We start from the raw sequence: 72,089 nt of genomic DNA on the forward strand, positions 1-72,089 counted from the left end.
TCACCTAGATGGATCTTGTGTGTGCATAGGATTTTTTTTGAAATTACTACGTTCCCTAACAGATCCGGACATGGCTGGGAGAGTTGGGCGGTGGGAAAGGTTGAGGCTTGAGCGCTGGAGCTCGAGGATGGGAAGGCTGAGGAAGAAAGAAGGCGTGGAGTAAAAAGATGGATCTTTATCCGCTTAATAGGCAATGAATATCAAGCGCCCCTCGTTAGCCTTAAAACTCGCCTATTCCCAAAGGGGCCGCGCGTATGGCGCGGTTGGATTACCCAAACCCGTATTGATGAAAATCCTGCAATAAGGGGTTACGATCTCTGCTTTGACAAGGCGTGTCAATAAATGGCAGCGTCCTGAAACACGAAGCGGGAGGCCAACAAAAAATGGCTCAAAATAATAAAGAGGCCAGACGCGACGTTTCATCAAAAAGGCCGTCGTCGGGTATACCTTATTAACTATTGTATCCTTGTGGTTGAGGGTTATAACTATCATACCGAGCCGGATTCAGTTCTCTTGTTCGAAAGACTGCTTTGGAGTATTCGGAGGAGGAACCCGCCTTGCAATGCCGAAGACAATCTACGCGCCGAACACATCGTCATTGAAGACTGGTTCAGGGGCTACTAAGGGAGTCCTGGACTAAGGGGTCCTCAGGTGTCCGGGCTATTTGATATGGGCCGGACTGATGGGTCGTGAAGATGCAAGATAGAAGGCCTTCCCCCATGTCCGGATGGGACTCTCCTTTGCATGGATGGCAAGCTTGGCGTCCGGATGTGTAGTTTCCTTTCTTTGTAAACCGACTCTGTACAACCCTAGGCCCCTCTGGTGTCCATATAAACTGGAGGGTTTAGTCCGTAAAGATCATCATAATCATACATGCTAGACATCTAGGGTTTAGCCATTACGATCTTGAGGTAGATCGACTTTTGTAACCCCTATACTCATCAGAGTCAATCAAGCAGGAAGTAGGGTATTACCTCCATCAAGAGGGCCCGAACCTGGGTAAACATCGTGTCCCCTTTGTCTCCTGTTACCTTCGATCCTTAGACGCACAGTTCGGGACCCCCTACCCGAGATCGGCCGGTTTTGACACCGACAATGGGCTTCCTCAAATTGCCTTAGGTCTTCGTGAGCAAGCGAGTTGAATGCACACCCACTTAGTTTCTTTTCGAGCTTTCATAAACTTATAGCTCTAGTGCATCCATTGCATGGCAATCCCTACTCACTCACATTGATATCTATTGATGGGCATCTCCATAGCCCGTTGATACGCCTAGTTGATGTGAGATTATCTCCCTCTTTTTGTCTTCTCCACAACCACCTTCTATTCCACCTATAGTGCTATGTCCATGGCTCACGCTCATGTATTGCGTGAAGGTTGAAGAAGTTTGAGAACATCAAAAGTATGAAACAATTGCTTGGCTTGTCATCGGGGTTGTGCATGATTTAAATATTTTGTGTGATGAAGATGCATCATAGCCAGACTATATGATTTTGTAGGGATAAGCTTTCTTTGGCCATGTTATTTTGAGAAGACATAATTGCCTTGTTAGTATGCTTTAAGTATTATTGTTTTTATGTCAATATTAAACTTTTGTTTTGAATCTTATGGATCTGAACATTCATGCCACAATAAAGAAAATTACATGGATAAATATGTTAGGTAGCGTTCCACATCAAAAATTCTATTTTTGTCATTTACCTACTCGAGGACGAGCAAGAATTAAGCTTGGGGATGCTTGATACGTCTCCAACATATCTATAATTTTTTATTGTTCCATGCTATTATATTATCTGTTTTAGATGTTTTATATGCATTAATATGCTATTTTATATTATTTTTGGGACTAACCTATTAACCTAGAGCCCAGTGCCAGTTCCTGTTTTTTCCTTGTTTTTGAGTTTCGCAGAAAAGGAATACCAAACGGAGTCCAAACGGAATGAAACCTTCGCGATGATTTTTCTTGGACCAAAAGAAAACAGGAGACTTGGAGATGAAGTCGGAGGAGCCACGAGGCGACCACAAGGATGGAGGGCGCGCCCAGGGGAGTAGGGCGCGCCCCCACCCTTGTGGGCCCCTCGTGCACCTCCTGACCTAGTTCTTTCACCTATATATTCCCATATATCCCCAAACCACCAGAGGCATCCACAAAAACACTTTTCCACCGCCGCAACCTTCTGTACCCATGAGATCCCATCTAGGGACCTTTTCTGGCACCCTGCCGGAGGGGGATTCGATCACGGAGGGCTTCTACATCAACTCTATTGCCCTTCCGATGAAGCGTGAGTAGTTTACCACAGACCTGCAGGTCCATAGCTAGTAGCTAGATGGCTTCTTATCTCTCTTTGATTCTCAATACCATGTTCTCCTCGATGTTCTTGGAGATCTATTCGATGTAATACTTTTTTGTGGTGTGTTCGCCGAGATCCGATGAATTGTGGATTTATGATCAGCTTATCTATGAATATTATTTGAATCTTCTCTAAATTCTTTTATGCATGATTTGATATCTTTGTAATTCTCTTCGAACTATCAATTTGGTTTGGCCAACTAGATTGGTTTTTCTTGCAATGGGAGAAGTGCTTAGCTTTGGGTTCAATCTTGCGGTGTCCTTTCCCAGTGACAGTAGGGGCATCAAGACACGTATTGTATTGTTGCCATCGAGGATAGAAAGATGGGGTTTTCATCATATTGCTTGAGTTAATTCCTCTACATCATGTCATCTTACTTAATGTGTTACTCCGTTCTTTATAAACTTAATACTCTAGATGCATGCTGGATAAAGGTCGATGTGTGGAGTAATAGCAGTAGATGCAGAATCGTTTCGGTCTACTTGACATGGACGTGATGCCTATATTCGTGATCATTGCCTTAGATATCGTCATAACTTTGCGCTTTTCTATCAATTGCTCGGCAGTAATTTGTTCACCCACCGTATTATTTGCTATCTTGAGAGAAGTCTCTAGAGAAACCTATGGCCCCCGGGTCTATTTTCCATCTTATAAGTTTTCGATCTACTATTTTGCAATCTTTTACTTTCCGATCTATAAACCAAAAATATTTACTTTATCGTTTATCTATCTCTACCAGATCTCACTTTTGCAAGTAACCGTGAAGGGATTGACAACCCCTTTATCACGTTGGGTGCAAGTTGTTTGATTGTTTGTGCAGGTATTCGGTGACTTGTGTGTTGTCTCCTACTGGATTGATACCTTGGTTCTCAAATTGAGGGAAATACTTATCTCTACTTTGCTGCATCACCCTTTCCTCTTCAAGGGAAAAACCAACGCAAGCTCAAGAAGTAGCATGCCACCGACGTGGAGCTCCGGTGGGTGCCGAATGAAATGGCAAGATCATTCGCGCTCGTCCGCCAGAAAGAGGCAGATCGGTACGTCAAGCGCTGCGAGGCAGAGGAGGCGGAATACTGCCTCCGCGTTGGGAAGACGCCGCGCACCAGGGAGCTGCTGGCGAGGGGCTGCCGGAATACTGCCCCCCAGGAGGGATTTAGTTTTAGTATTGTTCATTTTCAGTTTTATGCATTGTACCTAATAGTTAAGTATCATCACGTATATGTGATGATATTATATATATTCTGTGATGAACTAATGAACAATTAATATATTATGAATTCCATTTTCTATTTGTTTTGTATACTAATTTGTATCTTGCTGTTATCATCCACATATACAGAATGGAAAGCATATGTACACACATTGAAACAGAATATATAAGAACGGACAACAGAGTACATACATTGAAACAGAGCAATATTATGATTGCTGTGAATACATAGCGATCCACGTCGAAACGACTCAACAAAATAAAAACGCGTCCATGAGACCATGACCAACAACCCTTGCCTACGGTAGCTCTTGGCTCTGCCTGAACTCGTGCAGGCGTTCGTCTAAGCGGTTGACACGCTCGCGGTACATCTGGAGCGCGATCTCGAGCTCCAAGTTGGCTATTTCATCGAAGATCACCAGCTCGACAATGCGAAGGCCATGTTCCTCAACTGCGCCCAGGTGGACACCTGGGCCAAGGAGGTGGTCGAGCCTAGCGATCGGCGCGTTGGCATCGAGCGGGTCGCAGACAAGGCGAACGGCGCCACCCATGCGAACGGCGCAGCGGGCGTCCGATGCAAGTACGGCGCGGCCGACCTCTGGTGCAAGTATAGCACAGAGGGCCTCTGCCCACTCCTGACAAGGAATGGGAGTACTGACAAGACGTGTACCCAGCTGCGACGCCCTGCGACAGAAGGCAAGCACCGATGGATCCGCTCTTGCTGTGCGGCGCGACGTGCCTGTCGCTAAGTGGCGCTCCAACGGTCTTGCCGTGCGGTGAGCCGCAGCCCATCGGCGCGGACGCGCCTAGCTTGCTCTGCGGCGCGCCATCGATCATGTTGTGCGGCGAGCTACAGCCTCTCGGCGCTGACATGCCCATCTTAATCCGCAGCGCTGAAGCGCCATGCGCCAAGGGTCTGCTCAACCTTGACGATGACGCGCATCACGGCGTCGTCCAACGTGTTGCCGGGGAGCCCTCAGCCTCGATGGGCCGTGGCACCTTCTTGTTTTGCTCGTCGACAAGATTGATGGCAGAGGCGGCGCTTTGATGGGTTGGCATACTTGGAAAAGGTGGATGTGCTATAGGCTACGCTTGTTGCCCCGTGCGTCGCGCGCCGCCTAGGTTTATGCGCAATATCGCTGGGTGGCGGGAAACCTTTGAGGAAATGGCGGAAAACGGTGGCGTGTCCATAAAACGCCATCAATTAATGGAAACTTAGCATAGAAGAAATATCGAGCTAGCACAAGAAGTAGATGATGGTCAGATGATCATTTATCCTAGTTAATTATGCATGTAATAGTTTACTTTGGTGTGTGAAAATGTCATGTGTGTACTAGCCATCTATGCAATTGGATGTTTGCCGCGTACTGCATGCTTGCATGTTTTGGCTGGCGATAAGCTTTTAATTGATGTGACTCATTATCTTCAATTTTCACCTCGGCTCTCTCTGGCATAGGCTCAGTCTTCACCTCCACCACTCTATCTCCTATTGGCACATGTATTGATTCTCGAGGCGGCTTACCAATCAATCCACAGACGTAGGTGAGGTGTAAGGAAGCGAGGTGGTACTATTTAGCAGGAAAAGAATCCTCTTTTGTATAAACAATCACATGCTAGTTGGGTTGGATCATGGTATTTAAAGCTAGTTTGGCTGAGGCCCTTGTCAAACGAGCAGAAAAAACTAGGGCTCTCGAGCCAAGGGTGGATTGTGGGTTGCTATTTTCGATGTCAAAGGGTTTTCTACAAAATATATGACAGACTAAGAATATCACCTCCGTTTATTAGTATGTATAGATATAAATACACACAAAAGCTACCCGGTGATTCGTTTGCATTGCACAAGAAATAATTGTTATATATTCCTATTTCTCTTGCTGTGTGCTACATATTCTATGGTACAAGAGAAACATTTTCGTTTAGATTCTTGTCGTATTTGATCTCGTAGAACTGCAGAAGACTTGGCACCTGTCATTTTGCATTTCATCATGTGTTTTGGAGTCACATGAATGCCCGAAAGTTTAAATGCTGGTCTAAAGTTGTGCCTCTGCTCTACTTTTGCGTGAAATAAATACTTGCATCAATTATACATTAAGTATGTAGTATATATGTATTAAGATTCAGGTCCGCCCCACATTTGTCGCATAATATAAGTGGAAAGCCCATATATCTTTATACGAGATAAGTGGGTTCCGCGGGCAACCCACATCTCACTAAAAGAAACCATGCAGTTTGTCTCTAAATCACCAGTTCGCAAGTAAAAAAGAAAACACATACATTCATTCTCTGAACCACCAGTTCGCAGCTGTATCAGTGATACCCGGTTGCTCCATGTGCACGACAACGTATGGAATCTCATTGTACCTAGTGGCGTAGTATCAATGCTCCCATGCTCTCTCTTTGGCCGCCCTTTGCCATTTTCGGAGTTGTCATTGTCTCCCTTGCCAGCGTCGGCACCCGCGAATCGTGTCCGGCGGGAATCCAAGGAGGCTACAACGTCGAAAATCACTTCTCCGTTGATGCGGGCTATAAATCAGAGGTGTGCGGTGTCCAGGCAGATCTAGTGGCCGCGCTCCGGTTGCTGCTCGCCACGCCCTAATCCTCCTCGAGAACGATGGAGGGGCCGATCTTGCGGCAACAATCTCGGATCCAGGGAGGTAGGCGTTGGATCTGGTGCGTCCAAGCGAGATGATACGGGGGAGATGGGAGCTCGCCGTCGAGATGGAGGGAGGAGCTTGTCGGCGACGATCCTTAAACACGCATGCTTTTTTTCTTTTTTTCGCGGCGAGAGTTGGGAGCGAAATGTGTTCTTCTAAGTGGGATTATGTGGGCTATCGAGGGCTTGTCTACTTATTCCGTAAACAGCTGGCACTCATCCGCGGACGTCCACGTACATGATTATGCGGGGTAAATTATGGGACTCTACGGGTAGCCCACTTTCATTTATAGGCTGAATTAAAATATGTAATCTTTATATACTATGTGCGATCCATATTACTTATTGCTGAAATAGACGTGATCGGAAGAGTATATGTGTAGTATTATAAGTTTGCAAATCGGCAATGCCATCCTGGTATGCAACCCGTCAGTATCACTGTACCTGTAAAAAAGTTCCTCACTGGACGGCCGTGAGCTCATCCACGTCAGCGCGCATCACGCGTCCACGCCCACGTCATTGCCTGCGCCGGGTTGCACTCGCACCATGGTCGAAGGGGGTAGAACCGTCAGACCAAAATAACTACCCACCCCATTCTCTTCTCCCGCAAGCCCGAGACCCGCACCCATCTCGCGTCCTCCTCTTTCCCCTCCCGACTCGCAGCTTCGAAAGTCGGTCGCCGCATCCCCTTCCTCTCCAAGTCCCCGCCGCAAACCCTAGCCCCCCAATCGAGCCGAGCCCCATTCCGGTACGCCCCGATCGGCCTCGCATCCTCTCCCACCCCCAATTTGGGCGGATTTTCTGCGTTTTTTTCGTGATTTTTACCTGAGGTGGTGGTGGTGGTGAGCAGGCAGGCGGGCAGGGCGGCGCAGGGATGTTCTTCTCCGGCGACCCGACGTCGAGGAAGCGGGTGGACCTGGGCGGGCGGAGCAACAAGGAGCGCGACCGCCAGGTGCTGCTCGAGCAGACGCGCGAGGAGCGGCGCCGCCGCCTCGCACTGCGCCTCCAGAACTCCTCCGCCACCAAGATCCAGGTATGTTTGCAGCTACGCGCGAGTAGTCGGTGAATCGTGATTGCGAGGTGTGGGGTCTTCGTTGCGAGCAGGTTGGCGCTCGAGAGTCGAGGGAGGGTTTATGCGTTTCTCCAGTGCGTTGAGAGTTCACACTTTAGATCCAGTCCTTTGATCATTTTGGCCTTGGAGGGGTGTTTCGGTTCGTGTGGTCGGAGCGGAGAGCCATGCCACGTTAGAGCTTAGCTGTGGAGCCTGTGTGCCTTCTCGGCATTGTGTAAAGTTTTAGCTTGAAAAGTTCTACTGGATGCATCATATCGTTAGTGTATTTAATATGTATGTGTGCGTGATCACCTTGGTAGAGTGGATACGTTGTAGTAGGCTTGTAGCAACACCTAGCCGGCATGCTCTATTTATTTATTTGTTTTGGCATGGTGTGTCAAGGACATTTGGGGGGATTCGGGTTGCGTAGACTGTAGAGGAAATATAGCGGTTTGTATTACTTCGCAGGGTGTGATGTGGCAAATCAAGCGTGGTATGCATGTGCTCCGCTTGGGGTCACGAGCGTTGATAGTTGAGAAACTTAAATGATCTCCATTTTTGGTTTGTCCGCTTTATGTTTAAAAAGTTCATGCACGTTGTGCACCTTCGTGGACTACGGATAACAGTTAACCTAACTTTTTGTTAAACCGCCATCCTGTTTCTAGTGACAAACTGTCGCGCTGCCCTTTTCCTATATATGTCCCAAGGATTTTTTGAGCTCCACGTGTGTTTTCCTAGATACATACATTCCATGTTCTCAAAATGGAACTTGACTAATTATGAGCTGCAGAAATGCTTCAGAGGGAGGAAGGCGTTCGAATTGGCACGCTCGGAAGTTCGAAAGAACTTTTGTTCTACTTTTGGGGAACACTGCCAGAGGGTAGATAGGTAAGCATTACACCAAAGATTAAATTTATCTTTTTCTTGCCTCTCTCTCACTATCTTGTTACTAAATCAGGAACTGCTTTGGCAATAATTCTGATTTTCTTCGCCAATTGCTGTTCTTCTTCAATGCAAGTAAAGACAGTGATATTGCTATACTTTCTCAAGTCTGCAGCTTACTTCTGCAGTATGTTAAGCATGGTATGTATCATGCTACTGTTTACGAATGTTTGGCTATTCATTGTATTGTATGCAACTATTATCCTTCTGCTTCTTAGGACTTATGGTGCCCTTAAGCATATATGCTAAGTTCCTAGTGCTATTGGGTATTGACCTTCTCTCTCTCTATATTGATCAGAGATTATTTTATCTCAGTTTCTTTAGTATATGTTCATCCATCCCTGTATGATACTGCAATACAGGTATCTTATTCTCAACTTAGAGCCTTATTCCTGAGCTGATTAGCACCGTCCTGTTTTCCTAGGCACAAAGACCTATTTTTTGTTAACTATGTTTCGTGAGTAACATTCAACTGATGTGAAGTTAAAGTTTCTCTTAACTTTGATGTTATTGATTCATCTGCGAAGTCCCTCCCTTAGTCAGTTATTAGACATTTCTAGATAATACAATATATTGTCTGCTTACTCTACTAGTGTGCAGCCTCATCAGCATGTTATTGTTCCTTTTCACTGAATACCTCATCGACATGATACTATTTTTCACTACTATGGCACTGGCTATAAATTTTCTTTTGCCTTTTGTTGTAGGGGATGTTGTAAGTCTCTTTGCGGGTGTAGATTACTCCTCAGTGGAACCAGTTGTAATTCATAGGGTTAAAAGACTTGCACTCATCTGTGTGCATGCTGTTCATCAGAAGAGGTGGGTTCAAAAATCGAATGCTGGTACTTAAATATTTCTTTAGGATGTTCTTGTTTTTTATGGCACATTTCAAAATTAGATTTATTCATCTTAAGTGGAGGATGAATACTCCCTGAAGTATTGTTTCTGTGCATGACTAAGTTCCAACAACAAGGATTCATTAAATCAAAAAAATTGAATGAATTTCATTAACAGAACATTTTTTACCCCGATCTTACGATTTCTTCTGAATATACAACTGCATTGAACCAAACATTCAGTTAGCATCTCATGCGAGGGAAGTCCTACACCTTAATACGGTATAAATTTCATTTTGTGATGTCAGTAGAGGAAAACTATGCTGGATATATTTGCTTTGTTGTATTGGTATTGTGCCTATTCACTTTGTTTCTTATGTCCTGCTTCATTTTTCTTTCTGTAATTGTGTAGCTCATCTCCAGGCTCGTGGAGATGCTATTTTTCTATTACCCAAATGAAATGAACAACACTTCATTTGACTTATTTATTGTATTTTGATAGGCATGATTGGAATAATCAACTTTTGATGTCAGTGCAAAGCACATCAATGCCTTTTGTCCAATTACTAGAAGCTGTGGCTTGTTTGATAAATCCTAAGCTGCCGTGGAACTGCAAAGTAGTTGGGTATCTTCAGCAGAAAAAGATTTATTGCTTATTTCGGGGAATTATCAGTGCAGTACCGGTATGTTCTATTCCAGTATGGGCTGATATTTTGTTGTTACCAGCGTCTCTACTTTTTTAGGGAACTTATTGACCACAATATATAATCATTGAATAAGTCTGCTTTCAGTTGAAGGAATATGCCTGTATCAATACTGTTCTTCTAATCATACATACCGACCTTTTCCATGATCAGTATGCTCACATAGTTCTTTATCACTCGCACATATCTGTATACATCCTACTACAAGGTGTTGTTACTATCCCGATATACAACCTAAACTAATATAATATATTCCTTCATCACTTTGGCTATACTCATCTCGTAGTTCTAAGATTCTTCTCCAAAGCACTTTACAAGGCAATGAACCACACGATGGAAAGTGAAACTTGAATACAAAGAGAATGCATTTAGTTTTTATTTAGTATTTGTCTTTAAAAACTCGAAGTGACAAACTTCTATTCTCTTGGCAAACAAACATAAAGAAAGCATGGCAACAGCTATTATTAGCTTGGTTCTGATTTGCATTCGTTGGTATGTCCAAGTGCAGTAGCGTTTAGTTATTCTTCTTTGATTTGTTTTGTGATGGATCTGATTGTTATCCAGCAAAATGCAAGAAATATGGAGCACTGTGATATATCTGCGCTGGAGCATGTTCTCATGCTTACTGCTTCACATGTTGGTGATAGTCAATGTTGTTGTCCAGCTGTGGATCCAAGATGGAGTTTTTCCTCGCAGCTTCTATCCATTCCTTTTCTCTGGCATCGTTTGCCACACTTCAAGAAGGTGAGCTGTTTCCATGATTTCTTTTCGATATATCTTTTTTCCTCAAGACAAACTTATGCATTGAGAACATATAAACTGCAAAATGTTTTGTTTGATGCTGCAAATACGACAACTGTCATTGCATCTGAATTAGACTGTCTTAGAATATGAAGCTTTATTATGAATTTTTATAATTTCTCCATTAGAAACTTCTTCAATGAGTGATGTGCTTTAACTAATTATTTCAATGGCTGTATCTTTGATCATTCTTATTGCTTGTCACTCCAGGTTTTCTCTGCTAATGGGCTCAGCAAATACTATATTCATCAGATAGCTTGCTATTTGCCCAGTCGTGCTGATGTTCTCCCTAATGATATATCAGCTAAACAGCCAGGATATGCGTGTGTTCTTGCAAATGTACTCGAAGCTGCAACTTGGATTTTGTCCGAACCAAAGTTCGCTTCTGATAGAGTACGTGTCTACTGCTTCTACCTTTCGAGTTGCTACATCATTTTGTTTAGTTAGCGGGTAACTGACGATATTAAAGAAGGGCAAAATGTTTAAAAGGACCCTATAATTAGGGGCAGTATCAGTTAGGTTCCTGTACATGAAAACATTCTTTGCAAGTTGTGGTCTACTTCCAAAAGCATTACGTAGGTGGTTAGGCCCCAGTGTTTGCTTTTACACATTTATTTTTTCTTTTCCAATTTTTGAGCCAAGGCTGGAAGTTTGAGTCGGCAGGGAAATTTATTTGCTCCATGACAATTGCTATCCTATTTTCCTTCTCGAGTTATCATTTATGAGAATGATTGTGTTACATGAATTATACACTTTACATATATTTTTTCTACCGTCTATTCTTCATACAAGTGGGATTGATGCGGAGTGGAAAAATGCCAGTGACAGAATGGAAAAGCTTCCATGTAACTAAAAGTTGTCATACTGCAGATATTCCCTGAATTTTTTGTGTCAAAGTTGCAGCAAGGCTTTTGTAGGTTCTAGCTCTTATTGTGTCAACTGTTAAGCTTGTGTTACACTGCAAATCCTTAATTGACCATATATGTTGTTCATTATATATGTCTCTTCAGTATTCTCTTGTAATTTTTTATGCTGGTTCTTTTGATTTATATGATGAGCATTTATTTGTGTCAAAGGATTCCCAAGCAAATGTGTTTTTCTGCTTGTTGTGGTGCTTTACATGTATGTATATATCGTTGACATTTCGTTTTCACATATGTGATGTTATCATCTTGGTTGTGGAGCTACTTTTTTTTTCCCATTTTCTGTTGCATGTTTGTTTGTGGATAGTTGAAGCCATATTAATTATTATATGTTATGATTTTTCTGTATATGTTCTTTCCAAATCAGGCGGCTGACATCATTGCTGTTTCCACATCATTATTGGATGCGTTGCCGACGATCACTTCAGCTACCGAAAGTAAGCTACACGGCCGCAAACAAATCAGTTTCCATCTTTTGGTAGTACAGTTTGTTAGTGTTTATGCAGCATCTTATTGTCATTAATTTGTATTGGGGCTCCTTGTGATAGTGAGAAAATTCTTGTAAACTGCAATTCATTTTACCTGATTTTTTAAAGCATCTTTTCTGTTATACGTTATTGCGATTATATGACTTATTATTTTGGTTATACAAAACTTGGAAGTAGAACAAAAGAATATTAATATAATTTGGTCTTTTGGCTTAAGATGTGTTCTTATTGGACAACCCCTTAACTTTAAGTATCTTTCAGTAATGGAGTCTTATGTCAGCTGTGTTTCTTTATGGACTATGTACAGGGGCAGATGATGACGATGACATGGCCATGGATGTCGATGTTAAAGATGAGCTTGATATTGATTTGCAAAAACAGATAATGGCAGCATTTGATTCAAATACAAAGTTACTTGAACATTTGGTAAGCAGAACACCCATACCTTCAAAGTTATAGGGCTCCATATTTTTCTTTCTCCTGTTTGACCCTAACCTGTATCATGCATAGGTGAATGCTCTGTTCACAGGCACCTTAAGCACAAACTATTCTGATCCATCTGGGCCATCAGATGCTGAAGTGGAAGCTGTAGGGTCTATCTGTGCTTTTCTTCATGTCATGTTCAGCACATTGCCACTGGATGTAACTATGACTGCGCTGGCCTATCGTACTGACATTGTTCCTGCACTATGGAACTTTATAAAGCGGTGCCATGAAAACCAAAGATGGCCATATTTTTCCAAGTATATCTCTCCTTTGCCTGTAGATGCTCCTGGTTGGCTCCTGCCTGTGTCTGTATTCTGTCCCATATACAAGTAAGACAGCTTATTTCAATTTGTCATGAACTGTTGTTTGCCAATCCTTAATTTGGTTTTCGTGCTTTTCTTGTGAGGGACACATTATTAATGCTTTGTTATTTTACCCTGTTCCAGGTACATGTTAAAGATTGTTGATAACGAGGAATTCTATGAGCAGGAGAAACCTCTTTCACTTAAAGATTTGAAGGCCCTGGTCCTCATTTTAAAGCAGGTATATACACAAGACAATATCATTACTGTCATTGTTAGCCATTCAATGTTGAATTTGTAATTTTAAGACGACAGAGCTGTTGCTGATATATTATCATGTTTGGTGTTACATTGACATGAACTCAATTTCATTTTGCAGGCTTTATGGCAACTTCTTTGGATTATTCCTTCACATACCTCTCCTAGCCAGAAAGCATTGCCCAATCCTTTAGGCCTTAAGAAAATGTCCATCGACAGTCTTAAGAGCCAGGCAAGGATTGGGTTATCTGAATTACTCACCCAGGTAGATATCTTGCATTGACATCCTGTTTCTGTATGATATCCGTTCCTTGCCATGATGCTTTGAACCATAACGCTTATATCGAGGTGCCGAGAAAAATGCCAATGATACTGCTGTTTCACTACTTGTTATATACTGATGTATCTTTGGGCAGTGCACACACGATCAGCGGTTAGGAAAGAGTTCTTGCTTCTTTGAATTTCATATTGCAATCGCTTTGAATGGGTAGCCCATTGTTATTAAGCTGCAAGATTGTTGGTGTGAACACACTCTTTTTTCTTTACCAAAGTACCAAACATAACTCCATTTTTTTGGTTTTACCAAACACAACCACTTCCAGTTTATCCTAGATTGTCTAGTTTAAATTCCGTGAAGCTGTTTTAAACAAGTGGTTGCTACTCCAGGTATTGTTTTTTGGAGAGTATATTATGTAATAAAATATTGTTTGTAATTGCAGTTGCAAGACTGGAACAGCCGACTCCCATTCACTGCCGAAAGTGATTTCTATTCTCAAGAAGCAACAAGTGAAAATTTTGTTTCTCAGGTAGTGGGCCTGTGAGCTGCTTGAATTACTGAAAACATATTTCAGAGGCACATCTCTTCAGCATTGTGTACGTGTTTTTCAGGCGATACTTGGCAACACTCGAGCATCAGAGATTATAAAGCTTGCTCCCTTTTTGGCACCTTTTACCATTAGAGTTAAAATATTTACTGTAAGTGATTACTTATTCCTCTGTGAACATTGGATAAGACTGGTACGTCTTTTAGGATAATATCTTAGAAGTTTCTCTTTCTGTGAGCAGTCACAATTGGCAAATTCTAAACAATCGACGGCATCTCATTCCGCCTTGACAAGACATCGGTTTAAAATAAGAAGAAGTCGACTCCTCGAAGATGCTTTTGATCAGCTAAGCTTGCTCTCTGAAGAAGATCTTAAAGGACCAGTATGATCATGAGACCTTTTCTCCTTATTGGATTAATTCAGATTTTGCTAAGACACAGGAAACCATCGTTCTCCTTTTTGAATAAAATTTTGATGCTTGTAGATCCGAGTATCATTTGTTAATGAGCATGGTGTGGAAGAAGCTGGAATTGATGGAGGTGGAATTTTCAAAGATTTCATGGAAAATATCACTCGTGCTGCTTTTGATGTGCAGTATGGCCTATTCAAGGTATCTGCTCTTTTATGCTATTTCATTGATCCAGTATAAGTTCGCCAGTTATAGAACTCACAATCGTAGTTATGTCTTTAAGTTACAACACCTCACACAATTTCCCTTATGTAGGAAACAGTCGACCACGTTCTGTACCCCAACCCTGGATCAGGATTGGTTCATGAGCAGCATCTGCAGTATTTCCAATTTCTTGGAAGTCTCCTTGGGAAGGTACTTCAATGATATGTTGTGTTTCTAGAGGGAAATGTCTTTTGTGCTTGAAGCTGATAGTATTCACTATGTCGCAATATGGTTAGGTAGCAGCAATATAAAATATGGGTGCCATAACTGTTGTAAACGACAGTTGGCAGCTAATAGCCTAATAGATTTCTGATCAGATGTCTATATCCTATAATATGCTATGTATTCGAGAATTTGACTAATAGAAAGAAAATGAAGAGTATAGCAAATCGTTATATTGTGAGGTTCTGCAATCATGTCGTTGCAAATCACATGCGCTGCTCAATATCGGCTTGCACACTTTGAATAATCTGCCGATATGGTGCACACGTTGCCATATAGTGATTTGCATGTGTTGATACATTTTAATGTCGGGTAGCGCATGTCAGTGGGGTTTCTATCATTCTATGGAGCTGTTTGGTCTGTATAGTCTTCTAAAGTTACATTTTTCTTAAGTTAAGATTTCGTTATAATATCAACTTGCTTTTCTGAATATGTGTTTCTTTGGAGTCTGGACACTTGCCTGTACTTGTAAAAGAACGCCATAGATATGCAAATCGATAATACACATCCATCAATGAGAAAGTTGGCAGTGTAGTCTAGAGTAGCCTTATTAGGTGCTGCAGGCTGTAATCTGATTTTCTATTTCTTTGCGTCGAATTTCTGGAAGGCCAACCCCATTAGTTATGCATACTATTTAGCAGACGGACAATAATTGGGTATCATCTGAAATGTGCTTGATTAATGTTTTCCAGGCAATGTATGAGGGCATACTTGTTGATCTGCCATTTGCAACCTTCTTCTTGAGCAAGCTGAAAGAGAAGTAACTCTCTTTCTCTCCCACCCTCCCTGTCCCTCCCATCTTAAGCAAGTTGCAATAGAAATACCTGTGTTTGTGTTGACCTGTATTATTGAATGGATAAAATTTATTTTAAGTAAACTAATGCAAATATAGCAAGATTTGGTTGTGAACCTTGGGCTATTGTGAATTGACGTTCACTACAATCTAATTAAACAGGGGGTGGTTGGGTAAAAGGTTCAATATTGTTATGATTTTGCTCTTCTATGAATCTGCCAACAATCATTATGTCACATTATAATTCCATCATGCTGTTTGTGTTTCACTTTTAACGAGTTTACCATTAATATCTGATTTTCACCACCAACCAGGTCTAACTTCTTGAACGATCTGCCTTCCTTGGATCCAGAGTTGTATCGACATCTTCTATTTTTGAAGGTCTGAATCTATTTTCAATTTGTGAAGGAATTGGTCATTGACATGCTTAGAAGTCTAGAATCTTTCTAAATGTTGGATGTCGTTGACCTGCTGTTTTGATACACAACTGCTGAAGTGCTCATCTTTTAGTTTAAGTTTTGTTAATGTGGTCTCAAGCTAATATATGAAAGTTTTGGCTTCAATTGTGTGGCTGCAATCCATATATTTGTGGCGGTATTGTGTTTTTGTAGCATGAGATACATTCATAGGATACGGCCATGTAGGGACCAACTCTAATATAAAGCTCCTTGTCATCTGATGTGCATTTTGCCGTGTTCTGACCTCTCCTTTCTATGCTTAGCATTACAAGGGCGACCTCTCAGATTTGGAGTTGTACTTCGTTATTGTGAATAATGAATATGGTGAACAAAATGAAGAAGAGCTCCTTCCTGGTGGGAGAGAGATGCGTGTTACTAATCAGAATGTTATTACGTTTATCCACCTTGTTGCCAACCATCGATTAAACTATCAGGTAAAATTATTTTGTCCTGTCATTTGCTTGTCATGTATTGTTTTGACAAACAATTTGCTTTTGTTTTGATCACAGATCCGTGGACAAGGTAGACATTTTCTAAGAGGTTTTCAAAAACTTATACCAAAGGAATGGATTGATATGTTCAATGAACATGAAATTCAGGTACTTCGCTTTACCTAGTTGCTTTACCATTGCAAATAAGAGCATTATACCATTGCAAATAAGAGCATTATAGCTTTGTTACATTTTTTCTTTCAAAATAACATATGTTTATTAAGTAAATGCAGTGTGACTTTACATCTGTATATCAAATGGCATGTGCCCATTTGGACTTATTTTGTTGTTTCCCTGTAGTCAACAGTAACATTTTACGTTTATATGCAGCTGTAGTTTCTGAATTGCATCGTTTTGTGCATATTTATTGTATTCAAAATGGCACTTATTCCTAGAATTAGTATATGTATTCACTTCTTAATTTTCTGCTGTTGTCTTGCGTATTTTGCTCCTGCAGCTTCTCATATCTGGCTCTCTGGAAAGTTTGGACATTGATGACTTGCGCTTAAACACCAACTATTCTGGAGGTTATCATCCGGTATGTTTCCTTTCTTCTGTAAGAAAATCTGTCCTTCCATTACTCAAGAAGCAGCTAGTAATCATATCGAAAGTTGTGACAGGCTATTCTTCCATTACTTAATACTCCCTCCGTTCCTAAATATTTGTCTTTTTAGAGATTTCAAAGGGGAATTCGTAGTCACTTTTTCCTGTCGCGTAAAAAAAAAGTGAATTGACTTTTATTCCTTATTCTGATCCAACTCTGGAATTGTCAATATACTCGAAAAGTATAAATAGATCCAAAGCAAAGAGTTTTTCTATAGGATTCCCATGGGATCGTAGAATCAACTAAGGATGGAATAGGTATTTGTGATCGATCGTAAAGTGCTTCGGTACATTGGTGCAGGGGAATGCGTACCTACGCCTTTTAACTACCTTGGGGAGCCTTCCAGCACCGGGCAGGTGTCAGACTCTATACATCGTGTTACCACTTAGCAGAGTCCTGTGTTTTTAATAAACAGTCGCTACCCCCTGTATCAACGTCCATGAATGTGAAATCATAGATCGAACTGCCGAATTGGCAAAATTCGGTGCTATCGCTATCATAGTATCCGCTAAGTTCACGGGATCCCGTATCCCGTACATCGTCTTTCTCCCTCCTGCAATTCTTGCTCATAAGTTCCTGTATGAGTACTGCGCCTAACATAAGGACAAATGATTGATTTACCTATTCAAAGCAATTTACGCGAGGGACTTTCTTTGACAGAATATATAATTTCCTGCTATGGAGCCCGCAAAGGGGTTGTAGATACTTACCACATATGGATGTATATAGACATATTTTAGAGTGTAGATTCACTTATTTTGCACCGTATGTAGTCACTTGTTGAAATCTCTAGAAAGACAAATATTTAGGAACGGAGGGAGTAGATGCTTTGTGGCCCACCCCTCAATTTGTTATAATAATTGGTAGTTGTGCCATGAGGATATTTTTTGTTTGCTTTTGGTGTGGCAAAATATTAATATGCTGAGTAAGCAGGTGTGCCGAAACCAAGCTAATCCACTACTGGTGTCTTGTGCTTGAAAACAGTTTAGTCTTCGTAATGAATAACAAGCTTTTTATGTAGCCGCAGCGCTTTATGAGCTACTCTTGGCAAACCATCTACAGAACAGCTGTTTTTTTTTTTTTTTTTTTTTGGTATTAGAGGGTTCACTATGTTCTTTGGTGAAAGTAGATTGTAGTAAGTTGGCCTTCCACTTTGGGTCCTCAAAGATTTAATTCAATCTCAATATCTAAACTAGCTAGTTGAGGCCATGTCCTAGCTTCAAAATAGACAATCTGAATCAGGATCCAGGATGGTTTCTATGGAATTTATTTAGATCACAATTTGGACAGCTGCACAGCACAAACACTAGTATTGTATCATGGGGTCTGTATGTTTATTTTTTCATGTAATAATGAGTTTTTTTCTTACTTAAGAGAAGGATTGATAATACTTTTCTTTCAGGACCATGAGATTATCGATATGTTGTGGGAGGTTCTAAAGAGCTTCAGTTCAGATAATCAGAAAAAGTTTCTCAAGTAGGCCATTCTCCCTCTTTTTCACGGCATGAGCAATTCTTTATTCTGCTCGTGAGCTTTGTGCTAGTGTTTATTAGTTTTAATTATTGTCGTTAAACCTAGGATAAAGAGATTGTATGTTAAGCTTTGCTGATTGATTGATATATTTTCCCCTTTTACTTTAGGAGCTTGAATGTTCGAAATTAATCTCTTTCCTTGTGACTTCTCTATCTAAGCATGCTCTTTTGTTCATATCAAATCAATGTTTTTCTTACTGTCACGTGGATGACATTAAATGCACAGGTTTGTGACTGGATGTTCTCGCGGGCCACTCCTTGGATTTGAGTACCTTGATCCTAAATTCTGCATTCAGAGGTTCAGTTTCCTGTATATCTATGTTTTATATTTGTTCTGTTGGAAAATTCATCTTGAACTCCTTTTTAATTTAGAGCTGGTGTCCCCGGCTTGGAGGAACATGGAGACCGTTTGCCCACCTCGGCTACTTGCATGAACCTTCTTAAGCTCCCTCCTTACAGAACGTCAGTGAACCATACTAACCACATTTTACGTTTGGCACGCTAGTTCCTTTACATTCTACGTGCTCATTGGTTTGCTTCAACATGACAAACTCTCTCCCTGGTTGTGTTGAACAGCAAGGAGCAGTTGCAAACCAAACTGTTGTATGCAATAAACTCTGAAGCCGGTTTCGATCTGAGCTAATTGCATTGTGGATTCGAACATTGTGCACAGTGTAGATAGTTGCTAGATAACAGCTTAAAGGCAACCAAGACCAGAGCACCTACGATTTGGGCCCAATTTGAAGCCCAACAAACAAAGGGCAGACATCTTAGGGTGGCTGGGGGAATCAGAGGCGGCGCCTGCAACAGCTCAGCAGCCATGACAAGGCTGACCGGCGGAGACAGTGGTAAAGGCAAGCTAGCGCAGATGCTGTTGTAAGCAGCCATGAACATGTACATATGTATTAGTCGTTGTGATTGAATGGCCGCTTGTGGAATAATATAAGGGATGAAAGAAATTGGTAGTTCGGAGTTCGTTAAATTTCAGTGTTGCCCCAGGTATGCTCTAGTTGCCTGCTAGAGTTTCAGGGTTCGTTTACCTTTGTGTGGCCCCCTCTTGGCCTGGCTTCGCTGGTCTACGTTAGCATTTGGCTATATACCCCTGCCCAGTAATGGTCATGATCAAGTACGCTATTTTAGACTGTTCTAAATCGTAAGAATTCAAGTACGCTATTTTAGACTGTTCTAAATCGTAAGAATTCAAGTTAGTGGTGATTTCGCCTTATTTCAACCTGGAAAAGCAAACAAACTTAACCGAGTAGGACATGCCATTCTGGGGCATCTCTAAGGCTGTGTTCGGTTGATATGGATTTGAAGGGGATTTGGCAGGGATTGAAGGGGATTAAATCCCATACTAGTCAAATTCCTCACAAATCCCCTCCAATCCCCTTGTGACAGGGTGTAACGGAACAAAGCCTAATCGATAGCCAAAACGCCAGCCTTAGAACTTAGGACATGTCTAGGGAGCGGCAGCCGGCCGCTCCCTAGCGGTCCACAGTGGCCTATTTATTTGGATTTTTTTTACCCACATGATCCTAAAAGAGAAATATTACCTTTCGTGTGAATTAAAAATGTAATTAAAAATGTTAAAAAGGATACTGCTAATTAATTATCCCATGTGATCTCTTGTCATATAATGGATGTCTACATGCCTCCCATTTATGTTGTCCTTGTGTAATAATAATGGACAAGGGTTGCACATCAACTACTACATATATATAGTTGGTCGGGACAGTAGACAAGTTGTACATCAAGTTTTCATGGTTTCTAGGTTGTAACCTCATGTGAAGTTAGATCATGCAGCTTCAAAAAACTGGTTTTGAAAAAAATTGCATCATGCAGTACTAAAGTTGCACAATGCAGTATTGAAATTGCACAATATAGCGTCAAAGTTGGCATCAAAAAAATTATCGAAACATACCCATGCGGGATCTAGTTTCAAATATCTCGACACGAAGAATTCAACAGTGAAGACGAATCTCAATTCCGACGCGTGGTTTGAAAGATATGACTTTTTAAAAATTTGGAAAACCAAAATAATTGTACGTCAAGCTGTTTCTTTTAAATCGAACTAATCAGTGTGAACACATTAAATACTGATACAGACATGCACAAGCAGACAAAAAAACAACTCATGCATGGCTAGGAAACTCGGCCGCTCATTGTCTCCGAATAGTGCGTATGCACTTTTTAGATTTTAGGTAGAACTTAATTCAAAACAATCTTGGGTATTGGGAAGTTAGTTTCTAATGCATTTGAAGTGTCACAACAGTCGCCACCTCCTCCCTCCTTGTCCTTAGTTCCCCTCGCCAATGCTAGAGAACATTGGCTGAGCTAATTCTCAACACTGGTCAATGAAGGAGGTGGCCGGCTGGTCTTTGCTTCGGTGGATAGATGTAAATGAAGGTCGTCGGGTGATCTCTGCATCGGTGGATAGATGTGATTTAGGGAAGGTCTTTGTTTCGGTAGTGATGCCGAGCATCCTACGATCATCTCCATGTACACTTCAACTATTCCCTAAGCCCCAAGTGGACCTACGACAAGAGCTCGTGCACGTGTCATTGGACATAAGGTGAACTCGCTCCGAAGTGTTTTCCCCTTTACCTTCAAGCGAGACATCGTTATACTACCTAAGACAAGGACACTATGTGTGCTTAGGTAGCAAGGAGACGACCATGGAGGAGCTCGCAGCATAGGACAAGTCACCACGGATGCGAGTCAAGAAGTGCCTCAAGTGGAGTCGCCACAAAGCTACAACGGCCGGACATCGACCGAAGCCCGGACATCCTAAGCCACCAAACAAAGGAAGACCAGAAGGAAACAGGCGCCAAAGCCACCAAACAAAGGAAGACTAGAAGGAAACAGGCGCCAGGTGACTCTACAGCGGCCGGACATCCGGCCGACCCCCCGACATCCCGCGCGTGTCGACCGACCGGACATCCGACACCACCCCGGAAATCTGGCACCATCTGTCCAGAACCATGGTTGATTCAACCCACCATCCAGCCGGACATCCGGCGCCTCAAGTCGGGCCGGACATCCAACATGTCCACGAACATCCGGCGCCTGCGCGCAGCCACGGGCCGAAGCACCTTGTAACCTCCCTCTCTCACACTCACTTCGCCCTAGACTATAAATAGACCTCCCCCTACCTCTTGCCAGGGTTAGCAAAGTGATATCTCATATCTAGAGAGAGCTTTTCTCATATCTACCACCTCTCCCAATGGACATCAAGACCTCCATGTGAGAAGATCCCTACTTGATATCAAGACCCCTTCTAGGGAAGATCCATCTTGGATTCAAGACCTCATCTCCCCATGGAATTTGGGGCGAACCTTACCATGTATCGTTGTTTCCCTTTGTTGTTCATGTACCTCATGGATCTTATGTGGATGTGAGTCTAATGGATGTGTGATTGGGCTTGTTCACTAGTGTTCCTCTTGTGATTTCTCCACGTTGTTCCACGTTGTTCCCCGTGTTCTTCGAGGTTCCCCCCTCCAATTCGCGAAAGATCACTAGTACGGGTTTGGCCCTATATCATCTTGGACCAGAGCTTTGGTTGACACAATTTGGAGTCCTCCCATTCGTTTTCTAGCCTAATTTTGTTTGTTTTTGCCCCAATTCAAAAAATCCCCACCAAAAATAGCATCACCATTTTTTTTGCAAGTTGTTGGTTTTTGTGAGATTTTGTTGTGTTTGATCCATGATTTTGTTGTTTGGCAAGTGGATCTTGGCATCCCCCACCTCCCCACCACGAAATCCATCCCAAATTTTCTTTCCCCCATCAATTTTGACCCCAAATCGTGAAATTCCGCCCCCAACTCGAGTTTGAGATCCAAATCAAGATCCAAAATTTCTCAGGCCAGACATCCGGGCCCTCGACTGGACATCCGGCACGTGGAGCACCAAAACGGGCGCGGTACTGGACATAGAGCCCCAGAAATCCGTCCTAGCCCTGGACATCTGGCCCCTATAGGTTCCAGCCTTCCGTGTTTCACCGTTTTGACCATAACTTTCACATCCGGAGTCCGATTTCGGCGTTCTTTAGCTTGTTGGGTAGCTATTGGCATCCACCATCCATCTAGATAGGTCCCACCATCATTTGACACCATCACAATTTTTCATATTTGGCATCTTTGCCTCCACCATAACTTCCACATACCCTTTCCCACATACTCTTCCGCCACCATAAACCAATCTTGAGCATTTTCCCACCATTTCTCCCGCAACAACCAAAAGTTTTGACCATTTGACGTTTGAGATTTTGAGTTCGTGGTTCCCATTTCTGCAAGTGTTTCACCTAATTAGGAACGGTTCAACGTTAACAACACCGCCATTCATCATCGCCACGGACTCGACATCGACGACGACATCTTCACCTTTTGGCACCGTGACCATAAGCAAGGACGGTAACTTCGACAATATCATTGTACATTTCCTTGCCATTGCATTGATCACCTCGAGCCTATTGTGTCACTTGCCTACTGAGACTAGCGAGTTGAGAATTGTTGGGCCATGCTACTTGTGCACCTTAGTGATACGCTTACGCCGCATAGCTACTTTTAGCGTGCAATCATCTTGCTATCATCATTGTGCCATTAAGTCTCTCCCGTGCGTATCTTACATACTTGTCTCATATCTTGGCTCGAGCATCAAGCATAGTGGCAAAGGAAGCATACATACCAAAAAAAAGAAGAGAAAGTGCAAAAGCTTTTAAGCAAACGAGGAGATACAGAAGAGCTTGTAAGCAATAGCAATAGCATTGAGCCATTTTGCATAGTACATACTCTTGGATCATATATACCGTTACTCGCATAGGTTGGTGCACAAACATATCTAGCCCATTGAGCAATCGAGCTATCGTCTCTACTATCCGTGAAACAAGAGCTTTTTCATGGTAACACATTTTGTGCTCATTCCTTGGTTGCGCGGATCCCACTTATTTATATCCATGTGTGTGTTCCTTGTGCCACCATAGCTATTGATCTATTTACTTTACATTGCAATTTTGTGAATCTTCCTCAACATTATGTCTTGGACTAACACTTGCTTGAAATTTGTGCCACTTGTTCTAGCCAAGCCACTCGATAAGCTTTACTTTGTAGGTGTGAGTGAAAAAGTCCGGTACCAATTCTACTATTCTCAATTCACATTTAGTGACATGGGATACATCCTCAACTTTGGGAAAATGTAACTTGGTATTGTTTATTCCATTTCCTACTCACCTTTGCTCGAGTCTTGCAATGGTTAGGCAAAGCAAATCATCTCAGGTCTTCGACGACAACGATGTCGTAAACAACCACGTCACCAACACTCACCATGTCACTACAACGAGCAATGCACGGTGCACAAGATACATTGCATGACTGCATTGAGCGACTCGCCATCGACATCCGTCACCCCGAAACTCGGAAAAGAGACCACCTCGATGACAAGTTGGATGAACACATGGATCATCTATGACACATGTTGGCCAACTACAAGTCTTCTTCCCCTTCATCCTCTTCAAGGCGGTGACGTGCAAGTTGTACATCTTCAAAGCGCCCATCCGAGGCAAGCACAATTAGTCCACGTCCTCATCTTCGTGGTGACCACCATCGCGTTCGTGATCCACATCGTCATGAAGGGGAAGTCACCTACAAGAAACAAGTGCGGGAATACGAAGAGCGCCATCTACAAGTTCAAGCACGACAAAGTCACCATCACAATGTGGAAGCTCGAGAGGAGCACAAGAGAAGACCGCCCGACAAGCACCACCAAGACAAAACTTTGGCGCCACCTTCAAGGTGCGCATACACGCACGGGCGATCCTTCCATCTTCGGAAGCACCCCATGTTGGAAATATGCCCTAGAGGCAATAATATTGTATTATTATGTTTCCATTTTCATAATTAAGAGTTTATATTTCATGCTATAACTGCTATGATCCTGGAATATGCGATTCAATGGAAAACTCATATGCGCATGTGGAATGATGAGCGGTAAATAATAGGTTCCTAGTCTTGCCTCTAAGACTGGCTCAAGTGTTGATGATCATGTTTTTCGGATCTTAGGATATCGTTAAGTGTAATATAGTCCTAAAATAACATTGAGAATATGACGTTAGAAGAACGATCATACTGAATCAACCCAAAACTTGTTTGTTATACTTTGAGATAATATCATCTGAAATCAATTATTATAACACGGAGTGTTAACATGTGTTTTAGTTCTTTAGACCATGAGAGTATCACAGTCACTTCTTACAGTACGGTGGACTTTGGGGTTGCTCAAATGTCATCTGTGACGGTGATCATAACGACACCTTACAGGTTTATCGGAAATTTTGACAAGGGACTAGATAGCTCGAGAGTGGAATTTGCTTCTCCGACGATGGAGAGACATTCTTAGGGGCCTCTCGCTGTGACGGCATCCATCATCATCTAGCCAGACATAGGTGATAACGTCACGGGGATGCTGGAACACTTCAGCAAGAAAGAAGAACAAAACCGGTAACGAGGATAACGGTATAGTGAGCATGTGTATGACTCAGGAGGATACCGATGCACCCCAGGTTTTGTAAAGTATCATGAAGCAAAGGGAACATCATATGATAACCACAGGTTCACTTGAATGCCGTTCATGTAATCATAGGGATCGATATGGACGTCCACGGTTCCGCTATCAGTCATTAAGCGAAGGGGCTTCGTTCATGTCTACGTTTTACCGAACTTACATGGTCACACTCTTAAGGTAATCATAATCTGATGAGTGTTAGTAGGACGGGAATAATGAGAATGTATTTATGGAATTGTTTCATTAATATTCAGAATAGTTCTGAGAGGAACCGGAAGCCTTTCGGGGTCACTGGAAGGGTTTCAGAGTTTATGGGGCAATACCGGGTATTCCTGATAAATAATATATAGGTGGAAAATATTTTCGGTGATGTTATATTAATAATAAAAGGCTCTAGTAATTCTTAGGAGGATTTTATATTTAACTTAATATCAACGGGCTTTAAAAGGGCAAGTGGTGGAAGGAGAACTCGACCACCATGGACTATGTAGGGGAGGCGCCCCTTATTCCCTTGTGGTAAGGCCGAATTAGAGTGGGGGGAGGACTCCTCCTCCCCTTAGGCCGGGGCACTGATACGTCTCCAACATATCTATAATTTTTTATTGTTCCATGGTATTATAGTATCAATCTTGGAAGTTTATTATGCAATTATATATCATTTTTTAGGACTTACCTATTAACCCAGTGCCCAGTGCCAGTGCAGTTTTTTGCTTTTTGTCTTTTCAGAAAATCAGTACCAAACGGAGTTCAAACGCTACGAAACTTTTTGACGATTTTTTCTGGACCAGAAGGGACCCTAGAAGATTCGAGAGAAGACCTGAAGAGCCACGGGGGAGTGACAAGCCTGCCAAGCACGGCCCAGGGGGCGCCCCCCAGGCTTGTGGGCCCCTCGTGACACCTATTGACCTAATTCCAGCTCTATAAATTTCCAAATATTCCCAATACATCAGAGAGCCACCCAGAATACTTTTTCCGCTGCCGCAAGTTTCTGTTCTTCAGAGATCCTATTTGGAGACCTTTTCCGGTACTATGTGAGAGGGGGAATCGATCACGGAGGGCCTCTACATCAACCTTATTGCCCTTCCGATGATGTGTGAGTAGTTTAACACAGACCTATGGGTCCATAGCTAGTATTTAGATGACTTCTTCACTCTCTTTGATCTTCAATACAAATGTTCTCCTTAATGTTCTTGGAGATCTATTCGGTGTAATCCTTTTTTGCAGTGTGTTTGTTGGGATCCAATGAATTGTGGGTTTATGATAAGATTATCTATGAATATTATTTGAGTCTTCTCTGAACTCTTTTATGCATGATTGTTATAGCTTTGTATTTATCTCCAATCTATCCATTTGGTTTATCTAACTAGATTGATTTATCTTGCAATGGGAGAGGTGCTTTGTGATGGGTTCGATCTTGTGTTGCTCAATACCAATGACAGAAAGGGACATGACACATACTTGTATCATTTCCATTAAGGATAAAAGATGGGGTTTATTCATATTAATTGGGTTTACTATGTCTACATCATGTCATCTTGCTTAAGGCATTACTTCGTTCTTTATGAACTTAATACTCTAGATGCATGTTGGATAGCGATCGATGTGTGGAGTAATAGTAGTAGATGCAGGCAGGAGTCGGTTCTACTTGTCTCGGATGTGATGCCTAAATACATGATCATTGCCTTGGATATCATCATAACTATGCGCTTTTCTATCAATTGCCCAACAGTAATTTGTTTACCCACCGTATGCTATGTTCAAGAGAGAAGCCTCTAGTGAAAACTATGGCCCCCGGGTATATATTATCATATATATTAAAATCCAAAAATACCTTACTGCAATTTATTTATCATTATTTTATTTTTTGTTTTTTATTTATCTATCACTACGAGATTTGATCTTTGCGATTAACCGCCAAGGGAATGACAACCCCTTGTTTGCGTTGGGTGCAAGTATTTGTTATTTTGTGTGTAGGTGTTGTTCCCGAGGTCTTGCGTGGTTCTCCTACTGGATTGATAACCTTGGTTCTTAACTGAGAGAAATACTTATCTCTATTGTACCGCATCATCCTCTCCTCTTCGAGGAAATCCCAACGCTGCTCAGAAGTAGCAGGCACCAAGGAGGGACTTTCCCTCCTTGTGTGTTGCCCCTCCCTCTCCCTCCAACCCATATATACTAGAAACTTTGGTGCTATTTGGTTACACAAGTTTTTGAGCCTCCTCTAGTTCTCTTGTCCGAGGTCTTCTAGAGCAAGCAAGTTGGATGCACACCCACTTAGTTTTCATACACTTAGACCTCTTAGTGCATTTGTTGCATGGCAATCCCTACTCCTTGCATTGACATCAATTGATGGGTGATACGTCTCCAACGTATCTATAATTTTTGATTGTTCCATACTATATTATATTCTGTTTTGGACATTAATGGGCTTTATTATACACTTTTATATTATTTTTGGGACTAACATATTAACCGGAGGCCCAGCCCAGAATTGCTGTTTTTTTGCCTATTTCAGAGTTTCCCAGAAAAAGAATATCAAACGGAGGCCAAACGGAATGAAACCTTCGGGAACGTGATTTTCGAAACGAACGTGATCCAAAGGACTTGGACCCTACGTCAAGAAAGCTACCAGGAAGGCACGAGGTAGGGGGGCGCGCCTACCCCCCTAGGCGCGCCCTCCACCCTCGTGGGCCCCACGTTGCTCCACCGACGTACTTCTTCCTCCTATATATACCTACGTATCCCCAAACTATCAGATACAGAGCCAAAAACCTAATTCCACGGCCGCAACCTTCTGTACCCATGAGATCCCATCTTGGGGCCTCTTTCGGAGCTCCGCCGGAGGGGGCATCGATCACGGAGGGCTTCTACATCAACACCATAGCCTCTCCGATGATGTGTGAGTAGTTTACCTCAGACCTTCGGGTCCATAGTTATTAGCTAGATGGCTTCTTCTCTCTTTTTGGATCTCAATACAATGTTCTCCCCCTCTCTTGTGGAGATCTATTCGATGTAATCTTCTTTTGCGGTGTGTTTGTTGAGACCGATGAATTGTGGGTTTATGATCAAATTTATCTATGAACAATATTTGAATCTTCTCTGAATTCTTTTATGTATGATTGGTTATATTTGCAAGTCTCTTTGAATTATCAGTTTGGTTTGGCCTACTAGATTGATCTTTCTTGCAATGGGAGAAGTGCCTAGCTTTGGGTACAATCTTGCGGTGTCCTTTCCCAGTGGCAGTAGGGGCAGCAAGGCACGTATTGTATTGTTGCCATCGAGGATAACAAGATGGGGGTTTATTTCATATTGCATGAGTTTATCCCTCTACATCATGTCATCTTACTTAAAGCGTTACTCTGTTCTTTTGAACTTAATACTCTAGATGCATGCTGGATAGAGGTCGATGTGTGGAGTAATAGTAGTAGATGCAGGCAGGAGTCGGTCTACTTGTCGCAAACGTGATGCCTATATACATGATCATACCTAGATATTCTCATAACTATGCTCAATTCTGTCAATTGCTCAACAGTAATTTGTTTACCCACCATAATACTTATGCTCTCGAGAGAAGCCACTAGTGAAACCTATGGCCCCGGGTCTATTTTCCATCATATTAATCTCCCGTCAACAAGCTATTTCTGGCGCCGTTTTTATTTTGCTTTCTTTACTTTACATCTTTATCATAAAAATACCAAAAATATTATCTTATCATATCTATCAGATCTCACTTTCGTAAGTGACCGTGAAGGGATTGACAACCCCTTTATTGCGTTGGTTGCGAGGATTTTATTTGTTTGTGTAGGTGCGAGGGACTCGTGCGTGGCCTCCTACTGGATTGATACCTTGGTTCTCAAAAACTGAGGGAAATACTTACGCTGCTTTATTGCATCACCCTTTCCTCTTCAAGGGAAAACCAACGCAATGCTCAAGAGGTAGCATGGGCATCTCCATATCCAATTGATTTGCCTCATTGATGTGAGACTTTCTCCTTTTTTGTCTTCTCCATATTAATCTGTACCACCATAGTCTATTCCACCCATAGTACTATATCCATGGTTTGCACTCATGTATTGCATGGGGGTTGAAAATGCTTAAGCGCGTTAAAAAGTATGAACCAATTGCTTGGCTGACACCGGGGTAGTGCATGATTTATACTTTGTGTTAAGAAGATGGAGCATGACAAGGCTATATGATTTTCTAGGGATAGTGTTCTTTAGCATTTTTATTTTGAAAGACATGATTGTTTGTTGGTCTGCCTGAGTATTGATGTATTTATGTCAAATTATAGACTATTGCTTTGAGTCATTCGGATCTAAATATTCATACCATAAAAGAAAGATTACATGATGTACATGTTAGGTAGCATTTCACATAAAAAAAATCTGTTTTTATCATTTACCTACTCAAGGACGAGCAGGAATTAAGCTTGCACTACAAAAAACCCACTTCCGTGATGATACGTGTTTGGCACAGTAGGTCACGTTCTCTGTCATGCATGTACATCCATGACGATTTTATGACAGAATCAAGATAGCCATACCTGTGCTGTCGTAGATGTGTTCCATGACAATACCAAAATTATCATCACGGAAGTGTCCACTTCCATGACGATAAATGGCGCGTCATGGAAGTTCTTTCATCATGGGTAACCGACACGTGGCATCCACCGTAACGGGTCGCCGTTAAGCTATTGGGTTCCGGTTTGGATCCAATAACCCATTAACAGCTGGGACCAATGAGGATTTTCCACGTGTAAAATTATCATTGGCTATAGCAACCACGTGTCAGCACCAGGAAAGGACATATGTCAACCGCCCAATGGACAGGAGGCGCCTATGATACGTCGACACGTGGCAAGGCCAAACAGCGACTCATTTAGATTAAAAAGGCTGGCCCAGTCAAAATTAGTGGGCTGGCCCATTAACGACCTGCTTGCAGACGACCCATTCGCAGTTAAGGCCCGTACGACTAGTGTCAAATCGGCCCGTCAACGACCCGTTCTAGAATTGTCATCATCGCGGCCCATGGTCACTTCTGGCCCGTTAACAGTCCGCTAAGTCTTTGGGCCGAATTACGACCCGTGTGTTTCCGGCCTTTTAAAGGTCCTGCTTAATTTGGGCCCATTTATTGGCCATTGAAACTTTTGGCCCATAAATGACCGTGAAGGAATTGGGTCATATTCGGCTATGTCTGACATTCAGCCTGTTAGAGGCCCACTTTAGATTTCGGCCACTTCCAGCCTGTTGTGATTTTCAGCCTGTTAACGTCAGACGAAATCCAGGGGCCATATGTGGCCCAACGTCACATCGGGCCTATTAATGACCCATATAAAACCGATACTAATCAAGCTTGACCGCACTTCTGGCCTGGTAAAGGCCGGTGTAGTAGGTTGGCGCATTTACGACCCGTATGAATTTCGGCCTGTGAACGATCCGCATTGTAAATGGGCCACCATGAGCTGAGATACATTTTCGGCCTGCTAATGACCAGTGGGTTATTTGGCACAATCAGGGCCCAATCTCACTTTGGGCCTATTAAAGGCCCATGTTATTTATGTGCTCGAGATATTTACACATGTTAACGGCCTATTGTCACTAAGGGCCCACATTATGTTTAGGCCTGTTAAAGGCCCACTGTGGGCACATGCCTACCAAAAATAAGAAAGCTTATGCTGATTTAGGCCCAGATATATTTAGTGGGCTACATGCAAATTACGACCCATAGTCGTTTTTAGCCCAATTGGAAATGTGGCCCCTACGAATGTTGGCACGTTGGGCTCCTACGAAGCTTTCGGCCGAATACATTTGTAAGATAAACCTACACTATACAAAAATAGCGCCGTAATTTCTATAGCCTTTGGCAGCACGATAAATGCCGTATCACAAAAAAAAATTCCAGACATACAACAAAAGGCCTGTTGGCATTAAGTTTACAATCCTTGCAGATAAAAGCACCATCAGATATATAAAGCACATATCATTTGACCTGAGTGCTAATGTTTCAGGCTGTAGAATCTGATGGAGCAACATGATCCTCCCCTTTTTTTCTGCCATTGTTCTTGAACAACGACGCAAATGTCTGATAGTCTGGTTTCAAAACCATTCATATCTTGACGACATTTGTCAACCACTATTCTTGTTTCGGAAACGACCTCCATTAGGGATTGGACTTGTGTCTAGAGCACTTATATATTACTCTGTCTAGCCGGAATATTTTATTCAGTAGGCGATTTGGACGAGGTTACCTTGACAACCAACCCAGAATTACACACGAAGGTGCCTTTTGCACTGTTAGTGGAAGATACTAATGTACTGCAGCAAGCGGTGACATTGTGCCTGTGGTAGACACCTTCAGGTGGTTGTGGCTGTTCAATAATTTGTTCCATAGCTTGCTGAAAGTTTGAACTTGTAGATTAGTGTACTAGATACGTTACTAATGAGACAAAAACAAACAAAGTAGGTTTCATGTTTATACATAACTTATTTTGGTGAACTACTATAATACATTAGCATGTATTGTAGTGCCAACTACATAATAAAATCACTTTCGGAACATATGTCCATGTAGCATGCCTACTGTATTGTCTATTTCCTCACATTTGTTGACATCTATGGATAAAGAGACATGGTTTAAAGTAGGATGAACATAGTATGACATCATTCATATAATGGGAAAACAGATACCAAACAAACAGGCTATTGTATCATTGTGTGGGCACGTGAACATCACAACTAGATTACAGATCAGGACCAAAAGAATATCCTTCCTCTCTTTTAAACCGTGTAAGGTGAAATGATACGTTAAGACAACTGTGTATAAAAGTGAACAGAGTAACTGACATTGGATACAAACCAAGCAGTTAAATGAACACGTCACAGTAACAAGCAGTTCAAAGGCAGGAGGAGTAAGGACTTACTACAGCAGCTTGAACTGGTGTGCTCATGCCCTTCATCTTGCTGGTGTGGCAATCCTTGAATATTTGCACTACACTTGGTCCAGGTTCTTTTTGGTCCGCACGGGCTTTCCTCTGTATTTGGAATAAGTCAATATAGATACGATAATATGGCATAGAAAAAGGAAGGAACTATCAGCTATTTACAAGAGCCTAGCAGTGTGCAATATAGCTACGAGATCCTATTGTCTGTTGGAATTTCACTTCAGAACGGTTGGTCTTATTCTTCAAACAGTTAGCCTAGAAGAAGATACACTTGTAAGGCACATACGTAAATACGAGCTCAATATGTGATCTGATCAAATACATATACCTTACCTGATACTTTGGATCAGACAAGTGTTTAACAAGGGCTGTCCAGTCTTCATCTGTAATATATTCCACTTGAGATGTCTGGGCGATTTCATTGTTAGCCTTGCCTTCAAAGTGAGTTTTTCTAAGGTGATACCAATACTGTCGCAGAGCAGACTGAAAAACGTGAGTGCATGCTTGTTTAGTTGCATCATCTTTCGGATCCAACTTGAACCTCATCTGTTGAAAATAGAATGTGAGTCTTATTAGGAGGAAGCTAGAAACTATGGGACAGAGCAAGACAATATTACAAATTGCGATGAATAACAATACTTACGGATAAATGGTCAAGGAAGGTGTTAAAATGGGTACCGTCTTTCTCATTTCTGTACTGGATCCACGTTGGGAGGATACGTGCATGACACTTAACAGCAATGGCTCCCTCTGATACTAACTTGGCTGACTGTGTAGCATCACGTGGCCTTTTTAAACCTACCTCAAAATGGATCTCCATTATTCCGCCTTTAGATTTTGTTAATCTGTCAAGCATTATCCCTGATGCCTGTTTCTGCTTGCGTCGTGGTGCTAGTTCAACAATGAATATGGAAAGTGTAAGTGCGCATCAAACTGTGAGAGTACATATAAAGGAGCATGCAACTGCATCTGGACTCGGCCAGGTACCGTCTTGGTGTTGATGCTCATGAGGTTCATCTGATCTTGCCAAGTCCTATTGTGTCAGTAGTGCTTCGGAAGTAGTGCTAGGTTTGAAGGCATCTTGGGAACAGGCCAGTTGCGGAGCAAACGAACGAGTAACTCGTTGAGATGCCAGTATAGTTGAAGGGGATGCTGCAGCTGGTGGAGCAGGTGATACTGTGTTTGTAGATTTAGCCGGTGGACTTGGACCTTCTACTGCACTATAATTACCAGCAGAATCTCGAGGGCAGATCCTTTTCTGTTGCACCCGATGAGTAACACCATTCCCTACTGTATTCTTTTCCTTGCTCTTTTTTGACTTTGCCATGTCAAGCTGTACCCACAACACAAAAGAATAAAATCGCTCTTCAGAACTCCAATGACCAGCAGATGGCCGTGAACCCCACCCAGAATACCCGTTTAGAGATCCCATGTAAACCATTGGCCAAGGCCCCGAGGTCCGCGAAAGAGGAGGGGCTCCAAGACACGTGTAGCCCGGACCTGATATAATACCAAACGAACTTGGCCACGACACAATGAAAAAAGATATGTTTCGTGTCTTTGAGAGCACCACAAAGCGCACATCTATCGGACCCAGGACCATTCCATTTACGAATCTGATCAGCTACTGGCAACCTTCCTCTGAAAGCTTGCCAAAGAAAGATTTTTATCTTAGGGGGAACCTGTAACATCCCAAATTTTCAATTTGGAATGTTATACATTAGGTCATCATTGCATATCATATTTTATTGCATTTTGGCTTGATCCTAGAAATTCTACGCAACTCAAGGACCCACGGAGAGAGTTGGGGATTTCGTTATTTTCATATTTGAGTTTTCTCGAATTTTGAAAAGAGGATCGTTTGATTTTAATTATTTTCTCTTCGAATATTTCTTTTATGAAAATAAAATAGAGAGGATAAAATGACTTCCTCAAAATAAAGAAATATTGGAGATTTAATATTAAAATCAAATAAGAATTTTATTCGTAGTTTTATCGCTATTTTATTTGAATTAGGAAAAATATGCGTTTTTCAAAATTGCATTAGAGTCCCAAATAAATGTTCACCTTGTCCGGTAGATTTTTAGAGGATGGGAAAAATTTATTTCAGGATTTTTGGAGTCTGTTTAGTATTTCTTTTATTTGTTTTTCTGCGTGGAATAATTAAAAAAAGTCAACCGACCTACGGGCCGTGCCCGAGCCGGATTCCTTCGGCCGGGGGCTTTATAAGCCGCAGCCCGAGCCGCCCCGAGGCCCAAGTTGCCGCCGCCAGCCCACCCCGCCGAAACCCTAACCCTAGCCCCGCCGCCGCCGCCGCGCGCTGCTGCTGCCGCTGCCGCCGCTCGCCGCCGCCGCCCGCTGCGCCGCCGCCGGAGCCGCCGCCGCCGTCGGACGCCTCCCCCGCCCGACCCCGCCGGAGGTAGCCGCCGCCGCCGTCGATTTTCGCGAGAAAACCGACCGGTTTTTTTCGAAACCCTAGATCCCTTTTTTATTTTATTTTCTAGATCGTTTTTTTGGTTTAGTTATTTAGCGAACGCCCGTTCGTACGTTCGCTTTAACGAACGGTTTTCACCGTTTAACCGCAGACAGCGAACGTTCGTTCGTTAGTCAGTTCGTCAGTTTTTCTTTTTCTCGGATTTTTCGCGATTATTTTCGATCGCGATTTCTGATCCGATTTTCGTTTTAGTTTATCTTTTCGCTCGTTTATCGGAATCAGGCGATTCAAGCACCTAGAGTTTCGTCTCGAAGCCCTCTTTCTGTTTAATCAACTTAAATAAGTTTTTGCTACTTTAAAATTTGACTTTAGTCCAGATTAGTAATTGAAGCTTGTTTCTTTCGCAGTTTGAGTTTCGTTGCTTCGTTTGATTTGATTCTTTTTGCAAACCGGAGTTCTTAAGTTGAACTTTCTGGTTAGGTCTTCTTATTTGAGTTTTACCCATGCATCTTTGCTTGATTGCTTATTGTATGCTTGTTTGTTTGCGATAGAGTACCCGGAGTGCGAAGCGTGCTACTACGAGTCTCTAGGTTTCACGGATCATCAGCGAGGCAAGTAACACTTTGATCATACCTCTTTACTACCCAGTTTTATTGCATTAGATCAATCCTCAAACAATTGCATGGTTAGGATCTGATTAAATTGTGGGTTTGGGAAGTAGATGAGGTAGTACCTATTCACCTGTTTATTATCAAACCTATGGGAGTTACTTCTACGTTGCTTATATTGCTATGCCATGCTCGTAGACGTGGTTTGGGTTTGAGTGTATTCATGACAGATGTGAGTATTCTTAATTAATGGTTAACTTAAGGTGGCAACTTTAATACACATCTGGGTGGATTGAGGCACCTCAAAGTAATCATGGTTAGCCGTGTCCCCGGTTATGGACATCTTGAGTATCTAGTTCTTGGATTATCATGTGGATCTCATCACTTTTAATATAATTTGATTGGGTTTAATGACGATGCTTAATTGGGATTGAGTTGGGTGAACCTTCTCAATGTTTAACCACCACCATGATAGTTACATAAAATTTATTCCTTTGTTGTAGGAAAAAATTGGCTTTCCGCAAAACATATTAACCATACAGCCTCCACCAGCCATATATGCATGTAGGGATAGCTTTATTCTGTTCATTACTCTTTTGTGTTGCCTTGCCAGCATATTCCATGTGCTGACCCATTTCGGGCTGCAACGTATCATGTTGCAGACTTTTCAGACGACGAGTAAGGAGCCATAGGTCGTTGTCTTTCACTCAGTGATGCCATTGGAGTTGATGGACTCACTTTATCTTCCAAGCCTTCCGCTGTTATCGTATTAGATGTCCTTAAGCCATATTTATTGTAGTAAGTTCTCTTTTGAGACATTCGATGTAATAAGTGTGTGATTGCTACTCTGTTATAAATCCTCAAGTACTGTGCGTGTCAGCATTACCGATCCAGGGATGACACTGATACACAGAAATCAGACTGTTTGAGGTCTGGTCGCTACAGAACCCGAGCATGCTAGATCATCTTAAACTTAGTAGTAGGGGAGCCTGAGATGAGTTTAGCATACAAAGACTTGACGGAGAAGCGCCCGGAGGCAGAGTGGGGCCAGACCACCAAATCCTCCCCCTCCGAGAGCGAAGGGATGCAAGCAACAAGGCGCTACCAATCATCCAACTCTACGGGAGACAGAGAACGTCGAAGGGCTAGGTCCCAGTTATTCTTGGAGAGCTCAGAGATGGAGATCTCCGGGTCCGGACAATAAGAAAAAAGAACCGGGAACGCAACTGCGAGTGTAGAATCCCCATACCACCAGTCCAACCAAAAGCGGGTAGATTTGCCATTACGAACCACATATTTAACCAAAGATTGAAACACCGGGCGCATTTTGACGAGATCTTTCCAAAATTGAGAACCGCCCACCAAAGGGGCAAACATGGGGCTAGACACAGGAAAATATTTGGCTTTGAGAATATTTAGCCACAAAGGATGCTCAGAAGAGGTCATGATTTTCCACCACCATTTGATGATAAGGCACTTGTTCATAATCAAGGTATCAATGATGCCCGACCCCCCAAGGTTCTGAAGGAAATATGCCCTAGAGGCAATAATAAAGTTATTATTTATTTCCTTATATCATGATAAATGTTTATTATTCATGCTAGAATTGTATTAACCGGAAACATGATACATGTGTGAATACATAGACAAACAGAGTGTCACTAGTATGCCTCTACTTGAGTAGCTCGTTGATCAAAGATGGTTATGTTTCCTAGCCATAGACAAAGAGTTGTCATTTGATTAACGAGATCACATCATTAGGAGAATGATGTGATTGACTTGACCCATTCCGTTAGCTTAGCACTTGATCGTTTAGTATGTTGCTATTGCTTTCTTCATGACTTATACATGTTCCTATGACTATGAGATTATGCAACTCCCATTTACCAGGGGAACACTTTGTGTGCTACCAAACGTCACAACATAACTGGGTGATTATAAAGGTGCTCTACAGGTTTCTCCAAAGGTACTTGTTGGGTTGGCGTATTTCGAGATTAGGATTTGTCACTCCGATTGTCGAAGAGGTATCTCTGGGCCCACTCGGTAATGCACATCACTTAAGCCTTGCAAGCATTGCAACTAATGAGTTAGTTGCGGGATGATGTATTACGGAACGAGTAAAGAGACTTGCCGGTAACGAGATTGAACTAGGTATTGAGATACCGACGATCGAATCTCGGGCAAGTAACATACCGATGACAAAGGGAACAACGTATGTTGTTATGCGGTTTGACCGATAAAGATCTTCGTAGAATATGTGGGAGCCAATATGAGCATCCAGGTTCCGCTAATGGTTATTGACCGGAGACGTGTCTCAGTCATGTCTACATAGTTCTCGAACCCGTAGGGTCCGCACGCTTAAAGTTCGATGACGGTTATATTACGAGTTTATGTGTTTTGATGTACCGAAGGTAGTTCAGAGTCCCGGATGTGATCACGGACATGACAAGGAGTCTCGAAATGGTCGAGACATAAAGATTGATATAGTGGATGACTATGTTCGGACACCGGAATGGTTTCGAGGAGTATCGGGCATATACCGGAGTACCGGGGGGGGGGGGGTTACCGGAACCCCCCGGGGAGACTAATCGGCCTATTGGGCCCTAGTGGAGAAGAGGAGGGGCGGCCAAGGAGCAGCCGCGCGCCCCCTCCCCCCAGTCCGAATTGGACAAGGAGGGTGGGGGGGCGACGCCCCCCTTTCCTTTCCCCCTCTCTCCTTCCCTCTCCTCTCCTACTCCCACACGGAAGGGGGGAGTCCTACTCCCGGTGGGAGTAGGACTCCTCATGGGCGCGCCTAGGGTGGCCGGCCCCCTCCCCCTCCTCCACTCCTTTATATACGGGGAGGGAGGCACCCCTTGGATCTCTTAGCCGTGTGCGGTGCCCCCCTCCACCATAATCCACCTCGATAATATCGTAGCGGTGCTTAGGCGAAGCCCTGCGTCGGTAGAACATCATCATCGTCACCACGCCGTCGTGCTGACGGAACTCTCCCTCAAAGCTAGGCTGGACCGGAGTTCGAGGGACGTCATCGAGTTGAACGTGTGCTGAACTCGGAGGTGCCGTGCGTTCGGTACTTGATCGGTCGGATCGTGAAGACGTACGGCTACATCAACCGCATTGTGCTAACACTTCCGCTTTCGGTCTATGAGGGTACGTGGACACACTCTCCCCCCTCGTTGCTATGCATCACATGATATTGCGTGTGCGTAGGATTTTTTTTGAAATTACTACGTTCCCCAACAGGTTCTTGGGTCTGCAAATCCGTTTCCATTTGACCATTCTATATTTGCGTTTGTATAAGCCGAATTCCAATAAAAAGCACCCTGTGCATATCAACACCCGCATGCGTCCCTCCAGAGAGTAGATAGAAACCCATCAGGAACATGGGAAGGAATGAGAGGCAAGCGTTGATAAGGGCAACCTTGCCAGCTTGAGTGTTGTACCTGCCTCTCCAAGGCATAACTCGATTACCCACTTTTGTGATAGCCGGGGCAAAGTCTCTAGCCAGAAGTTTTTCAGGAGATATAGGGAGACCAAAATATTTGAAAGGGAAAGAGCCCAGAGAGCAGTTAAGAAATTGAGAGACCCGAAGAGCCTCAGCATCCGACACCTCTGTGACAATCACTTCACTTTTAGCAAAATTGATCTTAAGCCCCGACAAGGCTTCAAAACACAGCAAAAGGAACTTGAGGTGAGCAATACACTCGTCGTTAAGTTCAACCATGATAATTGTGTCATCCGCGTACTGGAGGTGGGTGATGCCCTGTGGAATGAGATGAGATAACAGGGGTGATGTGCCCAGCCTCCGCCGCCCTCGATAGGATGTGGGATAGAGCATCCGCTAGGAAGTTAAACAACAGAGGAGGGACTGGGCCCCCTTGCCTCAGGCCCCTGCCATTGGCGAAGAACTTACTGACCCTGCCATTAACAGAAACCGCAGTGTGGCCGCCCGTAACTAACCGCATAAGCCTGTGCACCACAGCCCCATCAAAGCCCTTAGCCAACAACACCTGACGCAAGAACTTCCAGCTGACTGAGTCATAAGCCTTCTCAAAATCAAGCTTAAGAATGACCGTCGTGGTGCCACGCACGCGGATATCATGGACAATCTCATGGAGACATAGGATACCATCCAAAATGAACCTGCCTTTGACGAAGGCGGACTGAAAAGGACTGAGAGCCCGATGGGCGATGGGGGAAAGTCGAGTGGTGAAACCTTTTGTCGGGAACTTCGCAAAGTTATTAATGAGGGTGATAGGTCTAAATTGCGTGATCTTGTCTGCACATTTGACTTTAGGGATAAGGGTAAGAACAACATAGTTCAACCGAGAAATGTCAACTGTCCCCAAACAGAAACCTTGTATGACAGCACACACGAGAGAGTGCAACTGTGGCTAAAACTGCCTAAAGAAAGGAATGGAGAAGCCGTCTGGGCCCGACACTGAGTTGGCATTGGCGGAGCGAATGGTGTCAAAGATCTCCTCATCAGACATGGGGGTTAGCAAGGCATGGGCCATGATGCGTGTAAGTGCATCTAGTGCCACCCCTAGTTGGTTTTGGAGTATTGATGACAAACCTGGTTAAGGGACTAATGTGTTTGTGAGAATTGCAGGATAACACAGGTAGTAGTCCCTCATTGATTCAGTTTACCTACCAGAGATGACCCCTAAAAATGTGTGAAGACATTGAAGACAATGGTGTTTGTGAAGATATTCACAATGAAGACTATGACATGAGAAGACATCGCATGAAGACTATGGAGTGCGAAGACATAGTTGTTTCGTAGTTTCCTTTTCTTCTTTGTTGAGTCATAGGAACCACCACACTGTTAAGTGGGGTCCAAGTGAACAAAGTCAAAGTGACTGAAGTGATGCTCAGCCAAATCCTATGTCTTCGAGCGAAGACAATGAGAGCAAATCTTATCCAGAGCTAGATGAGTCAGCTTTACTTGTAGCCCAAGTCAAGCTGCCACATGTGTTTGAAATCTGACTGTTGGACACGTGTCAGTTCCTTAGTGACCCAGGTTCATTTCGGAAAAATCAGGTCGGGTTGCCTCCTGGCTATAAATAGCCCACCCCCTACACCATAAATTGGTGGCTGCTCAGAGTTAGTGCACGACTTTTGTCGTTTGAGAGCAACCCACCTCCGAAGCATTTGAGAGAAAGATCCTTGCGAGGACAAAGCCCAAAACACCCAGAGCCAAAGAGTGTTAGGCATCACTGAAGTCTTTCTGTCCGCGTGATCTGAAGACTTATTACACTTGAGGACTGTGAATCCTCCAGCCGGTTAGGCGTTGCGTTCTGAGCATCCAAGAGTCATTGTGGATTGCCGGTGAACGAAGTCTGTGAAGGTTTGGAAGTCTACCTTGAAGACTTACCAGAGTGATTGGGCGAGGACTAAGTGTCCTTAGCTCAAGGGGAATAAGGTGAAGACGCGGTCTTCTAAGTTGAATCTCAGCCTCCCTAACCAGACGTACAGTTGTCACAACAACTGGAACTGGTCCAACAAATCCTTGTCCTCACCAAGCAACTGGTTCTATCTCCTCCCTCACTTATTTACAGTTTGTCTTCGTGAAGTCATTTGCATTCTTGCGTGATCTGTTTGACTTCACTGTGTGACGACTATTGTTGTTTGGCTTCGTACTATCTTCCATCCTGATCTATACTACCTAGCTGCTAATAGTCTTCATGCTTTCACTTCATTACTTACTTGACTATGGCTTGTCTAGTGTAGTCTACCTTCCGCTGCATGTCAATAGGTTCATTTCTATCGTTTGTCTTCAAAGCCCCCGTGTTTTGAAGACTTTCATAAAAAATCGTCTATTCACCCCCCTCTAGTCGATAACTAGCACTTTCAATTGGTATCAGAGCAAGGTACTCCCTTGTTCTGTGTGATTCGGTTTAACCACCTGGAGTTTTAGCTATGTCAACTGCAGGGATAATCAAAGTCTCCGCTGCGTGCCCTGTCTTCGATGGCACTGATTACCCCTACTGGAAGAATAAGATGCACATGCATCTTGAAGCCATTGATGTCGACCTTTGGTATGTCGTCAAGAACGACGTTCCCAAGGCCGGTGAAGGTGTCACCCCTACTGATGTCAATAAGTTCATTCAACTGGATTCTACTGCCAAGAACATCATCTGTGGTCATCTGACCAAAGGACAGTATGGCCGTGTGAGTGCTCTGGAAACTTCGAAGCTAGTCTGGGACTGGCTCTCCAAGGTCAACGAAGGCGTCTCAACCTAGAGAGACTCAAGGATCAGTGTTCCTCGCAACCTCTTCAACCGCTTCAAGAGAAACGACAATGAGAATGTCCAGCTCATGTTTGATTGCCTCACTGATATCACACATGAGCTTCATGCACTCGGCGCCACTGAGATCACCAAGCATGAAATCGTCAAGACACTCCTGAGATCACTTGACAGCTCGTTTTACACCCTAGCCCCAATGATTCAAGAACGCCCTGACTTCAAGACTCTCGATCCGTCTAACATACTTGAGAGGCTCAACACACATGAGTTCCAGTTATCTGAGAAAAGAGATATCTATGGTCCTAGCTATGGACGTACTCATGCTTTGAAGGCAAAGGCTTTTCCTCATGTGAAGAAGAATCTGACTGCAGTTCTGGGGATCCTAAAGACATTGGAAAGGAGCTTGCTATGCTTGTGAAGAAGTGTCAGAAATTCACCAAGAAGAAAGGCTTCAGAAAGTCTTCAAGATCTAGCTCGAGAAATGATGAAGCTTCTACTCATGACCACAAGAAGAGAACATGCCACAAGTGCAAGAAACCTGGTCACTACATCTCTGAATGTCCTCAGTGGGACAATGAGGACAACAACAAGAAGAAGAGCAAGGAATATGATTCTGACGACAAGAAGAAGAAGAAGTCTTCAAAGTCCTCTTCCAAGTCTTCGTCCAAGTCTTCATCACATAAGAAGAGCTCATCTGGCAAGGCTCGTGCTTTTGTTGGCAAGGAGATGGATTCAGAGGAGGAGTCTGCTTCTGAGGAGGCAGAGGTGGAGTCTGAGGAGGAGTCCGACTCTGGTGTTGCAAGTCTGGCTCTAGCTACGGCCTATGTTGCCAAGTCTATCTTCAACACTGAAGACAATGGCTCCATCACTAACGCTGATGCTAATGACAAGGACGACTCTGCTCCCACCTACTGCTTCATGGCATGTGGTGCCAAGGGTATGACACCACATGCTTCAGAATGGATTATGGACAGTGGATGCACTAATCACATGACTGGTGATCGAAGTCTTCTCATGGACTCAACCTTACGTCCATCTAACAAGAGTCATATCACATTTGCTAACACTGGTAAAAGCAAGGTATTGGGTCTAGGTAGAGTTGTAATCTCAAAGGATCAGCACATGGATAAAGTGATGCTTGTTGAATCCCTTGGTTTCAACTTAATGTTTGTCTCAATGCTTTGTGATTTAAACATGATTGTGATATTCGGAAAATATCGATGCCTTGTTCTAATGGAATCTGACAAGTCTCTAGTCTTTGAAGGGTATAGGAAAGATGATCTGTATATGGTAGATTTCTCAACAGGACCACAGTTGGCCGTATGTCTTCTAGCAAAAGCTTCAGAGTGCTGGCTCTGGCATCAGAGGCTAGGGCATGCTGGCATGAGGAACTTGTACACTCTCGCGAAGAAGAAACATGTTGTAGGCATCGAGGGCGTCAAGTTCAAGAAGGATCATCTATGTGGTGCCTGTGAAGCTGGAAAGATGACTAGGGCCAAGCATCCCTCGAAGACAATCATGACGACATCTCAACCCTTCGAGCTGCTTCACATGGACTTATTTGGCCCTACTCACTAATCTACTCTTACTACCACTGCTTGCCTCTATGGCTTCGTCATTGTTGATGATTATTCAAGATATACATGGGTGCATATAATCCTCTACAAGAATGAAGTGCAGGATGTCTTCAGACGCTTCGCCAATCGTGCCATGACGAACTATGGCATCAAGATCAAGCACATCAGGAGTGACAACGGCACAGAGTTCAAACACATGCCTCGACACTTATCTTGATACATTGGGCATCACTCATGAGTTCTTTGCTCCATATACACCTCAGCAGAATGGCATCGTGGAGCGCAAGAACAGGACACTCATTGAGATGGCTCGGACGATGCTTGATGAATACAAGACTCCAAGGAAGTTCTGGCCTGAAGCCATTGATACTACATGCCACGTCATCAACCGTGTTTATCTTCACAAGCTTCTAAAGAAGACATCCTATGAGCTCCTAACTGGTAAGAAGCCAAACGTCAGTTACTTCAAAGTATTTGGTGCTAGGTGCTGGATCAAGGATCCACATCACACTTCAAAATTTGCACTGAAAGCACATGAAGGTTTTATGCTTGGTTACGGAAAGGACTCGCACTCCTACAGAGTCTTCAACCTCTTTCACTATAAAGTGGTTGAAACTGTAGATGTGCGGTTCGATGAGACTAACGGCTCGCAAAGAGAGCACCTGCCAAATGTGCTAGATGAAGTCCCTCCTAGTGAATCGATTAAGCTAATGGGAACTGGAGAAATCATACCTTCAGAAGCACATGCTAAAGAAGAACTCATTATTTCTACGCCTAGTCAACCTGAAGACAATGCTCAGCCTGAAGCCAATACTCAAAATGAAGACAATGATCAGCAAGAGCAAAATCTTCGTCCAGTTCATCCTCGTGTTGCAAATGAAGTACAAATTGAGAAGAAAATTGATAGCATCAATGCACCTGGTCCACTCACTTGTTCAAGAGCAACACAACTCGCAAATTTCTGTGGGCACTTTGCATTTGTCTCAATATCTGAACCCAAGAAAGTTGTTGAAGCCTTCATGAAACCTGAATGGATTCAAGCTATGCAAGAAGAGTTTCAACAGTTCGAGCTGAACAATGTGTGGGAATTGGTCAAGCGTCCTGACTCTCGCAAGCACAATATCATAGGCACCAAATGGATCTATCGCAACAAACAAGATGAGCATGGTCAAGTTGTCAGAAACAAGGCTCGTCTCGTTGCTCAAGGATACACTCAAGTTGAAGGGATTGACTTCGATGAAACATTTGCTCCAGTGGCTAGGCTTGAAGCCATTCGCATACTGCTAGCCTATGCCAACCATCACAACATCCTTCTGTATCAAATGGGTGTGAAGAGTGCCTTTCCCAACGGCAAGATTGAAGAAGAAGTGTATGTTGCACAACCACCTGGCTTTGAAGATCCAAAACATCCTGATATGGTATACAAGCTCAACAAGGCACTGTATGGCCTCAAACAAGCCCCTCGTGCTTGGTATGACACACTCAAAGACTTCCTGAAGAGCAAAGGCTTCAAACCTGGTTCTCTAGATCCTACGCTCTTCATGAAGACATATGATGGAGAACTGTTTGTGTGCCAAATCTATGTGGATGACATTATCTTCGGCTGCACTAATCAGAAATATAGTGATGAGTTTGGACACATTATGCAAGAGCAATATGAGATGTCCATGATGGGTGAGCTGAAGTTCTTCCTAGGTCTTCAAATTCGTCAGCAAAGCAACGACATCTTCATATCTCAAGAAAAATACCTCAAAGATTGCTTGAAGAAGTTCGGTATGCAAGATTGCAAAGGATACACGACGCCAATGCCAACCAAAAGTCATCTGAGTCCTGACGCCAATGGTAAAGAGTTCGATCAAAAGGTATACCGCTCCATGATTGGTTCCTTACTTTACTTATGTGCATCTAGGCCAGATATAATGCTTAGTGTTTGCATGTGTGCCGATTCCAAGCGGCACCAAAGGAATCGCATCACTTAGCTGTGAAGCAAATTCTTTGATATTTGGCTTACACCCCAACACTAGGATTATGGTATCCAAAGGGCTCAGAGTTTGATCTAGTTGGATTCTCAGATGCTGATTATGCTGGTGACAAGGTTGATCGCAAGTCTACATCAGGCACATGTCACTTTCTGGGACGATCACTTGTCTGTTGGTCTTCAAAGAAGTAGAACTGTGTATCCCTCTCTACTGTTGAATCTGAATACATTGCTAATGGATCTTGCTGCGCTCAGCTTCTATGGATGAAGCAGACTCTCAAGGACTATGGCATCCATCTGAAGCAAGTACCACTCTACTGCGACAATGAAAGCGCCATCAATATTGCCAACAACCTAGTTCAGCACTCGAAGACAAAGCACATTGAAAAATTCGTCATCACTTTCTCAGAGATCATGTCATGAAGGAAGATATTGATATCATTCACGTCAACACTGAAGAGCAATTGGCAGATATCTTCACAAAGCCCTTGGATGAGAAAAGGTTTTGCAAGTTGCGGTGTGAGCTAAATATCTTAGAATCCTCAAATGTCCTGTAATTGGACACACATCCTAACACTTATGCATGTTGATGACTTAGATGTGCAACACACGAAGTAACATATATCTTCAAATCAATGAAGACATACACTCTAAGTGTGAATACATTAATGCGGAATTTGACTTCGGGGTGCCCCGATAATTGTGCGCCGTGCCTGGGTCTAATACTTCCTATACGGTGGGTAACGCCACCACCAAACCTTTGTTTGAAGTGTTTTGTTTGTCATGTCATTTGCAAAAGTCTTCGCATTTGGTTTGTCTTCAACATTGATTTATCTTCATGTTTATCTTCTCAGCATTGATTTGGTCTTATTCAGATATATACATATATTCATGTTTTTTTCCTCTACAACATTCACTTATAGCTATGTCTTCTTGCTTAAATCTTTTGATCTAAGTGAATGTGATCGGACCCTAACCTCTTCTGTGCTTCTACCTCAAATTCTATCTATCCAAATCATATGCATTCTATTGAAACTGTCAAATGTCTTCTCTGCGTCCTTGTCAGCAGAAGATACAGAGACAAAAGTTGAATCTGTTTTTAAATGCTATATCCTTATTGCCTGAAACTTGGAGAAGCCGGAACGACCACCCGACAGTCCAGGCGTGCGTGGGAACATGGAACAACTTCCAATGTGTTGCATGCTTGCCACGTGTCCCTCAGATGTGAACCGCCAGGGGCACCTGCGTAATTGCGCTGTGCTGTCCCTTTCCTTATAAATATACAACTCACCGCGGTCACAATCTCCTCTTCCACCTCGCCACCTCGAACAAACCCTAGCGCCTCCGCTAGCTCGCGTCGACGCCGGAGAAGAAGCGCTTAGCTGTCGTGACCTCTTCGACGCCGTCCTTACGTCGGCCGCGGACTTCGTCCTCTCCGCCGCCGCCATAGGTGTCTTCCGCCGCCAAGTTAGGGCGCGGGAGATTGAACTGCTCGGCCTCCCTCATAACTTCGTCTAGCAGTTCTTCGTGCGGTAATTAAATCTTACTTTTATAGTCTTTTTGATCCACCAGATCCATCCTTTTTCACCAAAAGTGGTTTCTTGACTTCCATATCTGGATCTATCTTGTTCTGAAACTCATATCATGCCTAGTATATTCACTTATGCTTCACAACTAGTTAGATTCCTCACTTGTACTTATTCTTGGATTCGTACAAATCTGGAACCAACTCTCACCATATAAGTGAATGTCTTCGCGCTATGAGGTCAATGTCTTCAAACTGATTTATCTTCAAAATCTTCTGAGAATGCATATGACCTCTTCCCTTCCCTCACACCTCTAATGCTGTCATAGGTACATGTCCGTGGGAGAATCCCTTGGTTCTCATAGTCTGCATTCATTTGCAGAATTCTTACAGCGTCACATCAATTCTCCTGAAGCCAGTTCCTGTCTGACCAGCAGACAGAAGCCTTTGACAGTTCTGAAGCCATTCAGTTTGAACTTCATGGCCACTGAAAAGTTGGCTAGAAAGGGCGGCAGACAGCGCCATGGGAATACATCCAAAGATTTGCCACCTGATCTGTATGAATTATACAAGACAGACCCTGACGAAACCTATGGCGAACGCAAGACTCGAATCCAATGGATTCGCAGGCATTGGGCAGAGCAATGGTTTCTGTACAGATATGTGACTGCTGAGTATGCAGAGAAGAATGCCATCAAGCGACCATGGGGAGATATTCTCTTAAAAAATCTTCCACCCAGGTCCAGAACTGAAGCCATTACTCAAGGCTTCTATCCTTGCATGGTCCGAGGACCACAGCCCGAGAATGCCGATCCATCCTCTCTGTTATGGTGTCGCGATGACAATCTGTTCAAGCGCAACTATAAGTTTGCCAAGGATTTTGCTGTGAAGAACAAGAAAGCATTTGGACTCGACTTCAACCCTGGTCCATCTGCTCCTCGGGCTGATGGCACTCGTGATGCTGAACCCAATGTCGTCAGGCCCTTCTACAATCTTGAAGGTCTCCTCACTCACATTGCTGTTCAGGGGGCAGCCGTGGAGCACTCTGATGACGACGCTGATACTGATGAAGCGCCAGCTCCACCTAAGCCATAGAAGTAGAAGAAAACAAAGGCTTCAAAGCCCTCTGCTGCACCTAAAGCTTCGCGTATGAAGCCATTGGCCACTGCACCACCTGAAGCAAGTGTGCAGTCTGAAGATCTTTCTCGTATCTCCAAGAAGACCGAGAAGTCTTCAAAGAAGAAGAAGCCCATCAAAAGTTCCGGGAAAGAACTGACCCCAGCTGCCGTTCTGAGGAATGAAAATGAAGCCATTGATCTGTCGAGTGACGAAGATCTTGGCGATGATCCTCTTGAGATGCTGATAAAGAGCAAACAAGAGGCGGAGATCTTCAACGATCTGCCCCTCTTTGATGTGGATATTTTGAATAACTTCATTGATGAATGGTTTGGCAACCCAAGCCTCAGCATCGATTATCTTCAGCTTCCAATTGGCATCAGTGTCTCTTTCCACGGAGCCATTGCTAATGAGCTGGCTCTGGCTCAGAAGATCGTTGAACTGAAGAACAATATTGACCATGAGAAAGCTCAATTCAAGAGGAACATGGCCAAGCTCAGTGTGGCTAATGTCCAAAGCTTCAAGCAGATGCTGCATGACCTCAAGGAGCAGTTTCACAAGAAACGTGAAGAAGCTAAAGGATCAAGAGAGCGGATGAAACTCTCCGCAAGTAAATGCGTTCAAGTTCATAATGAGGCTGAAAAGCGCAAGGCACTTGGGCGTCCAGGCATCGACCCCAAGATGGCTGCCAAATAGAAAAAGAAGACTGATGTGGACCAAGCTGAAGCATCAGGGCGGGAAGCACCTCGCATTGTCTTCCCTGTCAGCATGACAGGCTCGAAGCCTAAGGTCCCCACAGCAGCTTCAGAACTGAAGAAGACAAGGGCAGCTGAGGCTGAAGCCAGAAAGCGCAAGCACAAGAATGCCACTGATGATGCTCCACCGACCAAGAAGCCGAAGACAAAGTCTTCGCGGAAAAATCATGCTGCTGCCACAGAGCCACTTGTTGTCGAGCCTATCTTAGTTGCTCGTCCTGCATCCGCAAACCAAGAGCGTCAGCTAGTCCTCCATGAGCCTACTTCCACAGAGGCTCCTGAAGCTGAAGACATTCCAGTTGTCGACCCCATCACAGCTGAAGACATTGGTCATCACGACAATGTAGATGATGATGAAGTCCTTCCTCAGATCGAGCACCAACCGGTATCATCGCCTATTCTCACGAACAGCAAACTCATCAGCATTGGTCGTCCCCTGACGCCAATTGCTCAGGATGCATCGTGGCTGATCACCCCCAACAAGACACACCAAGCCAAGACACACCCAGTACACCCCCTCCTCAAGTCACCACTCCGGTGCTTGACGATGACAATTACATGGTGCAGACCACCCCATCTCCAAAAGCATCGCCCGCATTCCGTAGGCTTCACAAAGGCCTTAGGCCACAGGTCGCCATGCCGAGCGTTCCAGAAGGAGAAGTGCAACACAACTCAGTAGCACGTCAAGTGTTTCCTGACGCCACTCCAATTGCGAACGCCTCTGAGTCCGAAGCAAAAGCTGCTGAAGACATTCTGGCATCATCAGCCGATGACAACCAAGCACCGCGTCATGAAGAAGAGAGAGTTGCCACACCCCCCGTCACTCAAGAAAATGTTCTCGAGGAGAACGAGTTTGTGCCCGATCCTCCAGCTACTCAAGTGGAGGTTGAAAACACCGAGGCAGCCACCAACAACACTACTGAAGCCAATGACATTGTCATGGCTGAAGCTAATGTGGCGCCTGAAGAGAATATGGTGCCTAAAGCTAATGTTGCACCTGAAGCCAATGTGCAGCTTGAAGCCCATGTCAATGCCAATGCTCCTGTACCGCCTCCAAGGCCTCACACCATTGAGCAAGCATTTGATCATGGTCAACTTGTCACTGTTCGATGGCCAATTCTGGTTCCTCCGCCTGCTCCCGGACCACAGTTTGACTACCATGTGGAGCACAGGCCTCAGGTCCAGAAGCCAAAGCCTCGACTGCCAAGATTTCCCGGAGCTGCAACTTCGCCAGGATCATTCAATGTCAATAGCTTCAGGGCTCACAATACCTTCTTTGGCAGTGCAAAGAACCCTTACTCAAGGCCAAGAATCTCATCTGATCACTTCTGAAGCTATCAATAGCGTAGCTATTACTCATGCATCTTATACAATCAAGGGCGAATCTTTCCTCACATGCATCTGGATTGTGAAGCCATTGTTGGTCTGCCCTGCTTGGAAGAAGCTCTAGACTACTTCAGAGATGCTGGACTTCTGCAGTTTGTCACTGACAAAGAGCATTGGAATGAGGAGCTTCTGCTACAATTCTATGCCACTCTTCACATTCGCGGCTACAACAGGGATCTGAAGACTTGGGTCCTTGAGTGGATGACAGGTGATGTACACCATGAAGCCAAAGCCCAATATATAATTGAGCTTACTTCCCTGCCCACTCCAGGTGAACTCTATGAACCTGGTTGTCAGCTTCACCGCAATGCTTTGGAGAGCATATTTCATAAGCCTAAGCCAAACACGAGTCAAATGCTCAGCATGATGAAGCCACTGCCACGAGATGCTGAATATCCAAAGGTATTCTTTGTTGAAGAACTAGAGTATCTGCCCCGCACCATTTATCATATTATAAGGCGAACTCTATGGCCTGTCAAAGGACATTCTCCTGCAGCCAAGCTTGAAGGTGCAATGAAGACATTGGTTTTCTATATCCTCAATGGCATCAGCTTCAATGCTCAAGATTTCTTCATCAGACAACTTGCAGCTTCTGGAGTCGATCTCTTTGGCCTGAAATTTTATGCTCCATGGGTGATGCGCCTAATCAAGCTTCACTCTTCTGTCAACTATCAGCCCTCTGCGCGCAACCATCTTATCTTCTTGCCAGAGGTTGATATGTCTGTAGAAGCCATCTACCCTGAACCTGCCAAGGAGCCAATATATCTTCACAATGTCGATCGCCAAAGCTTCACGCAACCCATTGAAGGAGTTCTTGCTGCAACTCGTGTTTATCCTCTAACTGGTAACACACGTGCACCTCATCGTGCAACTACTGAAGCCACTGAAAGCACTATTGCTCAAAGGCCTCGGAAGCGTTCTCGCGTTCTCAATGACCGAGAGCTTCTCGTGGCCTTGCATCAAAAACAAGATAAGCACCATGACTGGCTGAAGCGTCAAATGCAGAGTCTCTTGGTGGATGTTAATCGCATTAGAAATCTTGCCACCAAGAATGCCTTCGTATCTCATGAAGCCTGTCGGAGGTCATGGAAGAGTCTGACTTTGCTAAGCTCCGAAGATGATCTTCGCGAAGATGGCTTCACTGAGTGCTACAAGTTTGATTCCACGCCTCCCCGCAATGCCGTCTTGCACCGTACTCCTTCCTTAGAAGACTCAGAGTTTTCCTCCTCGGCTGCAACAGTTAATGCTAGAGTCGTCGATGACGAAGATGATGCTACTTCTCCAACCACTACCTTGCCGCGTCTCGACACTGCACCAGGCCCCTCTGCACCACCGAACTCCAACGTCGACCCTGCACCTTCATCTTCTCCCGATGGGAACGAGTAGATGCTCTATGTCTTCAAACCTTTTTGGTCCTTACTGACAAAAAGGGGAGAAGCATATGAGTTGATAGTCTTCAAGCGGGTCCATATGGGTGGTTGCCTTATATTTTGCCAAGTGGTTACAACTCTCGTTTTGATACATTTGGTTCTTTTGGGCTGTAACACTTAAACTTGATGGTCGCCTGCTACTTTTCTTGCTATTTTGTGATGCGATGATAAATTCCGCATGAAGTCATTCCGCAGATGTCCATTTTTCATTATGCATGTCATTATCTTTGCTATATCTTTATATGCATGATGAATTGTCTTCATATGTTGAAGAGGATCTCCACAAGTAAAACCTGCCATGTGCATTTGCATTCAAAAGCAAACTACTTATATGCACATCTTCGGGGGGAACCTTTTGCTACTTATGAAGACAATACCTTAATCCTTACAATTTCACATACTTTTATCCCCGTTGAAAACTTCAACCAGTTTGTCATCAATCACCAAAAAGGGGGAGATTGTAAGTGCATCTAGTGCCACCCCTAGTTGGTTTTGGAGTATTGACGACAAACCTGGTTGAGGGACTAATGTGTTTGTGAGAATTGCAGGATAACACAGGTAGTAGTTCCTCATTGATTCGGTTTACCTACCAGAGATGACCCCTAAAAAGGTGTGAAGACATTGAAGACAATGGTGGTTTGTGAAGATATTCACAATGAAGACTATGACATGAGAAGACATCGCATGAAGACTATGGAGTGCGAAGACATAGTTGTTTCGTAGTTTCCTTTTCTTCTTTGTTGAGTCATAGGAACCACCGCACTGTTAAGTGGGGTCCAAGTGAACAAAGTCAGAGTGACTGAAGTGATGCTCAACCAAATCCTATGTCTTCGAGCGAAGACAATGAGAGCAAATCTTATCCAGAGCTGATGAGTCAGCTTTACTTGTAGCCCAAGTCAAGCTGCCGCGTGTGTTTGAAATCTAACCGTTGGACACGTGTCAGTTCCTTAGTGACCCAGGGTCATTTCGGACAAATCAGGTCGGGTTGCCTCCTAGCTATAAATAGCCCACCCCCTACACCATAAATTGGTGGCTGCTCAGAGTTAGTGCACGGCTTTTGTCGTTTGAGAGCAACCCACCTCCGAAGCATTTGAGACAAAGATCCTTGCGAGGACAAATCCCAAAACACCCAGAGCCAAAGAGTGTTAGGTATCACTGAAGTCTTTCTGTCCGCGTGATCTGAAGACTTATTACACTTGAGGACTGTGAATCCTCCAGCCGATTAGGCGTCGCGTTCTGAGCATCCAAGAGTCATTGTGGATTGCCGGTGAACGAAGTCTGTGAAGGTTTGGAAGTCTACCTTGAAGACTTACCAGAGTGATTGGGCGAGGACTAAGTGTCCTTAGCTCAAGGGGAATAAGGTGAAGATGCGGTCTTCTGAGTTGAATCTCAGCCTCCCTAACCAGACGTACAGTTGTCACATCAACTGCAGCTGGTCCAACAAATCCTTGTCCTCACCAAGCAACTGGTTCTATCTCCTCCCTCACTTATTTACAGTTTGCCTTCGTGAAGTCATTTGCATGCTTGCCTGATCTGTTTGACTTCACTGTGTGACGACTATTGTTGTTTGGCTTCATACTATCTTCCATCCTGATCTATACTACCTAGCTGCTAATAGTCTTCGTGCTTTCACTTCATTACTTACTTGACTATGGCTTGTCTAGTGTAGTCTACCTTCCGCTGCATGTCAATAGGTTCATTTCTATCATTTGTCTTCAAAGCCCCTGTGTTTTGAAGACTTTCATAAAAATCGCCTATTCACCCCCCTCTAGTCGATAACTAGCACTTTCAATGCGATTCTGGTCGGAGACCCTATCATTATCGATCAACAGACTGTCAATTAAGCAGCGACGATGTCTACCATTAGCAATAGCAAAAAAAATAGGCCGTGGGAGAGTCGCCTTTCAAGGTCCAATTAATGGTACCCCTCTGTTTCCAATACACCTCAGCCTGACGATACAACTACATCAAGGCCTCTTCAAGGGAGTACGGCAGCTACCATTCCTGGTCAGAAAGCGCAGGACCATCAGCCCGAGTATCGAGAGAGTTAATTTGACTCGTCAGGCGCTCCTTATCTCTATGAATGTCCGCAGCCCGGTTGCGGGCCCAGCCACGCAAAAATCTACGAAGGAAATAAGAGCATTGGTGCTAGTCATCCATTGGCCCAAAGGAACGTCTATCAGCAGCAAGGAAGGAAGTGATTTTGGCCGAGATCAAGTTGCCGAAGCCATCAACCAGAAGCCAAGAAGCGTCGAACTGGAAACGAGGGGGAGCAGATAATGAATGGAGCCCGACGTCCAGGATAAAGGGGCGTGGTCTGAACCAACAATGGACAAGTCTCTCAGCGAAGCGCGAGGGAACATATTGTCCCATCTAGGGCAAATAAGAACACGGTCCAGAACAGAGCGAATGACAGAGGCCTGATGGTTAGTCTAAGTAAAGAGAGCTCCCACCCTAGGGATCTCGCGGAGAGCACAATTGCGAATGAAACCATTGAAAGCATCAGCTAGTGACCAAGAAAAGTTGGAAGTATTCTTATCCGAAGGCGAGCGTAAGAGGTTGAAATCACCACCGATCAACAATGGAATGTTACAAGAATCAATTTTGGTCGCAATTTCTGAGCAGCCACCTCTTTAGCCTTAGCAATGGCTGCCTGGGAGGCTTCATTAGCCTGCACAATAGCCAGAATAGCGGATGGGGATCCGAAGCTAGAATCGAAAGTAATGCCCACGTTCGAGAGCACATGCAACAGATGTTCGAATGCGAAGGTAAAACCAACCGAACAGGGAACACTATGGCGAGGGGAAGACAACGAACATTAGCTGGTGCAACATATCTAGAACATGTATTAGCGTTTCCTGATCGGGGTCAAATATGCAACACTTGTCATCAACAACACATCAAACAAAGTTAAAAAACACACGTCAAACAGAGGAAATCCGACGACATATTCATACGAGAAAAACCGTTTCATACTATAACAATAGAGCATTGGGCTTTAAGCACGTTTTCGGCATCAGACAGAGGTGAAGGCGAAACGCGCAGCCGCCGACACGGTGCACAGTAAAAGGTCTCCGCCTTTTCGCAGATCCCGACAATCCTTCCTCCTCCCTGTCAGACCTAGATGGTCTGACGGACTAAAATTCAGAAATACACTCAAAATTCAGAGAACTAGCACCTTCAGGGCTGAATTTCAGAGGAAAGTTAACTAAGGTTTTGGTACAAGCGAGACCAACCGGGAACACCTGCGGCTAGGGTTTACCCCAAGAAGATAAGCATGAGCATGCAGGCTCTCAAAACCTGGCTATATAGCCTTACAAGACTCTAGAAGGTGCGAGAAGCGCACATGGAGGAGAGGGGAGTGGTTGAGCTTTCTAGAGAGATCAACAGCGACGCCTTGACCACCCAGAGCCGTCTGATGGAAGATCAACGCACCACGTCTTCTGTAGCTTGCCGAAGCGGTATGAAGCCACCAGGAGCATTGGATGGAAGATGGACGGTTCCCACAGCTTCATGCCCATGGTTAGAAGTCTGAATTCAACTGAATCACGAAAACAGAGAGAACACTGCAACTGGGTCCTGACAATTCCTCCCGTGCGAGACCAGACCTGTCCTCAGGGCTGAAAGGAAGGAAACACCTTTTGAATGAACTGAGCATCCTCCCAGGTGGCGTCCTGCAATGGCAAGTTGACCCACATGATCTTCCAGCATACTACTGGTATGTCGATGTCCCCCTGGGTTCGAGGAACCAATTTCCTTTCCAGAAGCATTTCTGGTTCCAGTAGGATTGTGCCATCTGGGTTGATCAATGGAAGTTTGGGATTGGGCACAACAGTAGGGCTGATGTGTTTCTTTAACTGGCTGATGTGGAATGTGTGGTGAAGCTTGCAATCCTCTGGTAACAGCAGCTTGTAAGCGACCTTGCCTATTTTTTGTAGGACTTTGAAGGGGCCATAGAATTTTGAATGAAGCTTCAGGCACCAGTGAATGCTTAGTCTGGTATGTCTATACGGTTGCAATTTTAAGTAGACCATGTATCCCACTTCCAAAGACCTTTCACTTCTCTTTTTGTCTGCATAATGTTTCATTCTTTCGTGTGCTCTGAGTAGGTTGCCCTTGATCTGATTGGCCGTCTGTTCAGCAGTGAGCACAGACGGTAATGTGTCAGTGCTGTCCTCAGGATATAAAGCAGCTTCAGCTAGCATTTGAGGTTTCCTGTTGTACAAGGCCTGAAATGGTGTGATTTGGAGAGCTGTGTGAAAGCTTGTATTGTACCACCACTCAGCCAGGGAAAGCCACTAGTGCCACTTAGTTGGTTTGAGGAAAGCCATGCATCTTAAATAATTATCCATGCACTGATTAACCCTCTCGGTTTGACCGTCGGATTGGGGGTGATAGGAGGTACTAAGGTGGAGTTTAATGCCCAGCTTCTTGAAAAGTTCCTGCCACAAGTTGCTAGTGAAGATCTTGTCCCTGTCAGTTACTATCACGGATGGAAGACCATGGAGCTTAAAAATATTATCCACAAAAGCCCGTGCTATAGAGCTGACAGTGATTGGGTGTTTCATAGCAATAAAATGGCTGTACTTGGTGAACCTGTCCACAACCACTAGGATTAAATCCTTGTTGTTGGATGTAGGCAGCCCCTCCACGAAATCCATGCTAATATGGCACCAAGCAAAGTCAGGGACCGGCAGTGGCTGTAACAGGCCAGGATATCTGCAATGCTCTGCTTTGTTGATTTGGCAAACAGGACACTGTTTGATATAGTCTACTATTGCTTGTTTCATGCCAGGCCAATGGAATAGTAGCTTGATTCTCTGATAAGAAGCTCTATGACCTGAGTGACCCCCCAATTCAGAGCTGTGTAAAGCAGCAATTAATTTGTTTTGAAGGGGTTTGCTGTTTCCAATCACTACTCTGTCTTTGTATCTGAGAATACCATTCTGGAAAGTGTAGTTGGGCAAGCCTGCAGGATTAATGGATAATTGGGTGATGAAGTCCTTGCACTTGCCGTCAGATTTGTAAGTATCAGTAACCTCTCCTATCCAAGCAGGTTTGGCTGTACTAACAAACAAACTATGGAGTTTGTGTTGCACTCTTGAAAGTGCATCAGCAACTCTGTTGGTATTTCCCTTCTTGTACTCAATTGTGTAGTTGTATCCCAACAGTTTAACCAAGAGTTTATGCTGAATGCCTTCAGTAAGTTTCTGGTCTTGAATGTACCTTAGACTTTGTTGGTCAGTTCTTATTATCAGAGAAGAAGCTGAAAAGTAATGTTTCTAGTGTTTGAGTGCTTCTATAATGGCCAAAGCTTCCTTGTCATAAGTGGACCAAGCAGTAGCTCTAGGTCCAATTGCTTTGCTGAAGTAAGCAATGGGCCTTCCACCCTGCATGAGAACAGCACCAATTCCATAAGCACAAGCATCAGCTTCTAGCACAAATGGTTTTGTGAAGTCAGGTAGAGCAAGGACAGGAGCTTGGGTCATCTTATGTTTTAGGGTGTTGAATGCCTCTTGCTGCTCATTTGACCACTGGAAATTGTCCTTCTTAAGGGCATTGAAAAGGGGTTTGCAGATATATCCATAACTTTGCACAAATCTTCTGTAATACCCTGTGAGGCCCAAGAAACTTCTCAATTGTGAAACATTTTCAGGGGCATGCCATTGGGTAATTGCTTCAATCTTCACAGGGTCTGTGGCAACCCCATCTCCCCTAATAATGTGGCCCAGGTACTCCACCTGAGGTTGAGCAAAAATACATTTGCTTAAGTTGACCACCAGTTGATTTTCCTGTAGGGTTTTAAAAACCTCCTCCAAGTGTGCCAAATGGTCCTCCAATGTTTCACTGAATATCAGTATGTCGTCAAAGAAAACCAAAACAAATTTTCTGAGATATTTCTTGAGGATTTTGTTCATTAGCATTTGAAAAGTGGCAGGAGCATTGGTTAGGCCGAAAGGCATGACCAAATATTCATAATGTCCACAATGAGTAGTGAAAGTAGTCTTTTCAATGTCTTCCTCCTTCATTCTTATTTGGTGATAACCACTCTTCAAATCCAATTTGGTAAACACAGTAGCCCCATGAAGCTCATCCAGCAAATCCTCAATAACTGGAATAGGGTATTTGTTCTTGATAGTTTGGGAATTTACTTTTCTGAAATCATTGCACAGCCTCCAAGACAGATCCTTCTTTCTAATCAGAATAGCTGGAGAAGAATAAGGGCTAGAGCTGTCCCTAATTATTTGCTTATTGACCATGTCCTGCATGATTGTCTCCATAGCATTCTTCTGATGATGTGGCAGTCGATAAGGTCTTTGATTGACTACTTTGGCCCCGGGCATAAAAGGAATTGCATGGTCACAAGCCCTAGCAGGGGGCAGCATAGTAGGACTAGAGAAGACCTTTTTGTATTTTCCCATCATGGCCTTAATTTGAGGATGCACAGGGGCCTTTGGTGTAGCTTCAGGCTGTAGCTTGTTTACAGCAATGACTGCCCCACAAACTGATTGCTCCAATATATGCTTATCCATGCTAGATTCAGTGACAGGACCAGATGGCAAGCTCTCATCCGAGAAAGTGACCAACTTTTGTTTGTCCTTTGTAATCTGAAATTCCATAAGGTCAAAATCTAACTTCACAGGGTTGTGGGTGGACATCCAATCAGCTCCCAAGATAATGTCATAGCCCTGAAGTTTTAGAATTCTAAAATCTGAAACAAATTCCTCTCCCTGAATGATATATGGACAGTTTGGGGCCATGAATTCAGTCCATAAAGTGCCTCCATTGGCCACCAACACCTTTGTTTTCTTAGTGGGTGTAAGATGGCACTTGCTCAAAGTAGCAAAAGCAGGGGACATGAAGGTTGCAGAACTACCACTATCAATTAGGGCAGTAGCAGGGAGTTTTCCCACCATTACTGTGACAGTAAAACTGAATTTGGAATTGCTGATTCCCATTAAGGCATGCATGGAAATTTGTAACTGCTGTTGATCAGGTGGTTCAGCAATGTCTTGTTCCATTTCTTCAGACATTTTAGTGACATAGACCAAATCAGTATCATCAGGGTTCTGTTCTTGCAAGGCCTGAATTTGAGCTAGGTTGCTCATTTTACACACCTTTTTGTGCCTAGGAAACCAAGTCTCCTTGCATTTATAGCAGATACCCTTGAGTCTTGCTTGTTGAATAATAGCCGGAGTGTTATTAATGTTAGTTCTGGGTTGTTCCAGCACCAATGATTTCCTGGCAGCTGTGGGAGGGAACTGAGCAAAATTCCTTCTTGGGGGTTGGGCTTGCTCCATTCTTCTAGCTAGCCAGATTGCTCTTTGTAAATCAGCAGGTTCATGACACTGTACATAGTGTTGTATGCTGTCATGCAAGCCAGCTATGAAACAGTTTTTGAAATAGTCATTCGGGAGGGCAGGATTGTCCCTCCTCATGAGATTCATATGCTGTTCAAATTTGAGGATGTAATCATTGAGGCTGCCTGACTGATTGAGGGCATGGAATGCTCTGACATTATCACAAACAGAATTTTCGGTAAATCTATCTCCCACATGTCTGCAAAATCTATACCAGGGCAGAGTGTTAGCTTGAAATCCCGTGCCTCTCCACCATTCCATTGCAGGACCAGTGAGGTATGTGACTGCAATTTCTGTTTTACTTTCCGTAGGAGTTCTAGCAGCATCAAAATACATTTCAATGGTTTGTATCCACGAGTCTGTGCCACTTCCATCAAATTCAGGAATGTTCATCTTGGCAGGTTTAACCAGCACTAGAGGTCTTCGGATATCATTCTGTACTTCTCTGTTGGCCTGAGCATTTCTCCTTAGCAGCTCTAATTGAGCCTCTGCTTCAGCTTGAGCATTAGGAGGGAGAGGAGGCAGGGTAACGGGTGGCTGCACTGGTTGTGGAGCTTGCAAAGCCAATCTATTTTCCAACACAGTTTGGACTGGCCTGTTTTGAGCGAAATGTGGGTGTCTGTAGGGGGGCTTGTTACTTCCATCCAGCTGCAGTTCCTTACCAGTGTTGACATCCACTAGAACCGCAGATCCTGCTGTCTCAGGAGTGTGCAAGCCCTCTCCAGGTTTTTTAGCAGGGCCCTGTGGGGTCGCATTGATGCTTGTTTCCGGAGCCTCCTGAAGAACTGGGGGTGGGACATCTCTGGTTTGGGGAAATGAAGTAATGAACTTGTTCAAGCAAGATTGCAGCTCACCCAAGGTCTTTTGCACTGACTGAAAATTGTTTGATACATGTTCTCTAAAATCCAGGAAATCCTTTCTGTCCAGCTCTCTGTTCTGCTGTAAGGTTTTAACATCAAGTTGCAGAGATTGGAACTCCAGAGATTGAGTGCTCGATGAATCACCTTCTCCCCCCATACTGTGAACTAGGACTAGTAGGAAGGAATTAAGTTGGCAGGGAGCCAAACGACCTTACTACCGACGATCCAGCAAGAGAAAGGAGGGAATTTTACCACAGCACAAGGCTGCAACCTGACCTTACTCTTGAAGATCCTACCGCCGCCACGCCGCCGCCGTTGCCGCGCCGCCAAGAAGTACTCCGGATCCGGGAGGGTGGTGGGATTTTACTACCAAAGCAAGGGGCTTCAGTAACCACTAACCTGACCAGACCAGCAGCCGAATTTCACCGCCGCCTGCGCCACCTAGAAGCACCGCCGCCGGGATCGAGGGAGAAAAAGAGAATTTTACGGCTCCTCCAACTCTTTTCTGGCCCCCAAATCCAGCTCGCCGCCGAGGATCCAACCTTGCTCTGAATACCAAATGTCAGACCCAGATGGTCTGACGGACTAAAATTCAGAAATACACTCAAAATTCAGAGAACTAGCACCTTCAGGGCTGAATTTCAGAGGAAAGTTAACTAAGGTTTTGGTACAAGCGAGACCAACCGGGAACACCGGCGGCTAGGGTTTACCCCAAGAAGATAAGCATGAGCATGCAGGCTCTCAAAACCTGGCTATATAGCCTTACAAGACTCTAGAAGGTGCGAGAAGCGCACATGGAGGAGAGGGGAGTGGTTGAGCTTTCCAGAGAGATCAACAGGGACGCCTTGACCACCCAGAGCCGTGCGATGGAAGATCAACGCACCACATCTTCTGTAGCTTGCCGAAGCGGTACGAAGCCACCAGGAGCGTTGGATGGAAGATGGACGGTTCCCACAACTTCACGCCCATGGTTAGAAGTCTGAATTCAACTGAATCACGAAAACAGAGAGAACACTGCAACTAGGTCCTGACACTCCCCCGCTGTTCAAATTGGGACGTCATATTCCTCCTCTCCCGCAGATCGAATCTCGAAAGTGAGGTACACTGTATCGAGCCCTAGAATTTGCATCCACCTATTGTCCCTGCAAATTCCACGGATACACTTTAGTTGATTCATTGCTTGTTATCTATCAGCAGTTCCATGTCCCATGATTAATCTGGTTGTGAAGGAAATCGAGGAAATAAGAAGCAAGATGCCTGGCGTGCTATACTACAGAAGGGTTCCTCCTTCTGAACCTCGAGAGCCAGACTCCCCTTCCTCGCCTGAAACTCAATTTGTGGGTGATGAACATTCTCCTTCGTCTTTACCTCTTCTCGACAGAGCCCCAATATGTAAGTTGAATGAATCGTCTCGTGCTTATATGTTTGATTGGTTATAGCATCATATATTAGCCTTTGGTCATCTGAATTTTTATTTCTATTTGGCCTGACACTGTGATGCGAATATCAAGCCTCCAGCTTGAAGAAAACAATCCTACATTGCCACTTTTTCATCCTGACCACGAGATGTAAGTCAGCTTTTGATGGATTTATCTCTCTTATCAGGAAGCATACATAAATATTTGTAGACAAACTTCTTTGTGAACCATTGCCCAAAGTTCATCAGTTTGACCTATATGATTGCCTTGCTCATCACCATGTTTCCACAAATCGATCATCCGTGCTTTCCCATGTGCACTACATTATGATGAAATAGTCAGGGTCTGCAGCAGCTCCTTTTATTTTGTTGTCAAATTCATAATGCATGATAACCATGCCTATCCTTTTTAACCTTTTGGTAAAATTTTGGTGGTCTGACAGTGAGGACTACGCAGCGGATTCTCCAGAGTGGCACTCCTCAGATGATGAGATGGTCCAGAATTGCCAGCTGTATGACTATGAGGGACGTCTTCAAAGGCAATCTGATGACTATGCAAACCTCGCATTGGAGCACTACAACAACGATGAGAAGAATGAGGTAAAATCTATCTTGATCTCAATCTTGTTCATTAGTGTGGATTAAATATTGTTATACACCAGAAAACTGCAATTTGCACTTTACTATTACTCGACTGTATTTAGTATTTTCATGTGTGCTTTTAGAAAAACATATAGTTGGCAGTCTAAATTTTTTGGTTTCTAGCCACACATGGCCACCCTCTAGGCAGGCACAATTTAACCAAGGCGAGTGTTTGGTTTTTGCCACACCTTAGACAAGATGCTTTTTCTAACAAATAGAGGACATATGCCATACACTTAGAAAGTGGGGCAATATTCCCTTATGCAAACCAAAATGTGGCTAAGACTTTATGCACCTATAGTTGGGCAAGTTTGGCAAAAATTGTGTGGCACACTACGGCAAACAGTCCCACATGATTCGCCGTTCTCTAATGATTTTCTCCCTCCTTTCCGGTTTATAGGGTTTATCTCAATTTTTTCATTTTTCCGATTTAAAGGGCTCATCTTCATCTCCTTTTGAGATTCCAAGGCGCATTAAATCTTTGCATGCAAGAATTAAAAAGGAACTCACCAATGCATGCGATTCTACTACTTATCTAGTGGTCAAGAATGCATGCATTGCCATTAATCCCAATTAATGCATGAATTTAGTATGGATAGTTTTGTAAAGTACGAGATACATTCCTCCACTCACCATGTGCCTTGGTTGATGAGATTTTAGATTTGAGCCTTATAAACCGGAAAGGAGGGAGTATCATTTAGTTTTCCGTCTCCTTCCACTATCATATGATCATCAGGCAACTACCTAGTCATCAGGCAAGGTAGTTGCAGTCTTGCAGATCCATGTTGGCTATGCTTCCCATCTCTCACAAATTAGTGGGTTCTTGCGTGATGCATATGTGGAAGATAAATAGCATACAACTTTTGTTGGGTGGTTCTTTGTTGTTTAGTTAATCAGTAACCAGAATAATTTGTCCAAGTCCATTGATGACCACTCTATGCCTATCTGCACCTGTGTCAAGCTCACCATTTTTCGGTTAGATCAGTGTACATTAGAGATAATGTAAACTGTGGATTTTAAACTTAGTTGTCTTACATCAAAATATCAACAAATGTCGTATTACACCATTTGTAGTGTACCATACTTTTTTGGCTAGGTCAGTTGTCATGCAAATTCTACGGACCTATAAAAGGTTATATAGGATTACTAGCAAACTGACAAAAGATCATATCATTAATAATATTACAACGGATCAACAGCTTCTCGTGTTTCTAATTATCTCGTATTACTGTGTTACTATTAACTCCTATACTTAATACTTCTTCATTTACTTTAGTGTAATAATAAAAAAGACTGATATTTTTAGTTTCATTCTTATAAAGTATGTGTTGTTTGAATAATTCTTAATTTTTAATTGTGTATGCTAGATCAAGTATGAGTTAATCAAAGCGATAATCAGCAGTGCAATGTGGAATCAAGTTTTATATGGTCATGTAAACTTCATAGCAAAAGGCACTTTGAAGAATTCAAAGGAGGAGTTCTTCTTTGCAGAGCTACGATATGAATATGATGTAGGTGATTATGTGCCTACGTGCATAGTTGCTCTTGAAGAAAATGAAAGAGTTGGTTAGTTCTACACGGAAATTTGAATTTGTTCTTCGTATTGAATCCCGACTTATTAATCATCATTTTTGCAGATGGGTTTGGGGGAACTGAGAGTGAAACGGATCGCATGACTAAGCGTATTGATAATCAGCACTACTATGCTTGTGGAGAGCTAGTTAAGCACCCAGCAGATGGGTCATTGTACGAGGCTAGTCACATTGCAAATCATTGTTGTTATGGCCATTGGTACTGAAGATACTATTATGGGTGTTGGGATCGAAGCAACTAGACGATGTAATATTATACAATACTTGTTTTAGAAAGCACCACTCTCTGGCATTTTGTACAGGTCAAGAGTATCTAACAACATTTTCTACATTGAGAGCTTCTTTATAGTAGACCTATGTGCTGCAAAATTACACACTGACTAGCATATTGATGCGCAAATATCTGGAAGTAAAGAATCACTTCTTGAATCTCCTGGAGGATGTGGTAGCTTTGTGTTCAGGCAATCAGTTCCAACGAGTATGGACTGCAGGACTTCTCCTGTGCCATCACCACAGCGTCTCGGCATGCCAAGTGCCCCAACCTCAGAGGGTCAGCAAGCACTGTTATTATCATGCACCATGACGCCCGTGCCTTCCTTTCCCTGTAATGTGTCTACATCTCCATCAACATTCAGTTTGGTCCAGCCTGATGCCAAAGCAGTACAACTGGCTAGTCCTGTAATATTATAAGACTGGCTTGTGACCAATGATTGTTAGCAATAGTGTTGTAATAGTGTCTGTTATATTAATGAAAGAAGTCTACTTTTGTACATTGGAGTTTGCATGAAGTTCATTTTTGGACCTGAAATGATTTGAAACATGTCCTTAGGTGCAGTAAAGCTTTTCATAAGCATTGAAAGAACGGTTTGCTGAGACAAATTATAAGTGGTGACACAAAGACGGAAGCAACATCTGGTTGGTTGTAGTGGGGAGTATCATATACTAGTATCATTCATATGATACTACATCCGTAGTGCATAGTATCATATTGTATGTTGGTATCATAGGATAATTCATTTATTGCCATGAAGGAGGACACATAGTAGCACATCATTTAATATGATACGTGTCGGCATGCGTGTGCACGACACGTGTGTGACATCGTGGACTAAAAATGTCTCTTTGTTGGTTCGTAGATGCGGCACGAAGGCATGGATCTACGCTACTGAAATGCATGAAATGGACATGATGGTTGACCCAGGTTCAGGCCACATGATCGTGTAATACTCTACTCCTGCTTTTTGTGTGTTCATGTGGTGGATTTGTAAGCTACAAGTCCTTCCGGGGAACGAGGAAGCTTGTGTAGTCCTACTGTTCTTCTACCAAATGTCCAACCTCTTAACCTCTTTTCCCACCCCGAGCCCTTTAACTCGGCCCTCCTTTTATATCACATGGGGTACACAATGGCTTCGAGGCTAAGGAACATATAGGTATGCACATTAAATGCATGGTGATGTGTCGATGTCTTCTATTTCCCGGGAACGAATGCTTGTCTTGTCATCACCAACCACGGTGATTCTTGTGCGAGGCGTGACACGTCTCGGTACTGGTGTGCACCATGCGGCGTCGTGGGTTAGTGATTAACCCATTGTGTCTTGTCCAACCCCTGGTCCGTCCACCCTCTTGCCGCATGGCTCGAAAGCTCTGCAAGCGCAGAACAAGAGTGCCACGCGTGGGAGAGGAGATAGCTTGCTGTTGAAGGCTTGCTGAGTGCGGGCCAGCTGTGGCTGGTTGTTGCCGGGCTTGGTCGTTCCCAGGTCTTGGACCGCGAGGATCGTTGCTGGATGTTGTAAGGTAGCTCCTTCTTGACTAGGCCGGGCTCGTCTGGTGGATGCAGATGGGTTCATCAAGCTTAGCGGTCAACTCCGTATTATGTTCTACAATTGCATTAACTCTCTTGGTGGTAGTCCTTTCAACATGTCATTTGGGATGGTTTTTTTGCATCTCATCAAGCAACTTTTTAACATAAGCTATGGGTTTTCCCATAATAGTTCCTCCTGCAGCATTATCAAGCATAGTTTTTGACATAGGATTTAGAGCATTATAAAACATATGAAGGATTAACCATTCTTCAATTCCATGGTTGGGACAATTCCTTATAGCCTCCTTCATGCGATCACACGCAAGCACTAGTGGCTCACGATCTTCCTGCTTAAAACTTGTTATCTGTGAACGTACTTGCATAAATTTTGCAGGTGGGAAAAACATAGATAAAAACTTATGGCATCAATTAGTCCATTAAGTTATATTACCTCTAGGCAAAGCTAAAAGCAATTATTTTGATTTTCCTCTCAATGAGAAAGGAAATAGACGCAACTTCAAAGCGTCAGGGTCATAAGCTCTAATGCATGCCATGTTGCACAATTCAGAAAAATTATGCAAGTGCATACTGGCATCCTTAGAAGCAAAGCCTTCATATTGGTCCTGTTGAACCATAGAGACTAGGTTCGGTTTTATCTCATACTCAGCGGCAGCAACATCAGGTTGTGCTACAGGTTCACACATGAAACTATTGCTAGGAGTAGCAGAGCTTCCACGATTACGAGCCATGGTAATCCTTTTTGTGGTTTCTACTGACAAGACTTGCAACAAAAAGTAAACTAAAAACTCAAACAAAAATTTAACAAAACTCTAAACACGAAGACTAGGCACATAAAGCCTCCCCGGAAATGGCGCCAGAAAAAGGTTTGATTACTTCCTTTGGTGATCCGGAAATGGAGCAAAAAAGATTCTTTCCTTTTTCCCAGAGTTGACCCCGAGTTAACGAACCAACGGGAGGACGGTGCCCTTTAAGCTAGGGTCCCAAACAAGCTTTTGCTAAAGAATTAAATCTAGCTTTGTACCAGATTGTAAATTAAGCTGACACTGAAAGAAAACTTATAATAAAAATGGGCATGGGTATGAGGTCTTATGCTTACAACCATATATTTGTGTCGGGACCAAATATGATATTAATTTGTTCTCTGGAAGTCGCCCTTCAAGATGTTCTTGTTACTATTAAAGTGGGGGATGGGTCAAAACTACGTCTTGATCGGTGCGTTGGCATCAAGAGTCAGTTGTCCAACCGAAGGCCCTATCCGTCGCGCTGGATTGCCTCGATAATTAAGATTGTAATAATCAGACAAAAGCGTTGGGCGTTTAGTGAATACACCTCTTGAATCCTATCAGTGTTACTATACTGTCTACCAGCGACGGGGTTGAGGATTTAGCAGTCGTGGAGGACTACCGAACACGCCCTAAATCTTCCTGCCACTAGTGTTCTGAATAACACTTCACGGTCTCCCTACCCTTAACGTCTCCGTGGCTCATTCTTCATGATCCTGGGTACCTACAAGGATGAAGAACGCGAACGAGAAAAGAGACAACTATGGAACAATTTTATGTTACAAAGACCAGACATTAATTCAAAGTCCTTCCATTGATGCCTCCAACAAATACATCGGGTTGCAAGGCCCCTGCCTCAAACCATACCTTACTTAACTACTCACACATGGAGATCAGATCACACGAAGAACACATCATAAAGATAGATAGATTGGTAATATGTCTTACATTGTATGTCATGTGTGATACATGATTACAAGTATGACTAGACTGCTGAGCACTATGGTGGTGGTGAAGGTTGTGGCTATGAAGATGGGAACTGGCGACGACTAGGGTTGATGGAGAGGGCTATAGTGGTGTTGTTCTACACTCCCTTCTCAGCTGTTCTGTTATCCTTTTGGCGTTGGCCCCATTATAAAGGTTGTACAAGTGGATGAGAGGCCTCGGTTTTCATGCCATACAACCACTCATACGAGCTGGTGTGGTCGCATGGAACGTCGCCTTTTTCTCCCTTTCCTCTAGTGCGCCTCCCACTTGATCCCCGCCATCTCCACTTTACTACTTTCCGAGTATTGGCTTGATATCGTCCATAAATACCCCATTTCCTATGGAAACAAAATAAAGAAAGGGTATTGGAATCCTATGCATTCATTAGTCATTAGTGGTAATATCGGAGAGAATATCTCGGTTTTAATGAAATATATCGGTTTAAACTCAGGTTATAGGAGTGTAAAAATAATAGTCATCAGAACCTGAAGCTGTGAAGCATCTCCTGCCAGATGCACATCATCAACTTGAATATGTGAAGATTACCCTTCTAGGGCAGCAAAAAGTACTTGAAGGTATAAAGAATGCCCCGCCAGAGCAACAAGATGAAATTGAGGATCAGAATTGGGTGTGTTTGATCAGCACAACCGTATTCGGTCTATTAACGCTAGTCTCCTAGAGCGGGAGGAAAAACTTGCAGACGCCAAGAATGAGAAGGAAGAGAAAATTTTGGCCATCGAAAAGAGGCTTGATGAACTTGATTTCTTGCTTAGGTACATCGTCAGGGTTGTGGTGCCGGGATGCCATGAAACTGACTCATGTGAATAATCTTATACTGCGGCTATGTCACATTCCTGGTTATTGTAGTGTCTCGGACAATTTGTTTAACAATTGTCAAGTTTGTAGTTTAATAAAAGCAGCGAGAGGTTAATTCACAGTCAAATTTTGCACATGTTCATATTGAAATTGTCAACTATTACAATTTTGTATCAAATATGCCCGCCAATTGCAATATAAAACAAACTGATAGCGCATACAAACTATGACGGTTATGCACGCCGTCACAAGCGTCTGGTCCCACATGTAAAAAGCCACGTCACCCATGTATGGACCCGCTTGCTAGCATCCACATTAGCACTACATTGGGCCCATATGTCATAATCGTTGACCTGTCAAAGGACAACATCATCATAGAAAAAATAATGCCTGGCCACACATGTAAGTAGCCATGTCAGCATCTTCCGGGCCCATATGTCAGCAGCGTTGACCGGTAAAAAATAATGCCCGACTTGTTACTGACGGGCACCGTCGATGATAAAACCTATGGTGGCCACACAAGGAAGTAGCCACGTAAGCAATTGTTGGCCCCATTTGTCAGAATCTTTGACCGATCAAAACGACTTACCAATTACTGTAGAAGGATTATCATCACCAAAAATGATCTTAGGTGACAGATTGACCTATCATTGGTGACAGTCTGGGCCGTCACTGAAATGGTCGTTAGTGACAAATTTGGGTTTGTCGCCTAAGACACGATCTTGCTTTATGAAAAGAGTGGTACGGTCAAGATTTCATTTTCTGTGAAGACGCTTTGGTGACGGCGGGGGTGACAAAAAATAGTTTACATGACACAAGTGAAATGTCACAAAACAGGGCGTGTTTTGTAGTGGCAATCCCTACTCCTCGCACTAAGATTGATTATAAGACCTCCCCATTGCCTAATGATCGGTCACGTTAGTGTGAGACTTTCTTCAACTTTTTGACTTCTTTTAAACCTCCATTATCATTATTTTTTCCATTTAAGTGCAATGATCAAGACAAGTTAAGTATTGAGTGGTTGAAGAGGGAGGGTCATATGATTGATTTACATGACTAACACTTTGGGTCGTATTATGATAGGATGTTTCATATGATAAAACTGTAATGCATCAAGTCTCATGATACGCCTTCCATTCTTTCTAAACCTTATAATTTTGATGAGTATGATGTGAAAGGCTTGATCCATGAAACACAGGAATGGATTTGCTTATGTATTTTTATGTTACTTACTTTGTATCAATTGTAAACTATTGATTTGCATCCTTTAAGATCATGCCTAATTACATCAAAGTGATTATTATTCATGTTACTAACATTTACAATAAAAAATATATATTGTTACCAACTACCTACTCGAGGACGAGTAGGGATTAAGCTTGCGGATGTTGACATGCCTCAAACCTATCTATAATTTTTTTATTGTTTGATGCTTTGTTTATACCACTTTGGCATAGTTTTGGCACCAATTTGTGCTTTTTTATGGACTAACATACTAATTCAGTGCCCGGTGCCTGATGTCTACTACGCAATTTTATTCTTGTAGACTCGTGTTGGGCCTCCAAGCGCAGAGTTTTAGCACAGTAGCAATTTCCCCTCAAGTGGATGACCTAAGGTTTATCAGTCCGTGGGAGGTGTAGGATGAAGATGGTCTCTCTCAAACAACCCTGCAACCAAATACAAGAAATCTCTTGTGTCCCCAACACACCCAATACAATGGCAAATTGTATAGGTGCACTAGTTCGGTGAAGAGATGGTGATAAATGTGTAATATGGATGGTAGAAATATATTTTTATAATCTGAATAAATAAAAACAGCAAGGTAGCAAATAGTAAAGGGCACAAAAACGGTATTGCAATGCTTGAAAATGAGGCCTAGGGTCCGTACTTTCACTAGTGCTACCTCTCAACAGTGCTAATATAATTGGATCATATAACCACCCCTCAAAGTGCGATGAAGAATCACTCCAAAGCTCCTATCTAGCGGAGAACATAAGAATAAATTGTTTGTAGGGTACGAAACCACCTCAAAGCTATTCTTTCCGTTCGATCTATTCAAGAGTTTGTACTAAAATAACACCAAAGCAAATTCATATTCATTATACTCAAGCCAACACAAAGAACTTCAAAGAGTGCCCCAAGATTTCTATCGGAGAAACAAAGACAAGAATGTGCATCAACCCCTATGCATAGATTACCCCACTGTCACCTCGGGAATCCGCGAGTTGAGTGCCAAAACATATATCAAGTGAATCAATACGATACCCCATTGTCACCACGAGTATTCAATTGCAAGACATATATCAAGTGTTCTCAAATCCATAAAAGTATTCAATCTGATAACAATGAAATCTCAAAGGAAAAAACTCAATTCATCACAACAAGATAGAGAGGGGAAAACACCATATGATCTGACTATATTAACAAAGCCCGCGATACATCAAGATCGTGACATCTCAAGAACACGAGAGAGAGAGAGAGAGAGATTAAACACATAGCTACTGGTACAAACCCTCAGCCCCGAGGGTGGACTACTCCCTCCTCATCGTGGTGGCCGTCGGGATGATGAAGATGGCCACCGGTGATGATTCCCCCTCCGATAGAGTGCCGGAATGGGGTCTAGATTGGTTTTCGGTGGCTACAGAGGCCTGCAGCGGCGGAACTTCTGATCTAGGTTAACCCCTGATGGGTTCTCCATTTATAGGATTTTTTGGCGTTGGTTTCACGCTAAGATGGGCCTCGAGGTGAGCACAACCCACCGAGGCAAGCCAGGCCCACCAGGCGCTCCCTGGTGGGTTGTGCCCTCCTCGTGGCTCTTCTGGCCCTCCCACAAAGCTTCGAGGGTCTCTTTTCTTCCAAAAAAATCATCAAAAAGTTTCAGCTCATTTGGAGAACTTTCATTTCTGCACAAAAAACAACACCACGGTAGTTCTGCTGAAAACAGCGTCAGTCCGGGTTAGTTCGATGAAAATCATACCAAAACCATATAAAATTGTTGCTGTTTTCGTTTTTTTGGAAAATGAATTTTACCGTACCCCAAAAAATCCAAAAAAATCAGCAGAAGATTTACATATAGGCCCTGACAGCAACCAAATAGGCTGAGGAGACACAGAGGGGTCCCATACGCCATGGGGTGCGTGGCCCTATCGCATGGCCCCCTGGATCTCTGGTCAACCGCCTCTCATTCCCCGTGCCTTTATATACATATGGAAACCGTCGGGATTTTATCGCCTGAATTTTTCCGTTGCCACACACCTTTGTCTCTTCACGGTCCAATCTAGAGACCCTTTTTCAAACTTCTTCGGAGGGGAAATTCTTCATGGGGGCCATCTCAATCAACTTGAAGGCCACCATGATCGGTCGTGAGTAGTTTCCTTTGGACCATGGGTCCGTAGCGGTAGCTAGATGGTTCTCTTTCTACCTTGCTTCTCAATACAAAGATCACATGAGCTACCATACATGATTGTGATCTATCTGATGTAATATTTTGGTGTGTTTGTTGGGATATGATGATATGTCACTTTATGATCTGATTTATTCATGAATTCTTTTGAGATCTATTTGGTTCTTTTGCTGCATAACTCCTATTCATATATGCTCTCCGTTCTATTCTCTCTTTCTCAGGCCAAGTTTGGGGTTTGATCTTCAGATGGAGTTGTGTATGATAGTTGGGTTCACCCATGCAAGTAAGCTAGCACAGTGACAGAAAGTGGAAAAGGCTTGTATTTATGTTGTTTCCACTAGGGATAAATAAGATGGTTCGTAGTTATCCTTTGAATGCAGGGCGAAGACAATATATCATCTACTTCATGTTGTCATACTCATTGTAGTACTTTGTTTTTAACTTAATACTTTAAGATACATGATGGATAGCGGTCTTGGGTGGAGTATTAACTATAGATACAGTTGAATAATGGTCTCTAGATTTACGAATGTGATACTCATATGTTGATTGTGCCATGAATAATCATACTCATAAAAACCGCAAGTTAATCGCTGCCCAACTTTGATTTTTTTGCCACACCATGTTTTATTTTGGAGAGCCACCTCTAGTGTACCCTGGACCCCGGTCCATTGTCCATAAAGCTTTCAATCTCAATCAATGTTCTTTAACTTTCATGCTTTTGCATTCTCGTCAACTTTTCAAAGCCAAACATTTTTCTATCGTTGTTGCGGTTAATTCCCTTGTAACTAGCAAAGCTAAAAAAGCAAGATTGACAACCTCACTAGTCATGTCGGGGGCACAAGGAAGTTTTGTTTTGTGTGTGTGCATGTCTTGATCATTGGTTGGCGCCGCTTAGCTCCTGTTGGATCGATAAACCTTGAAGCCACTTAAGGTAAATTGCTGCTTACTACAAACCCTTGCACTTGGGGCCCCAACAAATTCCTAGTGGAGAGGAAGCAGTGACACAGGGCACGCATCACCGTCAGCGAGCCTCCGAGTTCTCCGAACACGAGATTAGAGAAGGAGGGGGACCAGGAGGAGGCAGTAGATTTGGCTGCGGATTACCCATCGCCGGCTTTAAAGTGGTGGACCCGGCGGTCGATGTTCACGGCATCCAACCCATTTCAATGGCTGCGGTGGAGGCAGAATATCAGTGTGCGCAAGCAGATGAGGCTGCGGAGCAGTGATGGCACGCGCTAGCTGAGGCGAC

At 43.5% G+C, this 72,089-nt stretch overlaps 3 protein-coding genes across 3 annotated transcripts; 1 reads left to right on the forward strand and 2 right to left on the reverse strand.

Annotated features, from left to right (window-relative positions):
- Positions 1-6,763: 6,763 nt before the first annotated feature.
- Positions 6,764-19,582, forward strand: LOC109751036 (E3 ubiquitin-protein ligase UPL6). The gene is made up of 27 exons (XM_020309948.4): positions 6,764-6,960; positions 7,063-7,245; positions 8,054-8,151; positions 8,222-8,346; positions 8,913-9,024; positions 9,544-9,724; positions 10,310-10,489; positions 10,757-10,939; positions 11,837-11,906; positions 12,265-12,383; positions 12,468-12,772; positions 12,890-12,986; positions 13,125-13,268; positions 13,723-13,809; positions 13,892-13,978; positions 14,069-14,209; positions 14,312-14,437; positions 14,552-14,650; positions 15,415-15,482; positions 15,830-15,896; positions 16,237-16,407; positions 16,483-16,572; positions 16,922-17,002; positions 18,471-18,544; positions 18,827-18,898; positions 18,973-19,062; positions 19,177-19,582. Exons 2-27 carry the CDS (start codon positions 7,087-7,089, stop codon positions 19,241-19,243), a joined length of 3,093 nt encoding a protein of 1,030 aa, XP_020165537.1. The 5' UTR covers positions 6,764-6,960; positions 7,063-7,086; the 3' UTR covers positions 19,244-19,582.
- A 35,187-nt stretch (positions 19,583-54,769) lies between these two features.
- On the reverse strand, positions 54,770-55,360 carry LOC120970325 (uncharacterized). Its single transcript, XM_040397530.1, has one exon. It carries the CDS (start codon positions 55,358-55,360, stop codon positions 54,770-54,772), a length of 591 nt encoding a protein of 196 aa, XP_040253464.1.
- Positions 55,361-56,437: 1,077 nt separating this feature from the next.
- Positions 56,438-59,533, reverse strand: LOC141027756 (uncharacterized). Its single transcript, XM_073505117.1, has one exon. The coding sequence runs from the start codon at positions 59,531-59,533 to the stop codon at positions 56,438-56,440; it is 3,096 nt and encodes a 1,031-aa protein (XP_073361218.1).
- Positions 59,534-72,089: the final 12,556 nt, after the last annotated feature.

The sequence above is a fragment of the Aegilops tauschii genome, chromosome 1 (assembly GCF_002575655.3).
Source record: "Aegilops tauschii subsp. strangulata cultivar AL8/78 chromosome 1, Aet v6.0, whole genome shotgun sequence".
In the NCBI taxonomy this organism is placed as follows: Eukaryota; Viridiplantae; Streptophyta; class Magnoliopsida; order Poales; family Poaceae; genus Aegilops; species Aegilops tauschii.

What these genes read in the sequence shown, in the direction of transcription:
- LOC141027756 (XM_073505117.1), bottom strand. Translation starts at nt 59,533, where the DNA reads ATGGGGGGAGAAGGTGATTCATCGAGCACTCAATCTCTGGAGTTCCAA.
- LOC109751036 (XM_020309948.4), top strand. Translation starts at nt 7,087, where the DNA reads ATGTTCTTCTCCGGCGACCCGACGTCGAGGAAGCGGGTGGACCTGGGC. An exon ending in GTATTCTGTCCCATATACAA is followed by an intron (nt 12,773 to 12,889) that starts GTAAGACAGCTT and finishes ACCCTGTTCCAG; the next exon opens with GTACATGTTAAAGATTGTTG. An exon ending in AATCAGAAAAAGTTTCTCAA is followed by an intron (nt 18,545 to 18,826) that starts GTAGGCCATTCT and finishes TTAAATGCACAG; the next exon opens with GTTTGTGACTGGATGTTCTC.
- LOC120970325 (XM_040397530.1), bottom strand. Translation starts at nt 55,360, where the DNA reads ATGCTAGCTGAAGCTGCTTTATATCCTGAGGACAGCACTGACACATTA.